At 33.9% G+C, this 59,442-nt stretch overlaps 2 protein-coding genes and 1 non-coding gene across 4 annotated transcripts; all 3 read right to left on the reverse strand.

The window, feature by feature from the left end:
* Window positions 1-4,407: 4,407 nt before the first annotated feature.
* Window positions 4,408-4,480, reverse strand: Trnav-uac (transfer RNA valine (anticodon UAC)). Its single transcript has one exon. It is a non-coding gene; the product is annotated as a tRNA-Val (tRNA).
* Window positions 4,481-12,103: 7,623 nt separating this feature from the next.
* On the reverse strand, window positions 12,104-49,713 carry LOC106050410 (brain tumor protein-like). 2 transcript variants are annotated; one of them, XM_056037734.1, is made up of 15 exons: window positions 49,568-49,713; window positions 41,645-41,734; window positions 38,988-39,385; window positions 38,679-38,801; window positions 37,569-37,685; window positions 36,578-36,838; window positions 27,875-28,189; window positions 27,413-27,779; window positions 26,039-26,293; window positions 24,732-24,816; window positions 24,505-24,585; window positions 21,274-21,434; window positions 20,998-21,186; window positions 20,728-20,879; window positions 12,104-17,936 (listed from the first exon to the last, which is right to left on the reverse strand). In XM_056037734.1, the coding sequence occupies exons 3-15, from the start codon at window positions 39,372-39,374 to the stop codon at window positions 17,628-17,630; spliced, it is 2,802 nt and encodes a 933-aa protein (XP_055893709.1). In that variant the 5' UTR covers window positions 39,375-39,385; window positions 41,645-41,734; window positions 49,568-49,713; the 3' UTR covers window positions 12,104-17,627. The 2 variants fall into 2 exon arrangements, with proteins under 2 accessions (XP_055893709.1, XP_055893710.1); XM_056037735.1 differs by lacking the exon at window positions 24,505-24,585.
* Window positions 33,317-35,584, reverse strand: LOC129927671 (uncharacterized). Its single transcript, XM_056037737.1, has one exon. It carries the CDS (start codon window positions 35,164-35,166, stop codon window positions 33,895-33,897), a length of 1,272 nt encoding a protein of 423 aa, XP_055893712.1. The 5' UTR covers window positions 35,167-35,584; the 3' UTR covers window positions 33,317-33,894.
* Window positions 49,714-59,442: the final 9,729 nt, after the last annotated feature.

Raw genomic sequence — 59,442 nt, forward strand, 5'->3', positions numbered from 1 at the left:
TATGGTGCCCTTTCAGATCACCTCCCAATAGAAAATGGCGTGAAGCAGCACTGTGTACTTGCTCCTACTCTATTCGCTATCTTCTTTGGCGTAATGCTGGGTCAAATTAGGCAGCGATTGCACGAAGGCATCTATATCTGGTTTCGTTCTGACGGCAATGTGTTCAATCTTCGACGTCTACTATCCCATACAAAAACAAAGAAGATGGTCATAACGGAGCTTCTCTATGTCAATGATTGCGCCCTGCTAGCTCACAATGAACATGACCTCCAGAACGCAGTAAACGAATTTGCATACGCTGCGGTCTCTTTCGGTCTATCTATAAACCTCGGGAAAACAGAAGTCATGTTCCAGAAGTCACCCAATAAAACATACTCAGCCCCAAGGATCACCGTAAACGGACAGCCCCTTAATGTGGTAGACCACTTCACATATCTAGGTAGTATATTGTCAAATGACGCCTCACTTTCAAGGGAAGTTGATAACCGTCTGGACAGGGCCAGTAGCGCTTTTGGACGCCTTCAGGCGAGAGTTTGGCGGAACAGATCGCTCCGCCTACCTACAAAAATCAGTGTCTACCAGGCGGTGGTTTTCTCAACCCTTCTATATGGCTCTGAGACATGGACACTATACAGGAAACATTTAAGACTTCTTGAGCGCTTCCACCAAAGATGCTTGCGCTCTATCATGGACATACGGTGGCTAGACCCCACTAGAAACAGCGATGTCCTTTCGAACGCCGGTATGGACAGTATAGAGGGACTTCTTTTGGTCCGAGATTTACGCTGAACAGGGCACGTATCCCGTATGGGAGACGAACGTATGCCAAATGCAGTCTTTTTTTGGTGAGCTAAAAGGTGGTCAACGTAACAGAGGCGCCCCACGGAAACACTTCAAAGACATGCTTAGGCGTCAACATTCCTTGGCTGTCATAGAAGATAGCACCTGGTTGCATGCGGCCTCAGAACGAGACAGCTGGAGGTCACTCACGAAGGCCGCGGGATACACATTTGAGACCAAAAGAAAATCTGCTGCCGAGGACAAACGCAGACGGCGAAAAGAAAATCTAAATCGACCACCTGTGACAATGGTTATGTTTGCCCTGGATGTGGCAAAATATGTAGGTCTCAGCTGGGGCTGCGCAGCCACGGGAAATACTGCATTCCTCACTTATCTTCGGACTCGAAGACTAGCCTTATTATTATTACTAAGCATAAGTTTGCCATTAATTATAATTGTATAAAAATTGATTTACATCTAGATTTATTTTTTAATTAATTTTTTTTTTGTAAGTCTTAAGTGTAGTATTTTTAGATCTATGTTATTAAAAGTAATAAAAAGAAACTTACTTTTTCTTTTCAAATCGCAGAAAGGAGAGCTTTACACCCCTATTGAGCTGTGAATACGTTGGGTGGTTTGCAATTTCGCGGCTGTGTGTATGTGTTAAAGAGCTAATTGTTGAGCCTATCTCATCCCTCTTTTTGGTTAAATTTCATTGGAACCATTAAAAGACGGGGAAGGGAAGGAGCAAAAAAAAAAAAAGGATTGCCATCAAAGGCCCATGCCGACCACCAAGACATCAAAGCAGTCCATGCCGCTCGTGCCTAGCAGAAAGTACGGTTTAACTTTTTGCAAGTGATAATACGTAAAGTGTATACTTTATTTTCTTTTTTGTTGATATTCTTGTTGAATTTCAAACAAAATTAATTGTAATAAGAACTAAAAACAACAACAAGAAAACGTGTTCGGGCCTTTGTGTCTTGCTGCTGTCACTTTTTTTTTAAGTTGTCTGCATTGAAATTGTTTTTTCTTTGGTCGCGACCAGACCGGCCCATTTGGTACCGGCCCACCGGGCATTTGCCCGTTTGCCCATATAGCCAGTCCGCCCCTGAGTCCATAGACATATATTTATGTCTATGTACCAGTCACTAAACTGAACGCTCTTCAAAAGGAGTTGCGAAAATCCTGCCAATGGGAGTCGTGGATTCCAAATCCAAAATTAATAACCTTTGTATTAGCACTGTGGTTATAAATCCATGTGTGAGAATTATCTTATCTTATAGGCCTATAATACAGACGTTACTTCAAAAAAGAAGATGATAGCGTCCTACGCGTCATGCATTTAGTCATGCATATTAACAAATGACCTAAATTCTGCCAAGACACTGGTTTTCCTGGCTAGCTCTAATAGCACTAGGGAAGAAGGAGCATTTGTACAAATTTGTCCTAGCATATGGAATGAGGAATGTGCTTTTATCTTTGTGTCTTTCTGAGTATTTTATTAGATTTTGTTTTTGTATTTGAAGATTATGGTTCAGTGTTTTATGTATAATTGCTACTTTACTTTTGAGTCTTCTATCCTGAAGGCTTTCTAAATTTAGTGATTTTACTAAAGGTGTTACTCTAGTCGTGAATATTCGTTTGTTATGAATCACGCTGCTCTATTTTGTGTCTGTTCCAGTTTCTTAATGTCTTCTTGACTTAAGGGGTCCCAAACAGAGGATACATAGGGCCTATTCTATTATTGGCCTAACCAAGGTTAAATAACATTTTAATAAACCCTAATTCTTTGTTGATGCATATTCTATTATTGACCTAACCAAGGTTAAATAACAGTTTAATAAACCCTAATTCTTTGTTTGATTTTTTTTTTTAGTTTCATCCTTATGGGGATGCCATGACAATTTTTCATTTATTATAACACCTAAGTATTTTGCATTTTTAGTCTGTGTTACTGGTTTACCGTGAATAAGATAAGTAGAATTAATTTGTTTTAGTTTTTTTATTTTGTTACTCTTAATAACGGATATTTTTCTGGGTGGAAAGACTTGCTCCAATTTGATTCCCATTTCTGTAATTCTCTTTGTAAAATTTCTGCATCTTGTGTTATTTTACTGTTCATTTTATTATGCAATCGTCTGCAAATAATCTGACTTTTGTTCCTGAACTAATGCAATTTGGTAAATCATTTTTGTAATTAAAAATAGTAGTGGACCTAAGACTGTTCCTTGAGGTACGCCTGAGTTTACTGTCACTGTTATTGGTGTTGATTTAGAGCCATTTATTATTACGGTTTGTTCTCTCCCTATTAGAAAATCCTTAATCCACTGATGCAATGGACCATCAATGAAGCATATTACCAAAGATTAATTTAAAAAAAAATGGAATAATAAATGAAAGTATTGTTACGAATCTCACTATCCAGGCTCTCTGCAAAGTGCACCATACACCACCAACTTAAAGAACTTGACAACTCAGGGCTCCAAAGTAACGTAACACTTTAATAGTTGGATAAATAACAGCCAATACTGTACAATGGGCAACACGTACACTGTACAAATATCTCTCCGATAACACCGTTCCGCCGTATCAACTCTTGCACTGGCCTCTCCGTCTCGTTCCGGGCTTGCACTGGGTTCAACAGTTCAGGACTGACTTCACACACTAGGCTCGTTGTGTCGGACTCGATCGCAGACCAAGATCAAGACGCCAGTCGTCTCAACTGTAGCCTACTTGACAGTACTCCGCACTGAACCGTCGTAATGCTCCGTACAGAACCACACCGCTGAACTGTGCTGTTGTCGACCGGACTGTAGTGAACCGGGCTCTGAACCTTGCTGTATTGAGCCCCTTTCCTCGACCGTCTTGACTGCGACACCTCCTCTCTTATATAGGGTCCCTACTGGCCTTCTCGAACCGGACAGAACGCCGCTCAACGTTTCTGGCTTCGTCACATGACTACATCCCTCGTGACGCTCATGAGCTCTGTTCACAACGGCGATCCTTCCCGAACCGTCCTGTTGACACTCGACTCGGCTGACCGTCGTAGCTCGTCACGGTTGACCGCTCGTCTAGCGCTGGCCTGGGGCGATTTGCGTCGGCTGACTACACATACACCACTACCCCCATCTGTGCCACCACCAGGTTTATAACAGTATCATTCGTCTACTAAATACAAGACCCAATTTATTCTGTTGTCTAAAGGCAGAACGTTCCATTGCTTCCGATCGACATGTCAGCGTTTGGTTCAAGTCTTTTGCGTAAGCCAAAACATCGAATCCTGGTGAAGACTGGGATTTTTTTATATTTCGGGATCTTTGGGCGCCTCTGAGTCCACCAAGCTCTAATGGATACCTGACATTAGTTTAAGGGAAAGGTAAAGGTGGTTGGTCGTTGTGCTGGCCACATGACACCCTTGTTTACCCTAGGTCATAGAAACAGATGACCTTTACACCATCTGCCCTATAGATCACAAGGCCTGAAAAGAGAACTTTGCTTTTCTTTTACCACGAAGATGAACTTAAGGCGACCATTTATTAAAATTCCCACTAGAAAAACAAATCTCACTAATAAATCGATTTTAAAAGAGTATTCCTTATATAATTTTCTTTAAAAAAAAGAATACCGAGGTTCTGGCGAGGTTCGAACTCGCGACCTTCTGCGTGTAAAGCAGACGTGATAACCACTACACCACAGAACCTCACAATAATACTAACAAAATGTAAACCATACTCAATGTATGTAAATTTGCTACTCAATGTGTATTCGGTTCTCTGTTTAATAAAATAAAAATACTATCGCATTAATCGATTAAACCAGCGTTTCTCAACTGTGGCGCAACGTCTTGGCCGTGGGAGGTGGGGAGCCCGATCAAAGTAGGCCTACTTTGCAAGGGACTAAAAAATGTTTTTTCATTGTAGTTAGAAATCCAATTAAAAGTGATTCAAAAATGAAAAATGTATTAAATAAGTCATGTAGGCTTCACCGTTTTCGCAAAAGTGTCTGCAGCAATAACAGAACGGACGAATTTCTCTCAACCAGGTCTAGATAGTATTCAGGACAGTGGTGTAAAGGTCATTTGTTTAGGCGACGATTAAGGTTGTCATGTGGCCACCAACTCATGTCTAGTACCCATTGGAGATTGTGTGGACTCAGGATCTCCCTAAGAGTCTCGAAAATACAATTTCCAGTTTACACCGAGATTCGAACCGTGACCCCCCCCCCCCCCCCCAGCAACCACGCCGCATTTCGAACAACAGCAAAAGGGGCACATGTAGCGTCGTGATTTGTCTTTTTATTTTTAATTTCTTTCAATTCAAGTAGATTTTGGTCGAAAAATCGACTGCAAAAATCCTAATAGAAAAATACGTGAAGACGATGAAGCCCATTGCAGAAGTACATGCGCCATATGTCCTCAAATGTCCTTCGCACAAGGGCGTTGGGCCGGTACCCAAATGAGACCGCAGGCGCGCCGAATGAGCCACTTTGAATGACAGCAAGTCTCGTTAACTTGATTGACCATCACCTTATCTTTTATAAAAAGATCTTTACAGACTTTACAGTGTAATACTATTTGTTTATAAACTATAGTCACATTTTCTGTATAAGAATGCTGCCTTGCATGTTGCCATTCGCGCTTAGGGAGACTCTCATTATTGCAGGGCTTATCTCCCATTAGTAAGCCTACATTTTCCACATAAAACACAATTAATTAATTATAAATTTTTGGTTGATTCATTTGTTGTTATCGATACTGAATAATGGTGCAAAGTTTCAACTTTCTCCGAGAATGGGAAGTGATAGAAATAGCGTCAGTGGCGTAGCTAGCAATGTGCGGGTGGTGCGGTAACAAACACTGAAGGCTTCTTAGTAGGGTAGATGACTATTTACCATATTTTTAACACATTTGTGCAAACGGTTTTAGATCTTTTGTCAACATTTTTTTTTACATTTGTATTCCTAAGTTAACTAAGGTCTGTTATAACAACTACTACATTTACACCAAAAAAAAAGTTACTTTTTTTTAAAGACAAGATCCGTCAACCTTCTTTCTCCATTCTTCTCTGTCATTTGTCTTTGATAGTAGAACTTCATTCTGATGTTCTTTCTGAAAATATTGAAACCTGCCTTTTTATCTGCCTGGGTGGACCACTTCGTGGGCCGATTGTGAGTTAGTGTCTCCACACAAACTATCGTTGTAACCTTGTTTTACATGTTTTTATTCAATATTATCGACGTTGCTCAAGACTGAAAAGTCCTGTTGGTGTGCATAGTGCTAGCTCAGAAAGAGAGATTGTCATCTCGGGTTGAAAATTGTTGACGGTCCAATGGGTACAAATCTGTTAGTGCTACCTGAAAAAAATCTTAGATATCATTCCTTTTCTCTCAAAACAAAATCTGTCACTCAATGGGCATCGCAAACAAGTTGAAGAAGAGTTGCAAAGACAAAATCCAGGTAATTTCCGGGAGCTTGAGAAATTACTATCCAAGTAAGATCCACATGTAGTCCGAATCAATCAGACCGAATGTGTACATTTCCCCACAAAGACTAAACGAACTTATTGTAATTATTGGTGATTACGAGCCAGATATTTCTAGATAATTTCCCAAATGTTAAGGCTACGTTGTCTTGGATAATGACGGTGTACTAATTCTTTCCCTGACATCATCTTAATTCCTTGTCTGCTTGAACCATTCACCGAGTTTGGCAGGTATTCGGGTTACTGAACTTGAAATCAATTCAGTACCATTTTTACGTACACTGGACTATTTACAAACCTTTTTTTCAACTTCAGAACACCGCTAGGACGTCCTCACCAAAATAACCGGAACTATAGCCTTAAGTCTAAGTGCTTGGTTAAAACCCACTGGAGCGCCAGAGGAGAAGCCGTCAAGATGGTTATGGTTTACTTTTTAAAAATTATAGAAACTTCAGAGACATTGACTAGCACAGATGAAAAATCTTCAACTAGATCTGAAGCAGGCGGTTTGTTAGTTACTATGCAGCTTACTTTTATTTTCTCACCTTGTGGTATTCGCTGTATTAACTAAAATAATGGACACGCAAGTCTACCTTCAAAAACATGGATTGTTGAATCGAGACTGTGCACGGAAAACGGAAAAAAATAAAAAACATTCTTAACTAATAGTCGGGAAGACATTGCTGAAGCCAGTGTTACCTTTATTCGAAAGCATGAGCACAGATCTGGAGATTATCAGACGTATTGACCACAAGAAAAAGGATGACAGGCTAAAGAGGTTCTGTAGTAGCACGCAAGAAAGAGCTACGGATGGAAATGTATTCTTCCTTGGATGGGATAATTCAAGAAATCACCCGATATGAGCAATATCATGATGTAGCAAGTAAACATGATTTTTTGTCGCCATCCCAACTATTGAATTCTCAGATGGAGTTAATTGCTATCAAAAATGGAAAATGTGCGACTCACTAATTTGGCGATTGATGTAATAGATTTCGATAAAATTATTGATAGTTTTGCGAGCCAGAAAGCATGTAAGATTTTTTGTAGTATCTTTTTATTAAACTGATTTTTTTTTCGCGAAGTAGCAACACTTGAACAAAGAATACACCAACAACACTTGAACAAAGAATACACCAACAACACTTGAACAAAGAATACACCAGCAACACTTGAACAAAGAATACACCAACAACACTTGAACAAAGAATACACCAACAACACTTGAACAAAGAATACACAAGCAACACTTGAACACTGAATACACAAGCAACGCTTGAACAATGAATACACAAGCAACACTTGAACAATGAATACACAAGCAACACTTGAACAATGAATACACAAGCAACGCTTGAACAATGAATACACAAGCAACGCTTGAACAATGAATACACAAGCAACACTTGAACAATGACTACACAAGCAACGCTTGAACAATGAATACACAAGCAACACTTGAACAATGACTACACATTAGAAAAAAAAGGACTTTTCCCTGTTTTATTTCGCTTTTTTTTCACGGGGGGGGGGGGGGGGGGGGAGGCGGGACATCATCACGAGTTGACGAACTGGGCGTCATATACCCTAGCTACGCCACTGGATAGCGTGTAAAAGATTTTGGCAAGTTAGACAAACGAAGTGAGTTGAAATATGAGCGTTAAGAAGCATTCAAAAACTTGTTGCAATATAAGGATCAATGTTTGTTAATACAGGTCAGGTCAGGGCCGGCCTTAGGTAATTGGAGGCCCAAGGCAAAGTGAACTGGGTGGCCCCAAAAGAAACAGAAAAATAAAAAACTAAGATCAAGAAATACGCAAAGAATTAAAAACCTTCCTGTATCTATATCTAAATCAACAAATAATGTTAAATTCATATAGCATAATTTCCGTAGGGTTTAATTAATGTTTCGTAACCTTCCAAAGAAATTGGTACAGGTGCCATAAACCGATTTTTCAGCTCAAACCAAGCGCCGATAGCACGAATGTACTTCTTATCTTATATGATACAGACGTTACTTCAAAAAAGAACATGATTACGTCCTACGAGTCATGCATTTAGTCATGCATATTAACCAATGACCTAAATTTTGCCAAGTCACTGATTTTCCTGGCTAGCTCAGGGAACCCGTTCCATGCTCTAATGGCGCTATAGCTCTAGGGAAGAAAGAGTATTTGTACAAATTTGTCCTAGCATATGGAATGAGGAATGTGTTTTTATCTTTGTGTCTTTGAGTATTTTATTAGATTTAGTTTTTGTATTTGAAGATTAGGGTTCAGTGTTTTATGTATAATTGCTACCTTACATTTAAGTCTTCTATTCTGAAGGCTTTCTAAGTTTAGTGATTTTACTAAAGTTGTTACTCTAGTCAAATGTGAATATTCGTTTATTATGAATCTCGCTGCTCTATTTTGTGTCTGTTCCAGTTTCTTAATATTTTCTTGAGTTGAGGGGTCCCAAACAGAGGATGCATATTCTATTAAGGTTAAATTTTAGTTTTATGTTCTTATTTGATTTATAGAAATTTCTTTTAATAAACCCTATTGCTTTGTTTGATTTTTTGATAGTTTCATCAATATGGGGATTCCATGACAGTTTTTCATTTATTATAACACCTAGGTATTTTGCGTTTTTAGTCTGTGTTACAGGTTTACCATGAATAACTTCAGGGATGATTCATGATCACCAGACTAGAATTCTAGAAATGACGTTTTCTAACATATGTAGTCTTACAAGTAGATCTAAATCTAAATATTTGTGAATCAACCTTGAATTGTAGTAGAGCTAGGCTAGTAAACATAGAGCAATAAAATGTTTGTAAAATGTTTTACATGTTTCGGATGTTCCTTCAGAGTTGAAGATAGTTTACCTCCTAGTCCAAACCTCCCGCAGGACGACGGGGGATGGGAGCGGGCAGCGTTTGAACCCTCGACCGTCGATAAATCCGAACGACAGTCCAGTGCGCAACCGCACGACCAGGCAGCCATAGAGTTCTGTTTGTTTGAGATTTGATCCATGTTTCGCAATTTTATTGTGCGAGGCCCCCACCAATCGGAGGCCCTAGGCGGCTGCCTAGTTTGTCTATGCCTAAGGCCGGCCCTGTACAGGTTAATTGTGGGGTTGTATTTCCAGTCCACATAAATCGTTGTAGGCGCACCCGGTATTCGTATTATATTCTTAATATGTAACTTGAATAAAACTTGGAAAAAAACTTTTATTAAAAAATAATAACTTTTATTAACAATATGTAGAGCTCTCAATTCCAATGCAAGTAGGCTATATGTAGCAACACGAGCGAAATAATAAGATCTTGAACAATATAAACAAAACAACTCACTCCAAGACTACAATACACATTCCCTTCGATCTACTTTAATGGGCTGCTGGTTTATTCTTTGCCACAGTTCCTCATTCTCAGGAATCAACCTACTGATTCTATGACTGAAGAAACCACCAGCACCACCGAAGACGTAGTCAGCAACTCATGCAGATGAAACTACACAGATACAATCATGGAGTTAAGGAGAGCTAGGCCCAATTATGAATTGTAACGTTCATCAGCTGACTTTGACATTCAATTTTGTCAATACTGGTCTCCAATTAGTTCTGATACTTCACAGCTTACTAGCTATTTGATCTAATTTCACGTCATTTACTAGCTTTATTTGACTTTGTCTCTTGACTTGTACAAGCTATTTCATCGCTTCAATATGTTATTCTACTATGTTTATTTACTTGAATCTAGATTATCGTTCTGCGTTTACTTATTTCTTGCATTGTAAATAATACTAGTAGGCCTACCTAGGCACAATTTGAACCGGGGGGGGGGGGGTTGAATACCAGGGAAATACGCATTTTTTTTTTATCTTATATAATACAGACTTACTTTAAAAAAGATGATGATTACGTCCTACGCGTCATGCATATTAACCAATGACCTAAAGTCTGCTAAGACACTGGTTTTCTTGGCTAGCTCAGGCAACCCATTCCATGCTCTAATAGCGCTAGGGAAGAAGGAGCATCTGTACAAATTTGTCCTTGCCTATGGAACGAGGAATGTGCCTTTATCTTTGTGTCTTTCTGAGTATTTTATTAAATTTTGTTTTTGTATTTGAAGTTTATGGTTCAGTGTTTTATGTATAATTGCTACTTTACTTTTAAGTCTTCTATCCTGAAGGCTTTCTAAATTTAGTGATTTTACTTAAGGTGTTACTCTAGTCAAATGTATCAGTTGTCATTCTTATATTCTTTGTAACTCGTCCGCGAGAATGTTTTCACAAAAGGTGAAAGATAGTGTGTTGTGTAGTCATTCAGTGTATTAAACCTATACGGACATGGTATTCGACTGTTGTATTATGTTCAGAACAGTGACAACATGAACATACCAATTGGGCACAATACACGAGTTCCAGGAAATTATAACCTTTTGTTAATGTGCAGTGGTTCACAACATTGAAAAATTGTGTATTAATTGGCCTACTACTGACACAATGAATAAAAAAAAAAATGTAAACGTTTGATTGAATTAAGTGACATCCGTGTCACTGGATGGAGAAAGAATTTCAGTTGTAAGTAAAAAGCGATTGGACAAATAAAATAAAATATGTGTAATTCTGTTGACTCAATTTTTGGCGAAATATGGATTCTAGTGCATTTGTATGAGCAGGCCGTGGAATATGTTGACCATAACATTTCTTCACCAAACTTGAATAAAACAAGGCTACAAAGACATTCTGTGGGGAAACATACAAAATCGGCCCCGAAGTGGTCCGCTCAGGCATATAAAAAGGCATGGTTCAATATTTTCAGAAAGAATATCCGAAACCATGAACTACAAACTATCAACAACTCCAACCCTAGCTCCGTGGATACAAATAGAAGAGACGTGCTGTAGTATTGTTAGCTCGACTTGATACCTCAGGATACGGAGATTTCATTATATTACTATTACATTGTTAATATTCATCTGTATCTGATGAACTGATAGTTATAAAGATATAGTTAAATCTAGGTGTCACAAAGACCGCATCACGAATGAAGAGAATAGAAACAGGATTAATACAGCAATTGGACCCCACGATGACCTGCTAACCACTGTCAAATAACGTAAACACAAACTCTATGGCACATCACAAGGGGCTCGCAAAGACCTTTCTTTAGGAAACAGTACCAGGAAGAAGATGAAGAGGAGACAGGCAAAGCGATGGGAAGACAGCATTAAAGAATGGACGGGCCTGTCAGTGAATGAAATTTATCAAAGGCAAAGGAATGGGAAAAGACGGTAGACAGATCTTGTGTGGTGCCTCAACTAAAGGATAGGTGAACCTGGCTTAACTGATGTTATTGAATATGTCTGCAATTGTTTCGTAAATTACCGTGCTCTCATTTAAAGCCTCAAGTCGAGTATGTGTTGCAATGTAGGGTCATCTAGTTCGCTTGTATAATATTAAACACCAATTATCAATTGTTTTAAATTATATTCCTCATATGCATATTGAAGAGACTTTTTCTCTTAAAAAAAAAAAGGAATACATTTTATTAATTATTTTTTTTTTTTTTTGTAAATTGAAATAGTAAGACAGAAATTACTTTTGCATATAGTCTCCCGTGTTTCTTACTATTAATAGTGAATAGTTGTAAAACTGCTTGCATAGTTGATTTTAAAAAAAATTTTCGCTTTCAGATGATATCAGATTTTCACTATTTTTTTTAGTTTACGAGATCTAAACGGGACGGACGAACAAAAAGACCACACAAAACTAATCGCAGCTATTCCCCACCCGCGGGGCGGCTAAAAATCTTAGAATAATTCAACCACAAGAACACAAATGTCAACTCAATAATTGGACTGAAAGAACACCTTTATTCCATTTTTTGCATACATCTTAACATAAACGTACATTTTAAGAAATGGCAGATGTATTTCCAAAAATAGGAATAGAATATATATATATATATATATCAATACTTGTGTATAGTGCCCCTCATACCTGCCTCAATACAGCCATTATTGGAAGAGTAATGCTTGTGTTTAAGATGAAAACACAGCTACACGGAGCCTGTCAAGATCAAAACTGTCAGCAACAACTAGAATCTCAAGTCAGATGTATTAGGCTGACAATTTTCATCTCAAGCTGCCTCAACATTAAATGGCACCACACAAAAAAAAAAAAAAAACAACCTATAAAACAACTACCCATCACCAAATAAGGAGCGCCTTCATTGTTCCTGTAATAATAATATAGTGAGCTGATTAATTGAACTCAAGTATTGATCATTTAGCTTGGATAATAGTTATGAAAGGATTTTTTCTACAAGTGTTACATACAAGTACAAAAACTGTACAAAAAAAAAAAAAAGAAAGAAAGAAAGAAAAAAGCTTGAGCAAATAATGTAAATATGAAGATAAATATTGCTTCATCAAGTTTGACCTGTCAATAAAAAGGAGTAATGCTTACATGATTGTGGTTGACTTTAAAAAAAAATTCTTTGTATTTTCCCCCCAGCACAAAATACTTTCTTAGAAGGAGAGAACATGTTTTGGGGACACTTCTTTTTAAGAGATAGAAGCAGCAGTATGACAAATGCATTAGTTCTTGATTAAAAAATATCACAAGCCATTCAGTTAAAATGCATACATGTAAAAAAAAAAAAAAAAAAGTCCTTAAAAATATAAAAAAAAGTGTATATAACAATGTTGTAACTGAGATCCAAACAACAGTCTTTTGAAAGGGTGTTTTAAACAAAAAAAAATAAGGGGGGGGGGGAACCACATTATTAAAAGCATCTTTAAAATAATCCTTACTTTTTGACTTTTTATCTTTAAAGATTTTGATTGCAACATTGCACAAACACAAACAAAAAGTCCTAAATAGAAAAAAAAAAAAAGCTCAACTCTCTAGAACAATATTAGCCATTCAGGGTTTTGTAAATGGAGCTATTGATTGTCAAGTGTATATATATTCATAAAACTATTGGATTCAATCTTTTTCTATAGGTAAGAATTTTTTGTTGTTGTTGTACTTAAAATAACCTACATTTAATGGAATTTAAAAAAAATATGAATTATTGCCTTAAAACAAAAAAGCAGTGCCAGACAATGTCATAAAAGTAGCATTTTCGTAGAAAGCCTTACATTGCATAATACACTGCATGAGACAGGACGAGGAGGGGGAAAAACCCTATTGGTACATCTGTGAGTGAATTTAAAAAGACCTTCAAGCACAGATTCCAATAATTAGAGAAAAAAAAAAATGAATATGTAAATATTGGTTTAATTTTTAAAATAATGTTTTTTCTTTTTTTTTTTTTTTCTTAAATGAAAAGGAATGGGGACAAACTGATAAAAAATATTTGAATAAATTACCAACACAAAATGCACCATGGTTTAGTGTCATTAACAATCAAATCTATTCAAGTTTAAAAATCAAAACATCAAGTAAACTAACTATATGTAAGACATAATAAAACCTAAGTTAACATAATTTGATATAAGTGAATTGGCTGACAGAATGATACTGAATACATTAATGTAAGATCACTTCAAAAATACAACTGTAACTGAGATGAGATGGACATACAATAGTGCCATTGTCAGCTTTTAATAAGACAAAACTAGATAATGTCAGTTACTGCTTGAAATCAAATGAAAAAAACAAAAACAATACCAGAATTTTAAAAAAATGTCCAAACTGGGACAATTGCGGCTGAAAAATATTTACAAAATATGGAAAATGGATTAATGGAAAATAGACAACACAAAATCAATCAAATGGCCAAAAAAAAATATTTTAAACAAAACAAAAAAAAAAAACTATTACTGGAAAAAATAAGAGTCAACAAAGAAAAAAATGTGGGCAACATTTTCTTGAAACAACCCACCAATTACCTAACAATTTTATAACAATAAAATTGTTTTGTTAAAAAAAAATCATATATACAAACAAATATCTACATGGGATACAATCTAATTTGATTTTTCCTTAAAGAATCTTTAATTTATCAGAATTTAACATCCTGTAATTATTTAGTTTTTACTAGATTAGATTGCACCCCTAAATACTTTTGTTCTAAGATACAGTCAAGCCATAGTTTTGAAATCAATAAATGGAAAAAAAAAATACAGCACCATATGTGAATGAAGAAAAAAAATCTGGATAATTTGCCTGGTATATATATAATTTAAAAAAAAAAAAAGGGGGGGGGGGGGGGGCTAACTTAAAAATATTGGAAGAGGCATTTAGGGGATATAATCCTGTTATTAAACTTTAGATTTTACTTTAATTGTTTAAGAAGACTAGAATTAGTAAATGTTCACTTAGATGTTCATGTAAATCAATTGTCTAGTAATATATATATATATATATAAATATAAAATCAATACATAAAGTCTGTTCAACTGATAAACACACACAATAATGCAACAGCTTTATCTTCAGGTATATACAAATATATAATAAATATGTTTGCATTTTATAGTATTCTTTCACATACCCCCAATAAGAAAAATCTCAGTAGTATTAGGGGTCAAAAACATGTTGTTTTTTTCTTAAATATTAATGATTGAAAAATCTGACACAATATATTATAAAATAAGATGGAATTGAGAACATGAACACAGAATCACAATTGATAGTATGGTTAAACATATGTGATGAAAAAAACTCGTTGTGATTTCTAGAGAAAGAAAATTCAAAAATAAAACTAGATTGTCTGAATGACAAAGGCAAACAAACAATGGGAGACCAAAAAATGTGGCAATGAGAAAATGGGCTCAAAAGGAAGCCTCATTCCTCTTCCCTTCTTTCTGTTCATGTTTTTTTTTAAAAAAAAAAAAGAGTCTACAAAGTTACTGGGTAAATATAATATTTCTGGAATACTTTAATGATGAAGCTTAAAACAGTTTATAACAAGGATGAATATGGTATAATGGAAAACTGTATTTAAAAAAAAAAAAAAAAAAATCTAAACTTTTCACACCTGCCAAAATACAATTAGAAGGTGAGAGCTAATAAATTTTGATTAATTCAATGTGTTAATAAAATATATAGGCATTATTGTCTGTATAAGTATGGTGGGAGTCATTTTCTGAGGTTTACATGCACATAAATTGCAAGTGGAAAGGAGGAAAGGGTAAGAAAAATTGAAATAAAATGATTACAACTTTTTTGCCCCAAACACTCCAGACCCTGTCTGCAAAAATGCATAACTTATGTGCGATTTCACCACTCCAAATGATCTAAAAGCACATCAGCTTAAAAATATAATAAAAAGATGATATAAAACTATAAAAAAAAAAAGCAGGGAAAAATATTTTAAAAGTACATATCTTAATATAATATAAATATCTGTTGTAAAGCTTTTTGTTTTTAACACTGAACACGAAAACAAAAAATAAAAATTTTAAGGCACGGCAAAAAAAAAAAAAAAAAAAAAAACAAAGATGGGGGGAAAACAACACAAAAGGTAACTGAAAAAAAAAAAAAAGGCCATGTCCAATGAGTAAATGACTAGATTCAATACACATGCATGTTGCATATTTAATATATAGACTTGGGACCAACCTAAACAACAAATTTGATAACTCATCCCTTAAAGATAATGTAAAATTTAACTTTTGTAAATTTATAAAGTATAAAGTTTTAAACCTAGACAAAATATCTGGTGAAGGAAATAGAGGGTATTTTCGCTTAATAAAGACACATAATAAATTTCAAAAAATAAAAATAAATAAAAATCAGTATATGGGTTATAATTTTGAGATTACATAATTTCAAAAAATTAATCAAAAGGTCAAATAATCTGACCAATGGAAACAGAAAAATGATTAAGTAAACTGTGTGGTATGTCTTTTGTTCCTCTGAGAACATTATATAGTTTACAAATGACAAGCTGCTGAAACTTTATACTTTATGCCCTCGAGGAAATAAGCCCCAATGAGGGTCTAATTGTAAATTTTGTTAAGAAAAAATATAACAAGATTACATATAAAGATATATTGGCACAAGAAAAAAAAAAAGAGCTACACTAGAAGATAGCTTATATGTGCACCTTGAGTTAGTCTGCGTAAAGCTGAATGATATGATTATATTGAGTCAATTTCAATGTAAACATTTCTAAAGAAAAATTTACTAACATTTTTTTAAGTCCAAATTTAGTGGCCCTAAAAGCATTGTTCCAATTAATCAGGATAAACATACATTTTGTATATAAATTCAATCAATATTTCAAAAAAGAAAACAATAGCCTCCTGAGAAAATGAATTTTTGTAATACATAATTTTTTTATTTTTTTTTATTTATATATATATATATTTTAAAAGGACAAAACAGTTTTTGTTTTTTTACATGGAATGTTGTCCCCTAGCACTTAATTTTTTTTTAGTGTAAATGTCTGAATTAAAAATAGAGAGAAAAAAAAGTGTAAACCTCTTGCGCAATTAAATATGCATAGATTTCTAAAATAAAAAAAAGGGAGAATAATATCACCTGTTATTTAAATATGGCTAATTGCCAAAAGTGAAAGAATCCACACATCTGCTGATTTACGGTTTTAATAACAATAATAATACTGTATGAAGATGACAACGACTCTAAAAAAAAAAAAAAAAAAAAAAGGAAAACAACAAACAAAACAAAACCTATTAATCGTAAGATAAAAAAGTCTCTTTGAGCACTTCAATTATTACAAGCTATCAAAAGAGACAATTATGTCTTTCTACAATGAAAAGAAAAAAAAAAGTCAAAATTATATACATGTATTATGACAAATTTATGCTCTGTAAAGTTATTTAACATGCAAAGAGAAAAAAATAAGACCAATCAGCACAAAATATTAATTTATATTTATTTATATAAAACTTTCATATTGCCATTAGCTTAGTTTTATTTATCGGAGCAAAGAAAAAAACTGCCATGACTATGACGTCCTTTAAATAAATGCTAAGTATTTATTGAAGGGAAAGGAATTATTCCTATTTTTATTGTAGTTAATCTCGAAATTAATAGAATGCATAAAATTCAGATAGTTACTCTATTATGTGCTTCTTTTCTGTAAATTTTTTTTTTTTATTTTTTTTTTTTGACATTGACTGTACAAATATAAAGAATTAAAGCAACTAACAAACATAATACTTAAAAAAGAAAGTAGTAAACTTCTGGTCTGCAGAGAACAATAGCAAATGATTTTCTATCACCAAAAATGTGATCAATAAAATGTTTTCCACATAATATAAAAAAAAATTATAAACATATGAAGTCAAAGTAAAAAAAAACTAAAAGAAAAATTCACTTAAAACCAAACATCTCTACTGAGTAACTTTGACATGATTTCACAACTCAATCAATTCCAAACCATTAAAATGTCATCTTATGGTATGTACAGCGTGTTAAGAACCAAAACATGGTGGTTATTTTTAGCTAAGGTGACAATATATCCTTCTGTAGTAATTTTTAGTCCACAGCAACGACTGACCTTTACGTAGGGACACTGAAACTCACTGATAAGAGAGCCATCTCTCTGAAATACCCCCACATGAAATCGGTTGCCATGGCTGTCACCAATTAGCACATCTCCGTGTCCACTAATGTCAATCCCATTAGGATAGTTGGTAATATTTTCGCAGCCAATTCTACGAAGGAATGTACCATCTCTAGCAAACACTACAACACAATGACCCTGAAATGAGATTTTCCATTATCTAACAATTTATGCCTTAATAAGAAGATAAGATACCTATACATACATATTCTTTCTATATAAAAAAAAAATGTGTCACACTCCACATAACTTAAATATTAGCCCATTCACTCCTGTTCATAACAAACTCCATTTTTAACTTCTAATCAAAGACTCACTGCAGGAAGATTATTTACAAGAATATTCTATCAAGATTTTTCAATGTCAAAATGAAGAAATTCAAGGTATAAGAAGTAGCATTTACCCAATAAAATAAACAAAAGACACATAAATATAGAAAATCCCCACAAAGCACAAATTATGTATTAGGATCACAACAAAAATATAGAATGTAATGAAGTGAACATTTATTTTACTTGAAATATTGCTAATTTGTGTATTCTATGAGGCAGAAAAGTATATTCAATTGAGACCAAATTTTAAACTTTAAACATTGTACAAATTATACATAAATCTGCTTATAAACACAATAACATTTATAGGCTAGACAGCAATTTAAACAATTTAGAGATAATTTTAAATTTTAAGAGATACAAGTTTGTTAACAGAAATATTTTTCGTAACAATACCCTATTACAAGGTTCCCCCACCATTCTTAGACTAGGATTTCAGGAAATTTCCAGGAGAAAATATTTGATTTCAGGAGCGGAAAAACGCGAACTATATCTATATTTAGTAATAAATATTGAATTACCATATACATGTATAAATTTTTTTTTTTCATTTTCAAATTAGCAAATTCAAAAGTAACTGATAAAAGAGTAAAAAAGTATGTGTAAACCAATAAGCCTATTTGCACTACTCTCTCTCTATATATATATTGCTTGTATTAGTCAACATTAGGAATTGATTAAAATCTCTAAAAACAAATTGCAATGTATAACACATTATCAATATCAGTTACCTATTTCAGTGGAAATCTCTTTTATTGATTGTTTTTATTAACAATAGCTGTCTTTAAATCAATAAAATCTAGCTCTGAATCATAAAGCTAGAAGTGAATTTGAAAGTAAAACCATGAATAGTTTAATTTTATATAGCAGCTTAGACTGTATAGACCATACTACACTATACTCTAAGCCCCATCTACTTCACAATCTAGATTTATAAAACTAAAACTAAGAGAGAGATTCCAGAATCTAAGTAGATCTCTATTAGATCTAGAAATATAATCTATACCATTAATCATAAGTCTAAGGCCTCCACCCTAAACTAAAGACAGTAACGTACTAAAATAGAATTCTGTAGAATAGTAGGCCCTATAGTCTATAGTTATAGTATATTCGCTATATCACTATCTATATATCTGTCTCTATCTATTCTAGATCTATCTATCTCTATCATACTGATTCATAAAATCATATCTGACTATTCTGACTAGAGATCTACTAGTACTACTACTAGATCTAGCTAGAAGATAACTAGATCTACTAGATCTAGAATCATACTGACATTTACTGTCTGATCATAGTAGATCTAGTAGACTAGACGTCACTAGATTCTAGTATACTGACTCTAGATCTAATTTAGATTTACGGTCTAATCTTAATTTTAATATCAAGTCTTTCTAGATTTAGATCTAGATAAAATAGATTTAGTATTTTCATTCTAATTCTAGATCTATCAAATCTATCTAGTGTAGATCTAGATTTGTTTTTTTTTTAAATCACTTTTTGATTTTTTTTAAAGAGATCGAGATAGACTTAGAATACCGGTACTTAGATCTGTCTATATATACCAGTGACTATTAAAGTAAACAAAGTATTAGAACTTCTGTTTTAGGTTTGACTTCGACATATTATTACACTTTTATTAAATGAAAGCCGACAATGCCGTTTTTTTTTCTTAATCGCCCGTAGGATTGGCGATTTTCATATTGAATGACACCCAAATAGACAATTTTGTCTATTTTTCATGATTCTTATGACTTTTCAGGAGATTTTTAATAATTTTAGATTTCCAGGACTTTTTCATATATTTTGCAATTTCAGGAGATTTCCAGGAGCTCCTGAAAAATCAGGAGGCCGCGGGAACCCTGCTATTAACAACTCAGACAAGCTTCCTAAATATTTAAACGTTTCTATTTTTTCAAGCTAGTGGTTATTAATTTTTAGATATATAGAACTAGTAAAATCTAAACTAGCTAGAATTAGTAGACTGATAGATGATAGATCTTAGATTCTATATAAATATATTAGATTATAATTTATATACTATATTTGAATCCTAGAATGTTATTAGATCTTGATTAGAAAAGGGAGGAAAATCTAGATCATCAATAGAATCAATTGTATAATTTCTTAGTTAATTGAATATTGCATGCTGGCAGATCAAACTTATTACTTAGGCCTTAGCCTTATGAATTTTTTATAACACTTTTGTTTACGTTTTTTGACATGAGAATTAGCACATGTGCCATAATTTAAGAAATGTAGCTTCCTGACTTTCTTTAAATTCAATTCATTATTAAATTTTAGTTGTTTGAAAGCCGACAAAGTCTTGTAGACCAAAACGCTATTGCAAGTGAGAAAAAAAAGCCCAATACCAATTTGGACTGGCGTTTGGCCGGCGATCTTGCATCCATGTATAAACATCTGGTCGTCACAAAAAGAATTGTCACTAAAAGAGGAATAACCAAGTCTATATTTCATTCTGTGTGAGACAGGAAGCACTCTTCTTACACAAAAGTTTAAAAAACTGAAGGTAAAGTCCTTTTGGAATGTAATGCATCACAATGTATTGAATGTGGTAATAAGTAAATAATACTTACTTTAAAGTCACAAACAAAATATTCGTTGTTGTTGATAGCTATGTCAGAAGGTTCCCTCATGTAGTCACTGCAATCAAACCACTTAATTAGATCACCACTTTCAGAGATAACAAAGACTGTTGGAGATACACTGTCTACTGCTACAATGTGGCCTAGGGAAAAGAAAAAAAAAGCAAATTCAAAAAATAATTAAGATATGCAAATTTGGAAATTTAGTTAAGTTCTCATTCTTAATGCCCAGTAACCAATTTTCCTTTTTTACTTTATTACCTTCGGGAGTGATGGCTAGACCAGCAACAATATCAATGTAGCGAATGGCTATTTTTTTCAAAAAATGTCCATTCCTATTAAATATCTGCATTCTTGAACGTTCATTGCCCCGATCACAAACAACAAACTTTCCAGTTTTTAGCATCACTGCAACTTTGCGAGGATACCACAGTTGACCTTCTTCTCTCCCTTAAATAAAATGAAAATTACACCATAACACAATTTACTATTAAAACTAAATGTTTAAAGATTTTAAAAATAAAATGGAAAGCATACCTGGTATTCCAAATTGGTATTTAAATTCACCAGTTTTCTGGAAAACTTGAATCCGGTGATTGTTAGTGTCTGCTACAACAATGTCTTCATCATTCCCCAAACAGAAGCCATGAGGAGAATTAAACTGACCTTTACCAGGGCCAAGTTGACCAAATTTACATCTGACAATATAAGACAAGTTTTAAATTTGAAGATTAAAAGTCTTTCAAACCAATAGCTTTCACTATTATAATTATTTAGGAATTCTACATGAGAACTGCACCAACTGAAGGAAGAAAGTCACACAAGCTATGCTGACACAGAAGAAAAAAATTTCCTAACTGAATAGTGAATTAACAGACATGCCTATATCCAAGACCCAGAATGAGGAACACTCAGGTTGAAAATGAGGAAATTTGGGCCCAAAGAAAAGATTCATTTTAGATCTAGAATTTTATAATCTATTAAAGACATAGATCTAATGTCTTAAGGCGGTTTAAGTATCCTAATTCTACAATCTTATAAACCATTATGCTTAAAACTACAACTTTTTTTTTTTTTTGTAATCAGAAAATGTTATATATGATATAGAATTAAAAGTGAATGCACACCCTTTAAATAAAAGGATGTTTATAAAATCAAAATGAAATTTATTTTGGAAAATTGCATTAAAAAAAAAATGACTGTGTACAAGTCTCAACTAGATCTAGACTAAATCTATGCAATATTGTTTGATACAAATTGAACTAAAGTATTTTTTTATGATAGTTAATATTTTCACAATACTTAATGTACAACATATATAAAAACATTATTTGTCTTGAGATCACTATCTTATTTCACTAACATGTGGTAAATAAATATAAAAAATAAAGCCTTTTTTTTTTTATCTCCTACTCTTTAAAAACATAGTTTTTGGTAAAAAGTAATTGAAAATGAAAAAACTAGGTTTTCCAATTGGAAACTATTCAAGAGTTAATTATAAGTAATTAAAAACATTTTGGGAGGTAGCAAAAAACATCTGACTCTTTAAGTATCAAGGATATTGCTGATTTGACTGAAAAAATGGGGCCAATTCACTGAGATGGTATTGTCCATTAGAAGAGAAAAAGAGATTAATTAGTAACTTAAGTTTTTTGTAGTACTATTAATGTAAAAAATATATATAAATTTTCTAGAATTTAGAACCTACTATTTATAAGGTCTAAGTCAAGTCTAGACTAGTAGATGCTAATCAGAAGCTAAAATCTAGATTTATATATAGATTTTAGATCTATTTAAAAACTAGTTTTCGATTATTATATTTATAATCTTCTATATCTAAATTTAAATCTATTCTAGATTATATCTAGACTAGATCTAGTTAAGTAGATCTATTCTACTATATCTAATCTAGATCAACTTGAATCTAGAACTAGATAAACAAAAATCTAGTCTATAACACTTGTCCTTAATAAATTGTATTCTTTTCATAAAACTAGTGTGGGTAGCAATGTGTCAATAACTGTTTTGGTATGATTATCAATGAATAAATGAAGCATTAGCGCTCAAATCATCCAACCTAAACTAAATCTAGGCCACATAGAGGAAATGCTAAAATAAATTAATTTTTGCTTACAGTATTTTAATTTTGCATTAAAAAAAATATAATGAAAATAACTTTTGTCTGGATTCTGACTGAAACAAAAAAATATCCCAATGGGGAATGGCAGAACATGGGAGTATAGATAATTTTGTGGAATGGTTTCACAATGTGAAACAGTAGGCATGTCTGAATATTTGTCATGTAAACATGAGATTTAAATGAAATATAAATATTTTAATAAATATTTTAAACTGTTATTTTGTAACCAATCTAACAAAATAATCTAATATGTCCACACAATTTTTAAGTGGCAAATTTTAAAGGATTAATCCACTAGGGAAAAAACAAAAAGGACAACTAAAGAAACAAGCATTATAATAAAAGATATATTAGCATGCTACTACAAAAGAATGTTCCTGTTATGATTTATGAAGTGCATAAAAATAACATGCAATATATAACACGTGCTAATACATTTATTCATCCTGCAACAATGTAGAATGTTAAAAAATTCATTCGCCTGAACTCTAATTCAGTGTAACTTCCTCTTCGGGATAACTTCACTAGCAGTGTTATTCTCAGCAAGTAGTTTGGCTGATGGTATTCAATTTATGGTATACTTTTTATTCTCCCCCCACCCCCCCAATTTAAAATTTAGAAGCTATTTTCTATAATATTTTATCTATTTATCCTTTATTTAGCTTAATTGTGTTCATAAAAAAATTAAATGCTAGCTTAGATTATATGTAATAAAATAAAAAGTTATGTTAGTTTTAGTAACTCCACATCTTTGCAAATTTTAATTTGATCTACAAAATTCCATTTTATCCATCAAAATAATATGCACTGAACTGAAGTTAAAATGTTTTCAACATGCACATCATATCCAATATATTTTATGTGAATGAGTGAAATGAATATGAATATTAGTGCAATGATACAAAGCAAAATAAAAAAAACAGTGCTGTCCTGTAGAAAGTATTTACAACAAATTATAGTAAGTGCCAAACCACATTGAAGACCTTCACCTTAACAGCTAGTATATATTTTTTTAAAGCAGCAGAACATGAGGATAAGGCGGAAATAAGCTGTCTTACACATTTATAATACACAAAACTGGATTTGCCATTGAATTTGATTTATGAAAAAAAAAAAAAAAGAACAAGCCTTTGAAGAAAATATAGCTATCTTCATTTTAACTAGAGATTCTTAATGTATTACTGCATGGATGCAAGCAGTTCAAGCCATAACTGGTTGGGAAGTTTAAAGGGAGGGACCACCCTAAAGTGCATACAAGCCAATCAAGATGATGTATAGCCCATGCTTAAGTAACAATATACATTTAACATTTTCAAAATTAAAAGAATACACAAATTTTCTCTCTAGCCTTTTATTAAATAATTTGTGTAATGTAAAAGCTGAATAGAATCAGATTTAGGTTTGAGAATTTAGCAACAAAACAATTTGACTGATGCTAAACAGATGACAAATTAGATAAGGCTGGCCATTATGCATTCATGTTAATGTTAGGATTAATGTACCCCATTAACAAACGAGTTAAGAATCTCTTATCAGTAGTTTACAACATTAAAAGTCTATGAAATCACACTAGCAAGCAGGGCTTCAGCTACACTGATTATAGAAAATATTAGCTAAAGAATTTCAACCTCAAAGGAACTTCATTGACTTGTTTATGTTGTGGTCCCCAATGGCCAATCTCAGTGTCTCCAAGTCCACTTTGAAATCTGCTGAAATTTCCCAAAACCAAATGAATGAATTTAAGAAATAAAACTAATCTCCCTTTTGCTCTATGAAATCATAATGAAATGTTTTATTTCTTAATAAATTAATACTATAAATGTATATGTTTGTATATGCCTATATATACACTAACCTGATTTGCATGGCATTCATTTTATTGGTTCTTCTGACAGGTGGATATGGCTCATTACTATAAGTACTATTAGGTGATCCAAGTTCTATATGAATAAATGCAATTAATAATCATAATCATAATAATCACAAGAAAAAAAAAGTTATTAAAAAAAGAAACACTTGTAGGTCATGAAATAAAGAAGCTATTGCGCCTTAACCCTAATTTATCTAACCTCACCTGAAGACAGCTTAAACCCCCAAATAGAATAAAAAAATGCATGTGTAGGCATGCAAATAGGAAAATAAATAATTTTTCTTTATATATTAGCTTTTAAAGAAAAAATTTTTTGGAGGACAATTTTTAGCTAAAATGATAAAAAAATAGTTAATTTTCATGTCAAGATTTCTGGAAAACTGCTATAGCTTGTTCAATAAAACTTCAGCCGTTGATTATTAAATACTAGTAGAAGATTGTGAAGCAGAATTAACAATATTCATTGAATAGAAAAAAAGTTACAGCTTTAAAGATGATTGTGGTCCATTATTTCAAATTTTTATAGAGGGGTTGGCATAGAAAAAAATTAATTACTCTAAAAGTTTTCAACCTTTTGTATTTATTCTACTTCACTTTCATACTTGTATATACAACATTATTTGTGCCTAATTTCAAGGCAAAATATTCATTAAAAAAATATTTTATCACGCCATCTCTGAACAACAAAATAAGAAAATGGTTAATAGGAGAAAAAATTAAAAAATGACCTCTTTGGTAAAAATAAGTTAGTATACAAAATATAACAAAAATATTTAAACTATTTCCACTTTGAATTTGGATATGTTGTATACACCAAATTGTTCAGAAATGAATGCTGTATAATATTCAGTTATAAAAAAAAAATATTAATTTTGAACCATAGGGGAGTTTAAGCTGTCCTTAAAGAATTCCATTTTAAAGCATTTTTTAAATTAGAGCCAAATCTATTAATTACAGTTAATTACTTGACAAGCCGCTTAATAGGATTAATGCCTACAAATTGGAAAAAAAAGTTATATTAAGATAACCTATTCAGATCAATACTTTACATAATAGAAACAAACAACATGGTAATAATGAGTTTCACAGGCAGTTTACAGAGAAAATGTTGTGGACTAAGCTTTATTCATTTCATCATTATGTTCACATAGGAGGAACTAAAAAAAAAAAGTTCATACTATCAACTCAAGATCTACACACATCAGCATAACACTGCCAAAATGAGTATTAAAAAATAATACTTTGTTTTTTTGCAAGAACGACTAACTCTAAGGTTGCTTATAGCAAATTACCTGGACTAAATTGATCAAAAGAACCAATACTAGTAAAAGTACTCAAAGTAGGTGGTGGTGGCTGATTTAAAAGAGAAGCCAGTCCTTCCAAATTGGCACTTTGAACATTGCCAGCATTTGAACTTGACACTGGTGTATTAGAGCCCAAAATACTAGCCAAGGAATTATCTCCAGATCCAGAAGTAATAGGATTTCCTCCACTGCCTATTGCTGTTCCAGGGCCATTAATACTCATACCAGGAGCAAAAAGTGGACCTATAAAAACAAGGATAAAACTGAATGGATTTTCTGTACATGTAGATGTAAACCCTTCCAAACATAAATGCTCTAGATCAGAGGTGGGCAAATTAAAGACTGCAGACATCTACAAATATTAGGTGTGCCCATTGATTATATACAAAAATGTATATGTATTAAAAATATATAATTTAAATTATCTATTTAATTACTGAAAAACCTGAAAGATTGTCTATATATGTCATTCTAAAAACTTTTAGGTAAACAAAGATTTTTTTAATTGGCAACATTCAGTCAGATAACCTCATGCCAATATTTATTAGATGCTTTGAATAACTGGGTTGAAAGTATTGGGTTGGCTTGGTTTGCTTAGAACAAGATGTCTATATGGCATATTGGAAACATGTATTTTGAGAAGCAAATGTGTATTTCCATAAATATAAAGAAACATACTTGAGAAAAATATAATCATTCAAGCACTTAACAAATGCAGAAATAAAAAAAAATTAACACAGCATTAAGTTGTATAAGACATTCTGTATATTTTACAAAATATTTTCACATTTAGTCTTTGTCATAGACTTTTCTAGAACATGTTAGAATGTTGCCGTTCTTGTCAGCAATTTTATGATCTTGATACCTCTAGTGTTTCATTCCTGATAGCACCAACAAAAAATTCATTTAAAAAAATGGGACTTTATGCTAGAAGTGAATTTGGACTTAAAAACCAGATGCAACGATTTGCTTTGATAGATCTGTAACATCTAGTTTTGTTATTGGGTGATTTCTTTACAAGGTATGCAGACACTGGAAATATTGTATCACATTTTGAAAGAATTCAGATTTTCTTCTTTCAGACAATTCTTTGCAGAGTCAGCAATGAAAGCTTTGGCATCCTCAACAATCTCAAATTTAAAAAAAGCTTTGTTGTCAGACATATAATCCTTATAAGTCACTGAACTTCTTTCTAACATAGAAGCTGGGCTATTGAGTCTGATGAATGTATAAACTCCCTAGCTGTTGTAAGATATGCCACCCCTCAATAGAAAAATGTTGCCCAACCCTGCTGTAGATGCTAAAAATGTAAAATCAGCTGTAAAAAAAATAATAATTACAAAACAAATATTGATAACATACTCTGACTTTGGTGCAATTTGGCCATGTTTGCAACATTCATCATTGCAGCTGCATTTCCCCCACTGCTGTGGCTGACATTATCCACAGAGATTCCACTATCAGACAATGGGCTATTGTTACCCGAGATGGTGTTGCTATCTGGATGGTGCCCCATAGTCACAGCAGATAAACTAGAAATAACATTGGAAAGAGACATGTTTTCAATGCTAGGACCAATTCCAATAGTACCAAGCTGTACACCAGTTAAACTTCCAAGATTCATGAGCTCCTGACCAGTAGCATTGGGCATGATATTAACACTGCTCATATTATGAATACTGGGAAGAGTATACTGCTGTTCCGGCTCAAAGGGAGAATGTGTTGGAGCCTGAAAAAAAAAAATGTGTACAAATGAATATAAACAGCTAAATAATTGAACTTATTTGTCAACATAATTTTACAGCAGCAGAAAATAAAAATTACCATTCCACTTTTTTCTCTCGCAAAGTAGCCAAAAGTGCCTTTGACAGCTGCAGTAAAAGCAGTTGCATCTGTCTTAAATTCTGTGTTAACAGGAACATCTGGCATAATAAGGCCCATGCACAATTTATTTAACTGATTCAGCATAGTCTGTAAGAGTTGAGCAACTTGACCAGCATGTCCATGTTGACAAACTCTTTCTACAAATGTTTTAGCTTGAGTTAGTTGATTTTCATGAGTAGACAATTTGTGCATTCTTTCCATAAGACAAAGTTCTCTTTTTTCATGAAGGTCATCTAATTCTTTAAGATAAGAATCCTAAAATAAAAAAAAAAATTTAGGTTTATAAATGTGAGACTTGAAATTAGCCACTTGACATTTAAAACAAAAGGGTTGTGGGGATAAAAATAGGAGAGAGCAAGCGGTTGTTATGGTCAGAGGAGTTCTACTTTAAATAACCACTACATACTCTACTAGATTACAAATAATGTTAACAGTTTAAATTTTCAAGACAAAAGAATTTCAGAATTTTTGCAAACGTTTAATTGCTTGCAATTTAGTATATGTCATTTTCAGATTTGTAAGACTTTACATTTTTTTTTATTTTTCAGATTTTTATCTGCTTGAAAGATATGAAACTTGTGTGACTGTAACGCTAGATCCAGAACTAATTCTAATATATTGATGTATCAGCAGCTGAGATGAAAATTAGTCATTTGTTATGTCATTCTAATAAAAATTCAAAACAGTAAAATGATTTTACATATAAACTAGTTTTGTCAACTCTCAAGTGGACTTAATTGACCTCTGTACTACAAATATTCCTCTAGTAGGAAAATCTCAACTCTGCTCATCCAATGCCCTAACTTGTGAACAATTAATGACTATAATATAAGAAAGGCTGCCTAGTCGCTCTGGATGTTTCCATGGTCCCTATCAAATACCATCCCATATCCATGGGCGCCCACAGGGGGGTGCAAGCTGGAATCTGAGTAGCCAAATTCTAGACATTTTTTTGCACCATTAAATCAATTAACTTCTACGTAGCAACTGAACAAGTCGTGCTTCCACTGGTTAATGTAGTAGTAAACTAGCCTAGGCATATTAGGAATTGATAGACAACCTTGTACCTGCATGCCTCTCAATTCTGAGTAGCCACATTTTAGCCATTTTTTAATATTTTATAATGAAATCCATCGCCAAGATCCATTTTTTTTATGACATAGATATAGTCAGAATCCAGGAGGGTGCAAGTGCACCACCGTGTACCCCCTGCAGGCGCCCATACATTATTGATTCAAGAGTTCAATAAATTAATGTTCATGAAAAAATAGTGTTTTGAGAAATTAGAGGAGGTGATATTGCAGTACAATATATCTTTGGTAAAGCTAGTTAGTCTAACAACGGATGGTGCACCAACCATAAAATGAAATGGTTTGGATGCTAAGTTACTTGCAAAAATAAGAGAGACTTGCTACTATAAATTTCAGTGCATCATTTACCAAGAAACATTCTGCCCACAGCAATTGCAGTTCCAATATGACATAAGATCGGTTTCAGTCCTTCTCAATTTTATTTGTGCCCATAGTTTAAATCATCGCCAATTTTCAATGTTTTTGGATGACATTGGACATGAATTTGATGTGTTCCCTACTACACAGAGGTCAGCAGGCTCTCATGTCAAAGTATTGAAAAGATTTTTTGCACTGCGTGAGGAGATTGTTTCTGAACAAGAAAAGTGAACCTGTTCAACATTTCGAAACTGACTAATGGGTTCGGGATTTGGCATTGGCAGTTGATCTCACTGGTCACCTGCAAGACTTGAATTTGAAACTTTAAAGGAAAGACAAAATTATCACAACTGTGTGTAATCATGTGGAGTGCTTACAAGCAAAATTACCAAATATGAAGAGGAAATCTTGTTCACTTCTCAACATGTCAGGAACTAAAAAGATTAAATAAAGCTACAACATTTGGTAAATATGTCTTACACCTGTAATCATTTGTAGATGCTTTCAATGACCGTTTTCGTGACTTCATTCCGTACGAGCCAGAATTTTCGTTGTTTGTAGCTCCATTCTTATTTGATTCTGAAATTGCTGCTGGTAATTTGCAAGTAGAGCTGATAGAAGCAGTCAGATGCTTTGTTGAAATCAAAGTATATAGAATTGGCTGTGTCAAAATTTTACATTTATTTACCCTGGACTTTACGTTGAATTGCGGAAATTTGCAGCCAGAATACTTGCTGTTTGCAAGCACTTATCTCTGAGAGCAGTTCTTTTCCATAATGAAAGCTACAAAAGCACCTCACCGTTCGAGATTATCTCATCAAAATTTGTAATCAGTGATGAAAGTGTCAGTGGAAAACAAATTTCAACATGACATTAATAAACTTGTATCCCATAAAAGATGTTAAGCACCAGAACTTAGAAAATAATGCGTAATCATATTAATTTTTAATTACCAAATAGTACTAAAAACTTAGCTGACTAAGGGACAGGTATGCCATTAATCATTGTATTCTATTGTTGCAAGCCTGATTACAAATCATTTTGGAGATTACAAATTCTATTTTTAATAAAATCTGGAAGATTTTTATTGCTTAAATAATTTTTCAAATGAACATGCCCATAGCCCCAGTGTAAAGGCCCCCACGTGGGAAAAATTGGTATTTTTGAAGCTTTTTTTATATTCTAATTGTATTAAAAGTATACATTCTTTGAAACTAGACATATCGTTTTATTTTTTTAAGTTGTTTCTTTTTATATGTATTAGATCTTAAAATTGATTATTTTTTCAAAAAAAAAAAATATATATTTTTTTTTAGGATATTTTTAATTCGGAGTTATCCCTCTTTGCTTAGGGCCTTGGGTTTTTCTTAACCGGAAATAGGAGCTATTGGGTTAATATTAGCTACAATCCTGTTTGATGCACTTAACCATTGAATATAAAGGAATTCTACAATGGATTCTATAGAAATATAGAAATGTATTAACAAGCAACTGAAGAGCAACTAGATAAAAAGAAATGCATTAAGAGGCAGAGAATTTCAGAAAAAAACAAATTTATATAAGCTTCTTTGTGTGACACACTTTCACACACACACACACATATGGCGATTTGTGGTTGTTTGCAAGAAGTAGATCTAGAACACTCGGGCTTGTAGAGCATTAGCTAGATCTAGAGCAGTGGTCTTCAACGCCCCGGGGGGCATTTTCGAGATGGAAAAGGGGGGGGGGCGCTGGGAGCCAAAGGGGCGGTAGGGGGGCAGTGGGCACAATAAGGGGCGGTAGGGGGGCAGTGTGCACAATAAGGGGCGGTTAGGGGGCGCTGGGCATAAAGGGGGAAAGAAGAAACTAAAGATGCACTAAAACAGAACAAATTTTAAAAATCTTCAACATTAAAGCTGGCTAACTACATATAGACAAATTATAGTTAGCTTGCTTCTAATTTAAGAACAGAAACAACGTTAGAAATAGAGTTCGGGAATCACATTTTCCATTTTTAAATTCTTACTCTTTTAATGAAATTGTAAAGGATACTTAGTTCTTGCGCTCATAGACATATAAGATTTCATAAACAAACAAACTTTTAGATAATAGTTTATTTTATCTACGTATGTTAAAATATTGTTATGTAAATGTTAATTGAAAAAAAGCGTTGAAGCTAACATTAGAAAAAAATAATTTTACTTTTTTTTCAAAACAAAAAACATTGAAAATGTGTTATTATGAAAACTCACTGGTATGTAAAGGAATATTGCTTAAGAGTTTTAGTGAATCGCCATTAGATAAAAAAGTATTCCAATGTTCTACTTTGAATGACAGAACTTTCAGATGAGTTTATGGAACCAAGACGGCTTCACGAACATATAGCAATACCGGTATCCAAAAATAATTTAAGAATATTCATGAACAATTATAAAAATCTGCTATTAAAACAATATGAAAAACAAAAAATGCAAAGCAGAATGCGTTTTTGTGGCCGCTTAGAAAAATGCATAGCTTTTTTTTTTAAATTAAAAAGTCTTTTGATATTGTTTGAGAATTCATTAAAACTAAAATTTTAAAAAAAAAAACATGTTACACAAAAAACTTTTTTTCTGATAGTGATGAAATATTTCGAAATTGTTTAGTTATGTAGCTTATGACGACATATTGGGAACCATAATTGTTTGGACAATGGCTTCAGAAGTAATATAGAATAACGAACAGATCTATTCACTATTCACCTTGTGAGTTATGATACACGGGCAACATCTTAAAAATTTAGCCAGCGATTGCATTTCTATTTGAATCTAATTATAAAAATTGTAAATAAAATACAAACCCATGAAGAAAATGCCCAAAAATAATATCTTTCAACAGTTTTTGTGAAAATAATGAAAAAGATATTAGACACTTGTGAACTGAAGTCGCTGGATTTCGATAGGGGTTTGTTATTGCTCGTTTTGTTAAGCTCTTAAATACATTTTTTTTTTAGAAACAGGAAGATTCAACGGTTGGCGGTGACTCAAAGCAGGCTAAAAAATGGTTTTACATGGTAGGCATCTAATGCAAATGAATATAACCAACCTCCGACTGCTAGGAAAGAAATGTACTTTCATTGATTATATCATTTTTCTTTTATCGATAAATTAAATCTATTTTAAAGAGTTTTACAATCTCACATAACTTGTTTGTTGACAAATGAATTACTGCCTAAGGACATCGATATCTATGCAATTCACACAAATTTGCTCTATGAAGAAATCTATGACGATTAATTTTGTAATCAATGCAAATTATTTGACATACTTTTTGTATAATGATAATATTTGCAATGCCTTAGATTCCGAAGAGTACGGCTGAGTGCAGTGTTTCACATAACTACACAAACCGAGTTGCGACCTGCATATTTTCCTGAATTGTGTGCAGACAAAGCCGTTGTCTGATGGCGGTCTATTTAAGTTTTCTTTCCGTCTTTTGTGCCTGTCTTCAATAATGGCTTTTCTTTAAGTCTCAAATGTTTGTCCCTAAGCTTTTGTAAGTGCTCTCCAACTATGTCTCTCAGAGGCCATCTGCTGCCCTGCCAGAGAATGCTGCCTGTTACTTTCCTCTATGCCAGTGAGGGCATCTTAATGATGCTTACTGGGGGCACTTCTGTAACTCCGTCCTACTCTAAGCTCGCCAAAGAAGATCATTATTGACGTCATACAAATTAATAAATAAATGACATTTTGTTCAAATTTGCCTCCTCATGCTTCTTTATAAATGTTTTTCTTCGAGAGGGGGGGGGGGGGGGGGGGGGGGGCTGGCAGATTTTTTAAAAGAAAAAATACGAAAAGGGGGCGGTAGGCCAAAAAAGGTTGAAGACCACTGATCTACAGTAATCTGAATATCTACCGGTACTAGATATAGTGATATCTACTAATCTGCTTCCAAGGGTTTTAAAGTTTTTTTTAAATATTATTAGTTGTTAATATCTTAAATATAGATCCAATCTACTCCATAGATAGTTCTATAAATAATCCTATTTGGTAGGCTTAGTCTATTCTAGATCTAGACTAGTAAATTAGATAATGAATTTGAGTTTATTTCCATCTAGATCTAAGTGCAATATACAAAAACAGATCTAGAATAAATGAACAAAAGCTTTGAATGCACAAACCAAAAAAAAATCACAGAATAAGATTAAAAGTATAGTTCTACATGTGGTATCTACAGACATGCCTATCCCCAAGACCCTGAATGTGGAACACTCAGGCTGAAAATGTGGAACTTTGGACCCCAATGTGGAACAAGCAAGTCATCGGAAAAAAAAGACAATTTAGTGTAATATTATAAATAGTAACTGCGAAAGCATTGTTAAATCAGTTATACTTATTTATATTGTAATTAAAACTACATACCTATAACGATTTATCAATTGGAATATCCATTAAAACATTCTTGAAACATTCAGCTTTCCATTAAGGTGCTTCTACAATATATACACTATTATATACACAGTTATTTACAATATTTACAGTGCTTTGAAATACATTAGTCCTTGCCAGAGTGAGAAGCCTGGAGTGACTTGTAGTAAGCACTCTTCAGGTCTTCCAGTTCACTGTCAGAATACACTCGGTTAATTGCATCTCCAGGCCTGGATTTACAAATAAGGAGAGCCTCGATAGTTTCGTTATTTAGACGACTTCTAAACTCCGTTCTATTTCTGCGTACAAGAGAAAATATTCTCTCACAATGTGCAGAAGAGTGAGGGATTGTCAATAGTGCTAGCATAACCTCAGCCAAATTTTTGAACAAATTTTTACCATTGTCATTCATTTTTCCAATTGCAGCCCATGTGCCATCTAATCTTTCTTTCATACAAGACTGTATATCAGTGGCTTGGTATAGTGAAAACTCAAGCTTTAAATCAGATGCACTCACATTTTTTGGCAACAGTACTGGATATCTTTTTAAAAAATAATCCAGTGATGCAGATGAAGAAGAGGTTTGTTTAAAGACATCAACAACTTCCATATGTCTAAGCAGCTCTTCATTCAGGGGAAGCTTAACTTTGAGATATTGCACAGCAGCATTAAAAAATGCTTTGACACCATCATAGAAGAGGTTTATTTTTTCTTCTCTGAGATGTACTTCATTTTTCCTCTCAATGAAATCCGAAGCAGCTTGTCCTAAATGTAGGTCTGTATTGTCTTTAAAGTTGGACTTGTTAAGGTTGTCAACTTCAGTGACTCTCACCCCAAGCAATGCAGATGGCTTGATATATCTGATCAACAAAGATTTCACAAGTATTTGTAGCTTGCTTTGCAACAAGTGAATCTTTGGTTCCTCACTTTGAAAATAAGTGTTGAACTCATCAAACGGTTGCAGGGCATCATTCAAAAAAAGGCAAATTAACCTATTAGTGGGAGAAGAAAAAATTTTTCTTAGGTTTGAAGCCTGTTCCTTCGATGCAGAGGTAGATAATTTTTCTTCATTCTTGAAGAATGCCAGAAGAGGCTCCCAATTATCCAGAACTCGTGGCAAGCATTTTTTTATGCTTAACCACCTTGTACACACATGCTTCAATATCTTGTTTTGCTTTACTTCATGCAAAAGTTGCATGTCTTTAAAAGCTCCTTGTCTTTTGCTACTTTTGTCAAGGTAGTAATAGACATCTATCAGCAGCTGGTCTATACTGAGAGGAAGACAAAAGGCAGCCTTTTCAGCAGCTATGTGTACAAGATGGCACGCACATCCTGACATAAAAATATTGGAGTGTTGCTTTGCTATATACCCAAGTACACCTTTGTCTTTGCCTACCATCACTGGTGCATTATCTGCGCCAAATGATAGACAATTTGTCCATGGAATATTATGTGCTGAAATTTCAGCATGTAATAAATTAAAAATGTTCTCACCAGTGCAGAGCCCTCGCAAACAGGTATTGACAGCAAATTAACTAGCTTGGTGTTTGGATCAACTGTTCGAACAACAATGGGGAATAATTTGCAGCTGCCACAATCATTGCTTCCATCAGTAGATATTGTAAATGGATACATTTTCATACGTTCAGCCAAGGAAAGTGTTGTTTTGGCTGCTATTTCTTTAACTATTGCTGTACCTTTGGAGCGTCCACATTGAAAATCCTTAGCAATATCATCTTTAAACATAAGTTTGAATGCCTTTGTGAATTTGTCTAAAGTAGCCAAAGGTAGATTCAACTCGGTCACAAGATCTACCAACATTACCTCTGCCTTTATGACATCAGTGTTCTTTTTTGCTTTGGATGTCGGAAAAAAGGTTTCAATGCTCTTTGAAACTTTGACTTGTTTAGCCAAAGAAGTATGAGTAGCACTAGCAATATGACGAGTAATGTCATATTTTCCAGCATATTTAACCGTGAATTGCGAGCAACATATTTCACAAAAAGCACTATACTCACAATGTCTTGCGGGCAAAATAAAGGGAAATTCGTCAGTATATTCCTTACGAAACTTCTGAATCCTTTTTTTTGAAGGTGGAGCAGAAGCAGCACCATCGGGCATGGATCGTTTAGACATTATTAGATTTTAGATCTAATCTAGACTAGAAAATCACAAATAAAATCGTAGAAGATCAATCAAATTCACTGATTCTGATTGAACTAACTAGATCTAGGCGCGCTAATGAGCGTTATTTATACGTAAAGGTAGGAAATAGAACTGCGCATGCCCAAGCCGGAAGGAAACGGAAAACGTAGATCTAAATATATTTTTGGCGCCGTTCTCATTTTGCATTTTACAAAAAAAAGAAAATAATAATGGTCGACGGCATTTTTTTTTTTGTCGGAATACGGACTTCGCGGAACAGAAGACTGTCAATGTGGAACGGCGGTACATGGGAGCTTTTTATGTGATTTTGCGGGACGGTTCCGCATAATGCGGGACAGTAGGCATGTCTGTATCTAGTTCTAGAAAATTTAATATAGTGTATATCTAAACGCAAAGCAGAGCATATACAAGCAACATTCTTAATTTGCATTTCTTTGAAAAGAAAAAATTGTAATTTCAGATTTTGTTTTTGGATAAAAGAGACTGAGGAAATTTTCAGAAAATGTAAAGCACTGGTTTTATGTGTAAGATTCAATATAGTATCTTCTATTACATATTATGTTAGCACCATATAACCAAGTATAAAAAGAAGTAAAAAAGATAACTCTAATATACATATATATAAATTCTTTCAAACTACTCACTCTGATTTCTTCTAAAACAGCTTTATAACTCTGAAAAGTTTCCTGTATGAGCCCTTTGGTGCTATCTTTTTGCATTTCCAAATCTTCTAGTGCAGCACTTAAGGTAGTGTTAATTCTCTGACATTCAATTAGTTTTCTCCCACATTCTTTAATGAACTCTGCAAGGGTATCCTTCTTTGCACCAACAGCTTCAGTTAGTTTTTTCACATTGTGCTCTGGAGTATTGTGACATTTCTGGACACATTCTCCACAAACTGGTACCTAAAAATATAATAGATACATTAAAAATATTCCATTATATATATATTTTTTTTTTAATTTCTCAAGACTTTTCTAAAAACGCTTAAATCCCATGTCTTTGTCTAGAAAGTTAACACTTTGTTCTTAAAAATAAACAAATTTATTTAGTTGCCACATAAGAAATCTTCAGTTTTTAATAGTATTTTTGGCAGACCCTACGCCTACAAGGCAGCATCTGACAAAATGTCAAATTGTTGAATCCCTTGTTCTTAAATTTCAATGATTTTCCACCATCAAAGTTGCGTATGTACATTAATTTATACATATGCAAAAGTATGCAGATCTTAAAAAATTATCCTAATGCTTAACTCTTTCTCTCCTAACTGACGATACCAGCGTTGATTCCACCAGAATGTGGTAAATAATTATGGAGAGAAAGAGTTAATAGCAGAAAATGCAACTTTTCTATAAGTAAAAAAAAATAATTTTTGATTTGATAGAAAATGTATAAAGTTAAGAATTATTACTTTTTTTTCCCTTCAAAACATTGAGGATGATGGGTTCAAAAGTTACTGAGATTAATCTTTTTTTTTTTAGATTATAGTTTAATGGTGTTTTTTTTTCTCTTTTTAAGAATATCTAATATAAATTTATATACACCTCCCTCAAAATATCTTATGTATTTAATGTTGCTTTAGCTAAAGAAAAATATTTCTTATCGAATTCCAGCTCAATAACTGATATAGCTTACCACACAAGAGCAGCAAAAGAACTTGATGCTTTCTACAGCATGTAATGAGCAGAACACTGGTTTTCTCAAATGATCTATTCCTTCTCCACTTTTAATCATTTCATCAAATGTCACAACCTATAATTATAAAAATTACTTCTATATGCCTTATTGTAATAAAAAAATAAATCACTTTAAATGAAATAATAATTTTTTTTTTTCACAATTTATAAATTCTAATTTTTTTTTCCAGGAAGAGACAAACTTTGCTATTGGGTGGCATTGAGATCTAATTCAACTTTTTTATGTTAGTAATACAATCTATATTCTAAGTGCAAAGTACAACTCACTGATTCAATTATGTATCAAGAGATCTCATGACCGTATGGATTTACATGAAATTAATAAAGGTTCTTTTACCTACATAGCAATTCGCAAAAAAAAATAAAATAAAAAAAAATGTATTTTCAAAAATGAAACCTTTGTATTTTATTTTCGCTATTTCTCAAAAAGGTCGCATTCAAAAAAAAAAAAAAAAGCATAAATATGAATGTATAAATGAATATGTAAGTTAACTAACAAAACCAAAATAGTTTAATTTTTAGATTTACATGAATACTAACTCTAAAAAAAAAACAAACAAAGAATGGTCACAGTGAAAGTATTCGAGTGTGTGTGTGTGTGTATTTTTGGAAAGGATATTTTGTTTTATACGATTCATCTTGGTGTAGCTATTTGATTTCCATGAAAAATGTGTAATGGGAAAAAGTTTAAGTGTGTATAAGATGCGTCTCTACAAAAAGGTCCAAATTTAAATCTTTAACTGATGGGGGGAAAAAAATCATGTAAATAGTGGAGGGCGCAAGAAGTGTTTTTTTTTGTCAATAAGCAATATAGATTATATTTAATATTTCAATATTGAATATAAAAGCAATGGAAAAGGCCGTATTGTACATAGGATTAACTTTTTTTTTTGTATTGTTATTTTGCAGGTCCAGTATCTATATACAACCAAAACAAAGAAAAATCAATCCCCATCACATCCAGAAAATTTTTTTAAAAAGGCATCCACTTCCTAATTGGGAGTAATACCACACAAATCCTCACTAAGTAATTTTTCTGAGAAATTACCTTATGGTCCTCAAAGCATCTCATAAACTGATGAGCAGTGACACAGTTTGGACATAGCAGATTTTCACATGTCCTACATCTTGCTACAGCATTATCACCAGCTTTGCAGCTTGTGCAGCCAATCTAGTTAATGTAGATTTGAAATATAAGTTGTATATTTAGGTCTTTAAGCTCAGAGTAATACATTATTATACATTAAATGAAAATCTGCAGAGATCCATGAGTGTAAAATGAACTATGACACAGAAGCCACTGTTTTTACAAGGCCAGTCATTAAGCAAATTTAATAGCATAAACTAACTAGCATACCTGTTTCTTATCATCTAAACCAGACTCTATCATATCCTCTAAAACTGAATCAGACAGAAGTCCAGATATGCCTTTTTCTGGAATCCTAGTTTTCTGCCCACAAGTTGGACATTTGATAAGATCCATCAGCCATTCTTTAGCAAGTGGACTACTAGGAGAATTAGATTCTTCTTCTCTTTCTATGTCGTGTCTTTTCTTCAGACACTCTTCACAAAATTCGTGCAAACATGAAAGAATTTTAGGATGTTTTATTTTCTCATCACATATCTTGCAAATATCAAAAGCTTGGTTATCTTCTAACCCTCCATCAAGACTATTAATGTTGTCATCCTCTGTTAAAGTCATCTCAGATTTGACAGAGGAGGCTTCATCATTTTCTAAAGCCATTGTGTTATAATCTGAAAATAAAAAATGTATATACTGATCAATTTAAATTTGTTAGAGGTGGACCATATTATTTAATTGGTAATTGATTTTGTGACATTTCATTGTTGAATTGATCTGAAAAGTTCAGACACAAAAATGTATGATTCAGACCTGCCTACCAAAAAAAGTCCAAATGCGTAACGCTGATGGTCAAAATGCGTATTTTGGCACCAGAATGCGTAACACTTACGCGATACACTATTTTGTCATATATATATAATATATATATATAATATTAGATCTAGATGTCATGATATGATTAGATCAATCTAAATCTAGATCAATATGACAATAGAGATGATATCTAGACTAGATTTGGATCTATGTCTATATAATGAATATAATCTACACTAGATCTGGGCTCAAGAGTGTTACCGATGCCGTGGATCCGCTACAAACGTAGGTCTACTCCAAACTTTCGTAGGCCTACCTTCATCCTTGATCTATTCTATGACTAAGACTAAGAATCTAGTCTAGATCTAGACTAGATGGTAGTAGATGTTATCGATCTAGATCTAGTCAATCTAAATCATACTACAACTAAATTGGATCTAGAGTCTAGGTTGTAGAGTAATGTAGAGAATCATGACATAACGTAATGACTAGCTAGACTCTGGCTAGATCTATTCCTGTATAACAAGTTTTCTAGATCTTGAATCCAGATCTAGATCTAGACTAGATATCTACAATGTCACTGAATGTGTTTGAATCGATAGCACTTCGATATTTTTTTCTATACAAATGAATACAGGAATCAGGGATTCAACATAATTAATTTCTACTAATGAACTAATGAAAAAAAAAGTCATGTTGGTGTATCAGCTAACTGACGATACCAACCTGGTACCAATCCGCCACTCCCTCACTCTCGCGTTCTTCATTTCTAGACTAAATCTAATTGCTTTTAAGAACCAATCAACGTATAGATCTGGAAACAATGTGTTCCCCACCTTTGCTGTTCCCCCCCCCAACAGGACGGCTTAGCGTGACCTCCGTGACCGCTCGTAAGCTAGTCAAGAGAGGGGGGAAAAAAAGGATACGAAATGCGTAACGCGGAGGGTTAAATGCGTATTTGCGTACTGACGGTCATTATTGGGAGATTTTGCGTAACGAATACGCATTTTGCGTAACGGTAGGCAGGTCTGATGATTCTTCTAGACAGCTTTTTGCAATCTCAAAGTGAAATTTTTTTCAGAATAAAGCAAATTTTGCTCATAGTAATTAAAAAAACAAAATGTATATTAAGTGTAATGTAATTGTATGTATGATTGACCTAGACATAAATCTGTGCAATAGAAATATTTTTACATAATGTTTTTGTTTAGATTTAATAGATTTTAGCTTTCTCAATGCGCTATGATCCTTTCACTTGTCTGGCCCAGTTGTGAAAGGGGGTGGGAAGGTGGGGGTACCTCTATGAATATTTACATGATCATTTTTTAAATGCATTAAAAAAATGTTCACACAGGGATCAAGATTCCTCAAGGGTACTAATTCAACTTATACCACTCCATCTGTAAAGTATGATTTCTTTCCCTTGCACAAGATACCAAACAAAATAATTAATAACCAATAGTTAATTGGCAAATTTTTACAAATTATTCTTGGTGTTGTCAGGTAAAAGAAATAATGTGGTTTGGTTTTGGGCACATCGGCACAATTTTAGGCCATGTCGTGCCTGCATTCCCTTAAGGACTACTCTCTCTCTCTACATAACAAGGGCTAAATTCTATATAGTTAAATCATTAAAATCAAGGTCTATTCACAGTTAAAATAGTAAAGGTAGTAAAAATTTAATAATTTGGTAAAAATCTAATGTAAATAGTACATGTTCACAAATTCATAAATCAGATCGTCGTAAACAACCCCACTTCCCGGATAAAGCCCAGTACCTTCCCAGGGTCGAATTATCGAATAATTGTGCAAAATTTCTGCTTATTGAGTGTGGGAGAAATAATGTGTACAAACTTTTTACCATACAGAGTGAATTTATGAGCTTTATAAAAATTCTTATGAATATTAATTTTCTATTTCAACAACTACCTCATTTGTACATTACTTCTTAATATAAATAGAAGACTTATAGTTTTAAAATTTCAGGAAGTCTTACTAGCTTTTTCATACAGAAAATTTTCTCTAACTACAACCTTAATTATGATCAAGCCCCATAAGCAGGCTAAAACCTTTAAGATTGTGGTATATGGGAAGAAATAAAAAAGAAACGTACATACCTTAGAACTTAAAACTTGTCAAATTGTGGCCAGTGAACATGTGATGTAAAGGAAAATTAGACCAGAAGAATCTTTAAAATTGAAACAACACTGTGGTAAAAAAAAAAAAAAGAGATACATCAGTCAAATCAGTACTAGTGTTTTTGGTTTATGTTACTTTACAATAAACTAGATTGTGATTTTTTTTTATATTTAATTTATCCATAATCGATTTTAGACTTCATATTTACAGACCTGCCTACCTAAAAATAAAAATCCAAATGCCTAATGTTTGCCCAATCGACTATTCAGAGAGTGTAATTTTGTATGTTCATGTGTTAAAGTATAAAGTAGATTTTGAGTTAGACATAGATCTAAATCTACACTAATCTAGAGTAATAAATTGGCTCATAAAGAGTTCATTCTGTGTTGCGCATGCGTGACCTTTTTTCATGAATGAATATAGGCCTATCTCAACACGGCTACGCAGCTTTAGCGAAAAGCGAACGAATGTATTAAAAATGCTTTAGAAAAACAAATTTGAATGTTAATTTGATTAAAATATGATATGAATGGACAATTATTTGTATGTTTATGTGTTAAAGCATAAAACTATCTTTGCGAAAAAGAAGTTTTATAATCTTAGAGTTCAATAAGAGTTTTAGACCTAGACCTAGGAATAGACTCAGTAGAGAGGTGTTAATGTGTAACCATTTGGTAATGTCTAATGAAACAATGTTCGCCAGGAAATCTGTAGTCACAGATATCAGGAACTAATTTATGTAAAAAATGCTTTTGAAACACAAAATTGAAGGTTAATTTTATTATATAATGAAATCAATGGATCTTCTTTTGTATTTTCATGTGTCAAAGTAAAAAACTATCTGCACAAAGTGTATTTCTTAAAATTAGATCTAGGTCTAAATCCTTTCGATCTTTTCTCATGTCAACATTGTTAACCATGGCCTAGATCCATAAATACTATAGCTTTAATAGAGTCGGACAAATTTTTTTTTTTAGGGTCTTAAGTTTGTTTTAGGGCTACAATACAAAGTTAGTACCCAAGGAACATTCCTGCCTAGTTTTATCATGATTGGTCAAGCGGTTTTGATGTCTATTCGTCACATACATACATACGCCTTACTTTATACTTTATGGTATAGATATATTTATTAAAAACAAATTAACATTATATTTAGGTCTAGATCTATATAACAAGATAATTTCCCATTTTTAATTATCACATATTTAAGGGTCACAGATCTCAGAAGTAAATTTAGAATCTAGTAGCATTGTTCTAGAGCAGTGGCTCTCAACATTTTTTTAGCTCGGCAATCCTTTTTACAGTACCCCACTAGGCGGCGACCCAATTATAATTCTAATGTAAGTTTTTGGTATTCATTGTAAAAGCTTTATGTTTAATCACGAAACAATATGTAATAATATTTTGTCATATATTTTGACAATGAGAAGGCTAAGTTTGTCACTGTTACACAAGACTAGGAATTCTCTGCACTGTCTATGCAAGAGTAATTGTCTCAGTATTTAGACTTGATAACTAACAGGCTGGGAAAACCCTGTTTTGCAAAAATATATTATCGGAAATGGAAGAAGACACAACAAAGACAAAATCAGGATAACACTTGATCCAGATTTGTGTAATGTCACTGAAAACCATCATTTATCAATGTATTGCTATGAATGTATTCAATAAACTTTCTTTTTCTTTGATGCTTCCGTAACATCTTCAACTTTGACAGTGAATGGAGTTCGGGCAATGTTACGCAGGGTTCCACCCACCATTCTGAGATTAGGATTTCAGGAGATTTCCAGGAGAAAATATTCGAGATCAGGAGCGGAAAAACGTGAACTATATCTTTATTTAGTAATAAATATAAGAATTACCATATACATGTATACAATTTTTTTTTCCTTTTCAAAATTAGCAAATTCAAAAGTAACTGATTAAAGAGTAAAAAAGTACTTGTAAACCAATAAGCCTATTTGCACTACTCTCTCTATTGCTTGTTTTAGTCAACATTAGGAATTAATTAAAATCTCCAAAATTAAACAAATTGCAATGTATAACACATTATCAATATCAGTTTCCCATTTCAGTGGAAATCTCTTGCATTGATTGGTCTTATTAATAATAGGTGTCTTTAAATCTATAAAATCTAGCTCTGAATCATAAAGCTAGAAGTGAATTTGATAGTAAAACCATGAATAGTTTAATTTTATATAGCAGCTTAAATACTATATAGACCATATTACACTATACTCTAAGCCCCATTTACTTCACAATCTAGATTTATAAAACTAAAACTAAGAGAGAGATTCCAGAATCTAAGTAGATCTCTATTAGATCTAGAAATATAATCTATACCATTAATCATATATACTCTACGTCTAAGGCCTCCACCCTAAAAAGTACAGTAAAAGTAGAATAGTAGGCCCTATATTCAGTATATGTTGATTATTGGCTATAACTATTATATACTGTCTGTAACTATATCACTATATCTGTCTCTATCTAGATTGACTAGATATATCTATCTTTATCTGCTATCTAGATCTGACTAGAGATCTACTAGTAACCAGTACTACTACTAAATCTAGAAGATAACTAGCTCTAGAAATAATGACTAATTTGACTAGATCTAGTCAATCTAGATCGTACTGATCATACTATAAATCATAGTATAGTAGATCTAGTAGACTAGATATAGAATAGATCTACATAATATTATAATATATGTATAGTAATAGATCTAGATCTAGTCATTTCTAGTAGATCTAGAATTCTAGATCATCACCATGATTCATGATCATCTATGATCTACTACGTACTAGATGATAGATCTACTACTACTACAGTACTAGTCAACTAGTCTAGGCCAGGCATGGCCCAGCCTAGATCTAATCTAGATTTACGCCTTACGGTCTAGTCTTAATTTTAATATCAAGTCTTTCTAGATTTAGATCTAGATAAAATAGATCTAGGCTTGAATTCGCCATATTATTACATTTTTATAAAATGAAAGCCAACAATGCCGTTTTTTTTTTTTTAATCGCCCGTAGGATTGGCGATTTTCATACTGAATGACAGCCAAATAGACAATTTTGTCTATTTTTCAGGAGATTTCCAGGAGAAAATTTTGTCAAAGTCTATCACTTGTTTGAAATTAAAATAAATATCAGGACTTAATCATGCTTTTCTGGTGAAAATTTCATGCAGATAACTCGAATAGTTAATAAGCTACAGCATTTTTATTGCGAAATTTTCCTTTTTCTGTCACAAATTTTTTTAAGAATCTAGATTCTAGGCAAAGTTTTCGACACTAAAATTGCTATAACTTAGAAACATAAATCAGGTATCAATAAACTCGGTTCAAAAAGCTCAATCTAAGTTTCATTACAAAATAGACTATTATTGAGTTTGAAATTTTTTATCAAAATCAAAGTACCTAGATCTAGAGTAGTTTATGCTATTCAGACACTTATAGTAGGCTATATGCCCAAATTTGAAAGTTTGACTTTCACAGCGCATTATTTTACAATGGTTTGACAAAGAAAAGAAACTGAAGTATCAAAATCTTCTTTAGTTTATGGAGAGTAAGGATTACTACTTATATTTGTACCCCTAAACTATATTTGTTATATTTTAGGTCTCTAAAAAAAAAAAAAAAAAAACAAACGAACAAATATAATATAAGATCATTAACATTCATGTCCAAAACTGAAATAAATTTTGGTAAGAAAATCGTAATTTAATTCGGACACCCTATTAGTAATAATTTTTTTTTTAAATGGAATCTAACAACTTGGCTTACGAATCTAATAAATCAGCTCCAAAAACAAAATAAATATTGCCAGGCCAATAAAAAAATATAGCCTTAACCCTAGTCTTGTTTCAGTGGCTACGGACGGTGCACCAGCAATGTTTTCAAAGAAGGTTGGTGTTGTTGGATTAATGGTATAGAAACGGTATCAGCTCAGCTTGGCAGGACCTTTGGCAGCCAGACACTGCATTCTGTACCAAGAAGCACTCTATGGCAAAAGTCAACAAATGAAGAACGTGATGGATGTTGTCGTGAAGACGGTGAACTTCATTCGTGCACGAGCTCTCAACCACAGACAGTTTGTGTCATTTCTAGCTGATTTAGAAACGGAATACTGAGGGTTGCTTTATCATATGGAAGTCAGATTGTTGAGTCCTGGGAAAGTGCTGCAGAGATTTTTTGAACTGAAAAGGGAAATAACATTGTTCATGGCAATGAAAAACGGAGACATACCTCAGCTCAGTGACCCAATGTTTTGTCGGATCTTGCTTATCTTACTGACATCACGCAACATCTCAATGCACTCAATTCACAACTACAGGGCACAAAGCAGCTGATTACTGTGATGTTTGACCGCATCAAATCATTCAGATACAAGCTGACTTTGTGGGCCACTCAGCTGGCAGATGGAAACCTGGCTCATTTGTCTTTTCTACAGAGCATTACGGTTGAACCACAGCGCCTGAAATACTACGTAGACATTCTCTGAAAGATTTTGAACACCGCTTTCAGCAATTCACTGCTCTCGAACCACAGTTTTTCCTTGTTGCCACTCCGTTCGCAGTGGAAATGAAACACGTTCCTGCAGTGTGACACTGTTCTGAAGCAAAAAATATGCTGATGTTGGTGTTCCAGATTTCTACCAGTTTCTTCCCAGAGAGAAGTTTCCAAACTTATTCTGCGCAGCTGCTAGAATTCTATCGATGTTTGGGAGTACGTAGGTTTGTGAACAGTTTTTTCCAGACTGAAGATCAAAACAGCATTACGATCAAGACTGACTGATGAGCGTCTGAGAGCAACCTTGCGGCTTGCCACTACACGCGACTGCAGGCCTAACGTCGATGGTCTGGTCTCTGCCAAACGCTCTCAGCTGAGTGGACAGAAACATGAGTGAAAGCCATCTGCAGTAGGCCTAGTAATTTTAGGTGTTTTTTTTTGGGGGGGGGGGGGGGGGGGGACTACAGTTTCAGCTTTTTAATAAGTGATAGTGACTAAACTGCCTGTGCATGTAATAAACTACACTAAACGTAATTAATAATTATAAAAACTTTATTATCGCATTTAACTGCAGTGACAGTAGTATTCGTAAAATTTAATTAAAAAACATTCTCTTTTTGTGGTGCGGCCCGCTGAATGGTTGTTACTTTCCAATGTGGCCCACATTAGGTACTTCGATAAACTGACCTAGATCCATTTTTTTTTATCTCCCAAAAAATGGCTGAAAAGCGTGTCAGCACATTTTACCCTTTTTTTAGGGGTGGTCATTCCCATCATTTCCATCAAAGTTTTAGCACATTGTATTTGATTTGAGGACTAATTATGATTACTTTTTGTAAACACAAGATATCAGAGATCACTTTTATTTACTTGAAGCCAATCTGTTAAATTTTTCTTAACAAAAGTTTATGTGAAAGTTGACATTTTTACAACTTTTTTCCTATAAAAGTTACAACAATGCTGTTTGCTACAATAATTTATCATATTATGAAATGTGTATATTTCAAATTTCATTAAATTCTCTTGGCGCACATTAAAGATATTTGATATTAAAATTAACAAAGACAAAGAAGGGTAAAATTTTCTTTTTTAAATAAAATAAAAGTGTTTATAGTTACAACAATCTCACTAATTCTATTGAATTTAGCATGTTAATATATATCTGTGTGCTAAGTTTGAACTTTGTAACTTGGCGCATTCTTTAGATATTAATTTTCAAAGTTGATGGTTAAAATCTATTTTTAGTAACAACCAACACTGTGATTTACTGGAAATGGTCAATTTCTGTCTATCCCGAGCTATTTTTAGAAGTACACATAGGAATTTTTCATTTAGATTAACTTTTATAGTGTTTGAATGCTAGATTATGGAGAGGGAATGTGTCTTTATTATAATGACTTTGTAATCTGCAAATTTTAAAGTAAAAATATATATATATTAAAATAATATTAAATATTAAAAAAATTTTTTTTTCATATTTTTCACTCAGCGAACTATTAATTTTTTTTTCCTGTGTTGTTTTTTTTTTTCAAGTAAAAAATATTTTAATAACTTCTAAAAAAATCGCAAGGATTCTTTTTTATTTTATTGTCCGATGCAAGAAATTTTTCATATACAATCTAATTTTTAAAGTTAAAGCATTTAAATTCAGGCATTTTAAAATGATTAATTGACAGTGCTCTACAAAAAGGTTAAAACTGTTTTTTTATGAAGTTTATGAAACTTATAGTCACTAAATTTTAGGAAATATTTTTCTGCACAGTGCTATTTTCATTTATAATTTATAAGAATTATCTATCTAATGCATATAGATCTAAATAGCTATTTAAATACAGTAGAATTATAATTAAACAAATAAAACACAATACAGATCTCTGATTTGTTTATTTGTGATTTTTGGGCTCATATGATGACAAAATCACATATATTTTTATTTTTTGTCAAAGGCTTTTTTAACCCAATAGCTCCTATTTCCGGTTCAAAAAACCCCTTTCAAAGTCCTAAGCAAGGAGGGATAACTCCGTATTTTAAAAATCCTAAAAAATATGTATTTTGCAAAAAATAATCAAATTGAAGATCAAATACAAATGAACAAATAATCAAATTGAAGATCAAATACAAATGAACAAACAGATAACTTTAAAAAATAGAACTATATGTCTAGTTTTAAAATATATATACGTTTAATACCACTAGATTATAAAAAACTTCAAAAATACTCATTTTCCCACGTGGGGGCTTATACACTGGGGCTATGGGCCTGTTCGTTTGAAAAATTATTTAAAAAATAAAACCTTCCCGATTTTATTAAAAATAGAATCGGTAATCTCCAAAATTATTTGTAATCACGCTTGCACCGAGACTAGAAGAAATCTTGTTTTTTAAAAGTTTAAAACAAGTCTATTGAATGGGGGGTTTTAGAAACGTTCTACAACGGTTTAGGACAAAAACGGGAAAATGTTTCCAACTGCAGAAGGAGCTAATGGGTTAAATATAATATTAATTCACTTTTTTTCAAAGATTTTATTGCTTGGTCTTATTTTTTTAATTTATTTTAACAGAATACTGGTTAATGTAAAAGAGTGTGAAGTTGCATCCCCATATCTTTAGGACTTTTAGTAATACAGTTAATTTAAGTTCAACTGTCAGTTGTTTTGGTCACAGATTTTTTTTTGTTTTACAAAGGGCAGGCTAATTTTTGGCCACTAAAAATTTAATAACTTCCCCTCACAATTAACTCAGCAATATAAAATTAGTATCCTTGAAAAGCATTTCTCAAGCTCTATCTAACTAAATAGGTTTCATTGCATTGTGATCATTTTGAAATTTTTATCGAAGTACCTACCCACATGCTGAAATGAGTTTGAGAGCACTGATCTAAATGGAAGGAAATTGGGTCAGAATTGGAAAATGGACAAGCACATTACACAGCGCGCTAGTTTTATAATAAATATTAAAATAATTATTTAATAACCACAAAAACAGCGAATGTCCGAATTCATGTTATGTCCGAATTAAATAAACTACTAAACTACTCGTCTATCTAAAATCTAAAGCTAGGATTCTAGGTCAATCGCTTTAAAAAAAAATGGTGAATTTTCGTCGATTACGTGTCTTCTAGATCTAGATACCTAGATCTAGGAGTAGATCTATTTTTATGTTACAGACTAGGTTTAGATTTAGATCAAAAATAAAGTCCGCTTGAGCAAAGGCAGTACGTGTGGCTTTAATTGGGGACAGAAAGTTGAGAAAGGTCATCATCATCATGCCGTCCAGACATAGTTTGAAACGTCAATCAAACGCGTTGCAAATGATGCAGTTATTGATTGTTACAAAGACATATCTAGAACACATCTAACTCCAAACTAGACCTAGATCTAATTACCTGGAATGTAAATGAATTAAATATGTAAAATATAAATGATTTTGCCTTCTTGTAAACGAAGGATGAACACAGAAATACTTAGAAAGGTCTTCCCGCCATCTTGAATCCTTCTACAAGAACCGTTTGCACATGCGCACTTCGATGGATTCACCAAAAATGAGATACGAAGTCACGTGCTTAGCCTAAAATTAAGTATTGAGGGGTAGGGGGTTCAACAGGTGGGACAAAAGTAGTGTATCACCAGGATTAGAATAGATCTAGGCATAATATATTAATGACTAAAATGTAATAGCTCTATGTAATTGTAAAATCTAAGGCCTAGATTTCAATCTCCATAGTTGTTGGTTTATGCTCTTTTTGCTAGATTATTATGAGAACTAAATTTACTTTTTGAGCATAGTAAGAAAATTCCTGTTCACGGAACTGCAATGAATTTCGTTTCTCTTAAACTGTTTTAACGAATGTCGATTGTAGCTACTGTGATGAAAGATTATTCTCATAATGTAAACAAATATTAATGATCCAATTATTTGTTCCGAATGAAAATTTGTATTACGTTTGTCGTAACGTTATAGCTGACATAACAATTCAACTTTGCTCGCTTAAAAAAAAAAAAAAGATGACAAATAGGCCTACATGTAGGATGCCCTGGTTTAGGGCCTATTTAGGCCTAAAGCCTACAGTGAATATTCATCGATCAGTTAATTATCTAAAAATCTTATTTTCGGGGAAAAAAAATGATTTAAGGTAAAACTGAATAGCAATAAAGGGAACCTGTACCCAGCTAACACTCCAACAGAGATTGGTATCCTGTGACAGGGCCGGCCTTAGACAAAGACAGACAAACCACGTAAGGCCTCGATTCAACGATTGGCAAGGGCCTCGCATAGGACTAAAAAAAATAGAGAAAAAAAAAAACAGCATAACTCGGATCAAATCTCAAAGCTATATTGCTCTATGTCTGCTAGACTAGCTCTAAGTTTTTACCATGACTCAAGATATATTAACGAGAGTTTAGATTTACTTGTTAGACTATCAATTTAATGCTAGAAGACCTTTTGTAAGATATATCAAGACGTTATTTCGAGTCTGGTGCATCAAAAGGCAAACTAAAGCGGGTGGCTTTAAAAGAAGCAGTCAAGGAATCGGCTGTTTTGAAGGAAAATTCATGAACACGGTTACCGAAGATGCAGAAGCAGCGATGCAAAGGAGAGTCAGCATATCGTCTTCGAAAGGAAATATCTAGGCCATGGGCGTAGCCGGGGTGTTGACCCCCCCCCCCCCCGAAATGAAATCCCCCCTCAAGGGGGGGGGGGGGAACGGTATTCAGTGACTGATTTTTTGCTTTCATTTTGTTTATTTAAGGTGAGATTTTAATACTAAATCATCACTTACCACAGCACAGCCGAGGGGGTTTTGAGTTTAAAAAAAAACTACCAGGGGGTTTTGAGATAAAAATCCCTCTACCAGGGGGTTTTGAGTTTAAAACCCCCTACCAGGGGTTTTGAGTTTAAAACTCCCTATAGGGGTTTTTGAGTTTAAACCCCCCTACCAGGGGTTTTGCAGTTAAATTCCCCTCTTCTTTAAACAAAAGTAAAAAAAAAAATGCAAACGACAATCCCCAAATTCCAAGAAAACAGCTCAGTTAGATTTTGACTTCAAAACAGCCTCCAAAAATTACGATAAACCCCCTCTCAATATAAAAAAAAGCAAATTACACACTCAACATTCTATGAGCGTAGCCAAAAGGGGTTTTGAGTTTAACCCCCCCCCCTCCTGTTGTACATATTCAATATATTAAAAAAAACAACAAATTACACACTATAAAATCTATGAGCGTAGCCAGCCAAAGGGGTTTTGAGTTTAAAACCCCCTGCCTGCGGGGTTTGAAGCTGAAAAATACCTCTTCAATATTTAAAAAAAAAAGCAAATTACGCATTCAAAATACTATGAGCGTAGCCAAAGGGGGTTTTGAGTTTAAATCCCCCTTCAGAGGGTTTTGATGCTAAAAAATACCTCTTCAGTATAAAAAAACAGCAAATTACACACTAAAATTCTTTGAGCGTTACTAAACTAATGAGGGGTTTTGAGTTTAAATCCCCCTCCTCCAGATGGCTTTTTTAAAAATTTAAAACCCCTCCAGATGGTTTTGAGTTTAAAATTCCCCTACAGAGATTTTTGAGTTGAAAATCTCTCTCTTCAATATTATTTTCAAGCAAACTACAGTCACCAAATTCTATGACCGTAGCTAAATGGGGTTTTGAATTTAAAAAAAAAAAAAAAAAAAACTCCAGAGATTTTGTAGTTTAAAACCCCTCAACAGATGATTTTGACGATAAAACTTCCCTTTTCTATATAAAATCTAAAGCTAAATACAGGCATGTAATTCCAAGAGCGTAGTCAAGAGAGGTTACAAATTTCTAACAGTGGCTGGGCTCTATTAATAAAGCGTGAATAGTCATCTGCCGAAATTGAAAAACACTAAATGTGGCTCAACAAATATGATTTTAGGAGTCAGTTATAGAGATCGGGTCTAAATCAAAGAAATCATATGCCGAACTGGGAGTCGAACCATTAGTAAGGTTGTTACAGAGCGTCGCATGAGGTTTTGCGGGACATGTTCTCTGACAAAATGAATTACGCATAATAAGAGTTGCAATGACATCCTAGTACAACTTTCACACTTTCATTGAGATCCTCAGAGAAGGTGAGAAGAGGCTTCAGACATTGCAAGTGTCAGATTTTGTGGAAACAGATTGCCGGAAAATGCGCCGAACGGCGCGAGAGAATCTAAGTCAGTAAAAATAGCACATAATAGCAAGATAATGCAATGTAGATACCTCAGAATATGCATTTTGTTGGCTTTCAATACCAGAAATAGTGCTCGCTGTGAGCTCCCCCAGACCTTATTGCTAGCAAGGGCGGGGAGTCTACAGGTTTTCCACTAATTCCAGGAAGAACCTATTCTAGGGCACAATAAACGTCTTCCGAAAGGGTCAGAATGTAATAAAGATTAATTATGTATCGAAAACATATTGATTGATTTCGATATAGTTACAGATAAGCCTCAACTTCACATATCCCTTAGTCTTTTGGACCGTTGGGGCACCACACAAGATTTATCAACCGTCTCTTTCCATTCCTCTCTGTCCTTTGCCTTGTGTTGAATTTCATTCACCGACTCATTCTTTGACGTTGTCTTCCCATCGCTTTATCTGTCTTCCTCTTCTTCCTGGAACTTTTCCCTGAAGGAAGGTCTTTGCTAGCTCTGAGAATCTTGTGATATGGCCATAGAGTTTGAGTTTACGTTTTTTGACAGTGGTTAGCGGGTCATCGGGGGGGGGGGTCCAATTGCTGTATTTGTCCTGTTTCTAATCTCTTCATTCGTAATGCGGTCTTTGTAAGTGACACCTAGGATCTTTCTGTAGTGTAGCATCTAGGCTCCATTGCTAGGATCTTCTTCTCGAGAGCTGCAATCAGCGTCCGAGATTCGCATGCATATAAGAATGTGGCCTTACGCATCAGTCTGATTTTAGTCTGATTTTAGTGTCTGTCCAGATTTTTTTGATTTAGCAAGTGCTGCTGTAGACTGTTCAATTCAGGCCAGTAGTTAAGGTTTGGTTCCTTCTTCTGAGACAATAGCTCTAAGGGGATTGATGCCCAACTTTATTCATCCTGCGGGCCATTTATATTTCCGACACTCGTGTTGCGGGCCACATGACCGATAAGGTACAAAAACAAAATGAAATTGACTTGAAACTATTTGATTAGAAACTTACATTAATGATTAGACATTGGAAGTTTTTCCTTTTTTTTACGCGTCGGAAAGTGGCTTCATTTCTCTACTTAAAATGTGAGCAACATTTTAGCTAGTTTTACCACCAACTCATTTTCTTTTCTCTTTTTCATAACTTTCCCCATCAATCCTCCAATCTCTAGAAGTAGTTAAACAATCTTTTATTAGCGGCTCATACCAAGAGTGCCGTCATATTTGTTCATAATACTGTTATACATGTGGTTGTTTTTTTAAACAGCCACATTTTATTTACAAATCAAATATGTTGGCATATTATCATGTTTCAATAGCAAAGACCCGTTCACTTTTCCTGGTAAATTCTACATTTAGAGTCCCATTTCGTAAACGAAAAATGATAAAGGTCATGTTACAAACCTATCAGAGAAAAGTGAGAGCCCTAAATTTTGTAAAAATACATTTTCCAACCTTTTTTTATGAAGGGGGGATTGTCTACAATTTGTGCTGACTTTTCAGCGGGCCGGATAGAACCACATCGCGGGCCGGATCTGGCCCGCGGGCCGTATTTTGGGCACCACTGCTCTAAGGTATTTAAAGCTACTGACACTTGACAGCTTTTCGCCACCAATCCTGATGTCTCTTTTAAAGCCTATTTGACTTGACATCACGACGCGCATTGTTAAACGATATGTAATTGTGTTGTTACAACAGCAAACCAACCTAGGTCTACTAAACGATGAGATTAGTGAGCTCCTACAGTGAGCAGAGGTTGAACACACGGCAGTTGTAGGTGTTAACTGTTATCTCATGTAGCCTATACAATAGTAAGCCTGTAAACATGCATACGGCGTTCTAGTGGGCGTTTCTTGTCCCACTTCTTAGACTAAAGATTATTGCACTATGCGGTGGATCATTTTCCAGGAAGATCATTTGTGTTGGCCCGAAACCGGTTTCATGTATATAGAGGGGGGAGAGTATAGGGTAGTATAAACTATGATTAGTCTCGCGCTTAAGATTAGGCCTATATGGCAGTTTAGACTAGATCTAAACATAGAATTGAAGCTAGGTGCTGAAACAAATGTGATACATACATATATTAAACATAACTGAATAGCAGCACCAGGGACCGAGTTTTTAAGTAGTGAATTAAAATGCTACGAAAATAAGGGACAGCGCCGACCGAGGCTCGAACCAGTGACTCTGGAGCTACTAGGAAAAAAGTCGAAAGAGTAGGTTATGGCATTGTTCAAGAGAGCTATTTTTGCTAAATCTCGTATAAGGAGAATGAAAAGTGGTGCAGTCTATGTTAAAATGTAGCGCTTGACCTTCATAACAAAAGTCGAATTACATTGATGTGTGTAAATTGTAGGGTAAAAAAAAAAGTATTGAAAATCCTTACGTCTTTAAAATAGAGATTGCAATGGACAACATTAATTAAATGAATGTTTTTTAAACATATCCGAAGATTTTAACAATATTAGAAGTAGTTTGTACAAACAGCCTAATACATTTGTTAACGCACTAGTTCCTACTAACAGAGCCCGAAATAACATGATTACAAAAACAGTTTGTGTGATCACACAAACTCAAGCGCCGCCCCCCCCCCCCCCGCCCATACACACACACGGATCCGCACCACAGTTCTGCAATGTAGTTAGATAGACAGGTTTCGACGTTTTCAACAAGAAAACCAAAAGCAATAAACAACAAACTAAAAACAATCCTATCTACCTCCATACAAAATGCTAGTTTTAGCACGATTGCCAGCGATCACTTATAGGCTGCCACGATTTATGTCACAACTGGAGTTCTGGTGAGTGTCTTCCATTTACGGATGTGATTAAATGATCATCTTGTTGATGAGGGGCCTTACGCTCGGGAGTTTGGCAAAGAATCTGTTTCTCATTCCTGTCCTCTGGAAGAATTCTTTCACTTGGTGTCTAGGGTCTAAAGCGCCCTTGGGAAGACTGCAATGAACTGAGAACTATCAGCTACAATCCTATGCCGCCATTACAAAACGAAGAGACGTGTACGTATCAAAAGTGTTGCCGATAGCCTACTATTGTATTATATTTTTAAAATTAATAAGTTTTTGATTTCAGAAAATAAAGTAGCCTTCGCATCAGAACTTTGAAAGATCTAAAATAATACGATATCGTATTCTCAATATGTTTTCTAGTTTTTGCTATCTAAACGGGACGGGCGGACGGACGGAGAGACAGACCACACAAAACTAATGACGGCTGCGAATAAAAATTGACATAATAGAGGAGCCTACTCAGATGCAGGATATGTTAATTACAAAAATATGTGTTATAAAAATCCTTGTTCTTTTTTGGACATCTCTTGGACGTATATACAGGTCAAACAATAATTTTTTTATTTTTTTTTTTGGAAATAGGCTTCCATTTTAATTTTTATACACTTTGTAGACTTATTTTGATTTTGCTTACACTTGTGAATTACTAGATGAGGTTTAATTAGATCTTATCAGTAATATTGACCTAACCCATTCACATTTTCCGATAATTAATCATTATAGCAAAAACAGTAGAGCCTTTAAGAAAATATAATTGTTATTTATTATGTTTCTGAGCATGATACAGATAAAAATCTCACAAGGATATTGTTTAAAAACAAGAAAGCTGTGAGCGCATACTTAAATGACAGGAAATTTGTTTAAGTGTTACTTTTCAAGATGAATTTAGTGAACCACCACCATCCATTTCTGTTGGTGGCCTAGCAATTTATTATTCCGTGAACTCACGATTTCGATTTCTTTGAACAGCTTAGGTTTACATAGAAAAGAATCCATATCAGACCACGCGGTCATGTTTCTGTGGCCCATGATTAAGGAGGGTGTCATGTGACCAGCACAACGACCTTATTTTTCTCGAACTAATGTCAGGAGCTTGGTGGACTCAGAGGCATCCCAAAGATCCCGAAATTAAACATCTTCACCAGGATTCGAAATTGGGACCCTTCCGTTCGGAAGCCAAATGCTTTGCCACTCAGCCACAGCGCCTACATCTAAGTGAAGTAAATTTTAAGGTCTGGTCAAAAGCAAATGATTTGATAGACCAGGAAAATTAGAGATGAATGAAAATGTATGTATTCACAGAGTATTCAAGCTTGTTCACTCTTGGAGACAGAAAGCACCATGAGCGTCAGAAGCAGAAACCGCGTCGTTTGTTATGTGGGTGAAATGTGCACCTTACCCATCTGAGCTGAGGGTTATCTTTTGCTACTTTAAATCATTTGTTCAGAAGGCGGTAGTGAGAAGGACACTTTCCAGAAATGAAATCTGTGTCGGTCAATTACCATTGTAAGTATCACCAGGTTGACGAAAATTTTAGGATAAAATTATTATTGTTGAAGACTTCTGGTCCACAAATCAAATAGGGATGATTCATTGATTCGTATAAGTCATAAGTTATTTTTTACCCCAGAATAGTTTTCTGGTTGAGCCGCGTTTTCAAGGGCGGTTTCACGACAAATGATTCACCCGAACTTTGTTATCTGACCAATGGCTCACGGATAAATGGTTCATAGACAACTGGCTGTGAACAAATTGTCGTAATACTACCTGAACGCCTTAACCAGGCTGGGAAAGGTCTCGGACGATATTTTTCCAACCTACTTAAAAAAAAAAAAAAAAAAGATAACATCACACAGTCAGTAGGGCAGAGAGTCTCTCACGTGCCAGGGGAGTCAAACAAACTTGAAGCCATTTTTCTTGGCAGCTCTTGCACGAAATGGCTGGTACAAAATAAAAACTTTTGTCAGAGTCTTTCAAATTATAAGCCTTCGGCCTCGCCTTTGGTGGACATTTCATTGCAATAATGCTAATATAAATCAATATCTTTAGCGTATTTAGAGAGCACTGTTACAAGCTGTCTTTGTTATTGTAACGGTAGGGCTAAATTTATAGTTTTTACTCTACCATGGCTTGGACGAGATGGTGAGATTGTGGTAAACGGGTTATCGTGATAGGGGGTAGATGAGATGTGTGATTTTGAAGTTAGTTGGTGACTGGACTCTGAGAGAATGAGAGTGCGCATATTGTCACAGTCGGAGAAGTCGAATCAATTGGTGGGGCTACATTATTGCAACCATTTTCTAAAATGTATCTTGCCAATATCTACCAGAAGATTTTCTAGTTTTTCTAAGGCATTGTCTTCGATTCTAAGACAAAGGATGAGTGCAGTATTTCACATGACTACACAGACCCAGTTGCGAACTGCATATTTTGCCCCCTCTGATACAATCAAAGCCATTGTCTGCAGTGGGGGGGGGGGGGGGGGGCTTGATTTACGTTTTATTTTCGTCGTCTGCTCCTGTTTTCGGCATGGCTCTTCTTTTTTAAGTCTCAAGTGTGCGACCGTCGACCATCGTGAGAACTATCCAGCTGTCTCTTTTAGAGCTACCATACTGCCAGCTGCTTTCTTCTATTTCAGTGAGTGCAAATGGCGCCTTATTTGAACTTTATAGCGCTTTGGTGTGTGTGCGTTAGTGTGTGTAGGTCCTCCTTTAATCTCGCCAAAAGAGATCGCTTATTTCGCGAAGTCGTCATTCATACGGGATCGATGTCCCTTCCCGAGCGCAGCTGTTGAATGGTAAGAATTGCTTCTATACTATCCACGCCAGTCTAGAAGACAATTGGTATTGGTCAAGTTCTCTTGCCGGCATATGCCCATTATAAAGCTAAGGCACCGTTGATGTTGGCCTAACCGTTTGAGGAGCTCTATTTTTTTAAACCCCTATTACATTTCTATTCAAAACATTATTTATAATGTGACCGTATACGTGTTAACCTTGACCCAAATTTTCTCGTTCTTATCTGTCTGTTAAAAAAAATATTCTCATCACCGATCTAGACTGTGTTAGTTAATGCACCGTCGCGGCTGTAAGTATGACATTCAACGCAGACCAGCGTACTCCATGGTTTTAACGGTTAGTGTGCGACTGTATCAGGAGGATGTCTCGAGAAATGAAACAAGCAGTTGCACAACGCGTAATCTCACACAGACAAGACGTTCACAGTATCACTTCAGTAGACCACTTATCGTACACTTGTATTTAAGTAGGTCGATTCATGTTTGTAAACCAATTTAAAAAAAAAAAAAAAGAAAGAAATTCCTTTTAACAAAAAATATTTTTGTTGGCCTTCACGTTAGGCTATGTTCACACTAGCGAGAAACCTCTGTTGTCGGTTTTGGTTGTGGGTTTTATGGCATATCGGCACAATTTAGGCCATGTCTTGCCCTCCTGTGTTGCCTGACAAAAACATAATTAATAAAGCTTAAAACTTAACGTTTATATTACTATGACTAGATCTTGTTTTGTTTTACAAGTAAAGTAAAGTTCCCTTTTCAGACCTTGTGATCTATAGGGCAGATGAAAGGTCATCTGTTTCTGTGGCCTACGATTAACGAGGGTGTCATGTGGCCAGCACAACGACCAACCACCTTTACTTTTCCCCAACTAATGTCAAACTAATGTTAGAGTTGAGTGGACTCTGGAAGATCCCGAAATTGAAAATCCCAGTCTTCAACTTTTTCCCCAATTAATGTCAAAACTAATGTTCGAGTTGAGTGGACTCCGGAAGATCTCGAAATTAAAAATCCCAGTCTTCAACAGGATTCGAACCCTGGACCTCGGTTCGGAAGCCAGCCACTGTGCCTCCGTTTTACAAGTGTAGATAAGTTTATTGGTCCAAAACAAACGGAAATAAAAGTTAAATTTCCCCTTTCAGACCTTGCGATCTATAGGGCAGATGATGTTAAGGTCATCTGTTTCTTTGGCCAACGGTTAACGAGCAGGGTGTTATGTGGTCATCACAACGACCAACTTCTTTTACATTCCACAACTAAATTCAGGTACCCATTTGAGTTGGGTGGACTCAGGGGCGCCCTAAAAATCTCAGAATTCAAAATCTCAGTCACCGAGATTCGTACCCAGGACCCCAGGTTCGGAAGCCAAGCGCTTAACCACTCAGCCACCGCGCCCCTTTTGGCAGCAATCGTCAATCTCAGCGTTAGGCTTACTAATAGATCTATAACAATAGAAATACGTTCCTTCAGACAGATCGCATATATAACAGATAAAAGAAAAAAATAGA

Source organism: Biomphalaria glabrata, chromosome 8, assembly GCF_947242115.1.
Source record: "Biomphalaria glabrata chromosome 8, xgBioGlab47.1, whole genome shotgun sequence".
NCBI classification, from domain to species: domain Eukaryota; kingdom Metazoa; phylum Mollusca; class Gastropoda; family Planorbidae; genus Biomphalaria; species Biomphalaria glabrata.

Bases quoted from the DNA above. Each gene is read 5' to 3' on its own strand.
- LOC129927671 (XM_056037737.1), bottom strand. From the start codon at position 35,166: ATGGTAGGCAAAGACAAAGGTGTACTTGGGTATATAGCAAAGCAACAC.
- LOC106050410 (XM_056037734.1), bottom strand. From the start codon at position 39,374: ATGGCTTTAGAAAATGATGAAGCCTCCTCTGTCAAATCTGAGATGACT. The intron at 37,686-38,678 runs GTAATTTCTCAG...TTATAATTATAG, and splicing joins GATGCTTTGAGGACCATAAG to GTTGTGACATTTGATGAAAT. The intron at 24,586-24,731 runs GTTAGTGTATAT...GGGAAATTTCAG, and splicing joins ATGAATGCCATGCAAATCAG to CAGATTTCAAAGTGGACTTG.